This window comes from Rattus norvegicus, chromosome 18 (genome assembly GCF_021556685.1).
Source record: "Rattus norvegicus strain SHRSP/BbbUtx chromosome 18, alternate assembly SHRSP_T2T, whole genome shotgun sequence".
NCBI classification, from domain to species: domain Eukaryota; kingdom Metazoa; phylum Chordata; class Mammalia; order Rodentia; family Muridae; genus Rattus; species Rattus norvegicus.
In genome coordinates, this window is record NC_141551.1 from 48,052,647 (window position 1) to 48,124,735 (window position 72,089).

Consider the following 72,089-nt stretch of genomic DNA (forward strand, 5'->3'; position numbering starts at 1 on the left):
TGGCCTGAGGCATGTCTGTGAGGCGTTTTCCTTTTTTTTTTTTTTTCTTTTTTCTTTTTTTTCGGACCCAGGGCCTTGCGCTTGCTAGGCAAGCGCTCTACCACTGAGCTAAATCCCCAACCCCCATGAGGCATTTTCCTAATTGCTGATTGATGGAGAGGGTCCAGCCCACTGTGAGTGGTCCCGTTCTTAGGCTGGTGGACCTGGGCTGCAGAAGAGGCCGATCAAGCCAGTAAGCAGCATTCCTCCAGTGTCTCTGCCTCAGCTGAGGTCCTCGCCTCAAGTTTATGCCCAGGCTTCCTTTCATGGTGGACTGCCATCCCTTTCTTCCCAAATTAGTTTTAGTCAGAATTTTACTCTAGTAACTAAAAGTAAATTAAGGCCCATGCATACCCCAGTTATCTAGGTGGCAGTGAACAGAACAATATACCATTTATTTTCTCAGCCTTAACCCTAAGAAACACTATATATTCCTTAATCTTGTTGTAAAAAGCGACAAGAAGTATCACCTTGGTATGTCTTAAACATACACATGCATCTGCCTGCTTGTGCACACATACAGTATGCACGTGTAGAGTATATTGATGTCCTGCTATGATGTTGGTGGCTGGTCCTTAGCAGTGGGGGTGTACATTCCTCATAATTATAAGCTGTTTTGACTCTCAAGATTTAATGTAGACAGAACATTCCACTACACAATGCTACCGCAGTCCCCTTAATATCTCTAAGTTCTTTTATATATGCAAATAAAAGTTAGATCACTAGGTCAAATATATTTTAAAGGTTGAACTTAGTTTTTAAAGTGCCTTAAAACATGCTTTAGGGTATGCTAGAAAAATAAATTAGACATCACTTCTATAGTGGGCAGTTCCGTGCACTGGAGATTAAAGCGGAGAAACAGGTGGAATATTGTGTTTGGGGGTGGGGGCTGTTTTATACAGAAAACCCTCCCCCCCGCGTCCCTAGATAAGGATCAGTAGTCTAACAAGTAAATGCTGGGGGCATTTTCTTCCAAAAAGAGTAAGTTGTGTTCCTACATGAAGAACTGTGGCAAGCTCATTTGCCTCTGCTTCCTGGGTGCTCAGAACTTTGGTTCCCAGAGAAAGCTCTGGTCCATCCACTTTCCATTCTACTTCTGCTTCCTTTGCCCCTTGTTTTGAAGTTTACTGAGCAGTTGCTAGGGAGCCAGCCCTGTCCCTTCTGTTGCCAGGTTGCCAGGATATATCCAGGCAACGGAAGCTGGGGTTCCTCTTACGCGCCAGCCATACCTACTAACTCCATGTCCCACAGGAGAAATGTGAATCTCAGAGTTCCCAGGTCCTGCGCCATCCTCCGTGGATCCTCACAGTGGGCTGGAACGCCATAGTAAAGGCCAAGCATCGAGAAGAGGACACATCCAAGGTACGTCTGTGAGAGTGTGTTCCCTCTCGTCTCACAGCTCCTCATTCTGAAGCTTTACTTTCAGTCAGCCATCACTTACCACCTTGAATTCCTCCACACCCTCCTCACCTGTGGGCAGTAATTATGTCTCTGTGAGAGGAAAGACGTTTAAATAGAATTTAGTCCTAATGATTGTGACGGTATTTTCCAATGAATATTTACTTCCTTGGATAGTGTCAACAACGAGGATTGAACTGTTACTTAAATGCCATAATGACTAAAAAGAGAATCGAATTTCACTGAAAGACACAACCTAAAGAATTTTCTTCCACATGAATGAAGTTTGTTTTAACCTTACTACTATATTAAATTTATTAGCCAGTTTATCCACAAAAGAAACGGGGAAAAAGGCTCTAGTTACTCAGTTGAATTAAAGGTTTTAAAAAAGTCAACTGAGAAAGGGAATAACACTCGAAATGTAAATAAGAAACACTCAAGTTAATAAAAAAAGAAAAAAGAAAAAAAAAGTCAACTGAGTGAAATACAACCAAACTTAAGCTCTACATTTCAAATTCCTAAAATCAAATAATTTAATAGACGATAGCCACATAGAAATCCTCTCAACCAAGGTAGGGGCATTTGCGTCACCCCGGAAATTGTTCTTCTGACTTCCGGTCTGCCTTCTCGCCACTGTGCTGGCTTCGGTCATCAGAGAGTGATTTGCCCCGAGTGAACTCCGTATGACTCTAGTCATGCAACATGTGCTTCTGTTTCTGACTCCTATGGACGCGGAGAAGTTTCTAGGCTGTTCTGTGCCGCTCTGTGTGTCGCTGCTCAGTCTTTGATGGGTGAGCATAACTCTACGATTGTCCCACATTTGTTTAGCAATTCATTCGTTGGTATTTGGTTTCTTTCCAGTTTGGTCCTGCTGTAACTGAGCAGCGGTAAACACTTCTGTACAAGTCTCGTCTCTCCACAGATTTCATTCTTTAAGTCTACCAGTGAAACTGGTAAGAGTAAGGAGAAAATGTATCCTGGCAGAGTAATAATTTGAATTTGCCATCAACTAATGAAGTGGGGCACTTCCTCACAGGCCCCCTTTTAATTGCCTAGTCACACTATGGCCCATTTAAAACTTCTTCCTTACCTTTAACGAGCCATGAGCCACCCACTGGGCACACCCCTTTTGAGTGACCACACTGATAAAATGGACAGATGATGTCATCAAAGATGTCAGCATGACCATGCATCTTTTTGCTTGCTTCAAAATGTGCTCACCTTCACACCAGGGAAACATGATTAGTGCTCTGTGACCACAGAATAGCACTGCCTCCGCATGTCCCTTGTCATTTACATGCAGTAATTCAGCACATACTCTAATGTATCTGACATTTTCAGCATCATGTGTTTTGAGAGGACGCATGTTGTGCCTTTGTAGGGCTGTTTATCAACCCTTTATGTAAGAAGACACCATGATTTTTGTATTTTGCCTGCTGATGGGTAAATGTGTTCTTAATTTTCGTTATTATGAGTAAGGCTCCTGTGGATGTCTATCTGTATGTGAGGTTTCGTAGATATATAATTTTATATTTTATACAACGTGTAGCCTATACATATTGCTAAGTGCCAAACAGTTCTTCAGAGTGGTTGTAACACTTCACATTCCTACCAGGAAGATTCCGCACATCCTTATTAACACTTGGGTTGACAATCCTTTTAGCTTCAGGCATTGCAGCTTATATGTCTATGATCTCTGTGGTTTTGTTTACATCTTTTCTATTTAAAATGTTTTTTTTAAAAAAGGTTTTGTGCATGGATGTTTTGCCTGCATGTGTGTCTGTGTACCATGCGTCCAAAGAGGCCAGAAGAGGCTGTTGGATCCTGATACTAGAGTTACAAACAGTTGTCAGCCATTATGTGGGTACAAAGAATTGAACATGGATCCTCTGCAAGAGTAGCCAGTGGTCTTAACCACTGAGCCCTCTCTCCAGCTCCAGAAAAATGTTGACATTTTTTTTTCTTTTTCTGATGCCAAACAACCAGTAACATTCTGTACTATTTCCCAAGCTCTATGACTACATAACTTTTGTCATCAGCCATATAGGCAAAGGTTTGTTCTCTTTAAAATTTGGGCTATCTTGTTTTATGTGCACACACAGAGACATACACAACAAATTCTTTATAGCTATAAATCTTAAGTATATTTTCCACTCTTTTGCTTGTCTTTTAATCATCTTGGTTTTGAAGAGCAATGGTTTCTGACACAGAAGTATCATTAATTATACGTTTTATGTTTCCATTATTTTTTGGTTTGCCTATGAAACTTTTGCAAATATCCACATCACATAATATTTACCTGTGTTTCCTTTCAAGAACCTTCTAGTTTTATCTCTTGTGATTAGCTCTGCAAGTTATTTCTGAGTGCTAAAAGTAGAGAATGGATACCGGATTTTACCCATGACTGCACCCAACCTTTCACTGCTGTGTGTTAAGAGAGGTTTCCTTTCCTCCACGGAAGCATCTTTGGCAGTTTTGTAAACAAACGAACCAAACAGTTGATTATGTATCTCTCAACTCTATTATATACATCAATTCTTTATCTTCATTAATACTATTAATTTTAATAAGCCAACTTTTATTGGGATATAAGTATGGAAACAGGTATTTGAAGCATGCATCGGGACCACTTGCCAGTGATCATTCATAAGACTTGAGTGAGACTGGGCTCTCTTCCTTGATTGTCATCTCCATGTCCTCCCAGGCAGGAGCCAAAGATATGTGATACACTTATTCACAAAACTTAATATCAGAAATTGTAATTTTAAATTACCTAATTTTATTTAATTAAGTTTCACTAACTTATTCTCTACTGTATTACATGATCTATTCTAGACAGAGGAAAAAAGAGGAGACTTTCTTGGTTCAGAATTTACACACAGAGACATTATTTATGCTCGTACCATCTTGCCTACTTAACAGCATGTGTTTCACAGTGAAAAATAAACCTACTACAGGAGCTTCAGACGAAAACTTTTAAAAGCTTAGACTTTTTAGTTTTAAAACTTTTAGACTGAGAGAGAATTAACAACACAAAATGCAAAAAATATGGCTTATCCACACAAATGCAAAAATATGAGGTTATCAATTCCCAGCTTTTCCCCCCCATCTTTATTAACTTGGGTATTTCTTATTTATGTTTCGATTGTTATTCCCTTTCCTGGTTTCCGGACCAACATCCTCTTTATCCCTCCACCTCCCTTTCTGTATGGGTGATGCCCTCCCCATCCTCCCACCATCACCACCCTCCCCACAACAATCACATTCACTGAGGGTTCAGTCTTGGCAGGACCCAGGGCTTCCCCTTACACTAGTGCTCTTACTAGGCTATTCATTGCTACCTATGAGGTCAGAGTCCAGGGTCAGTCCATGTATAGTCTTTAGGTAGTGGCTTAGTCCCTGGAAGCTCTGGTTGCTTGGCATTGTTGTACATATGGGGTCTCGAGCCCCTTCAAGCTCTTCCAGTTCTTTCTCTGATTCCTTCAACGGGGGTCCTATTCTCAGTTCAGTGGTTTGCTGTTGGCATTCGCCTATGTATTTGCTGTATTCTGGCTGTGTCTCTCAGGAGTGATCTACATCCGGCTCCTGTCGGCCTGCACTTCTTTGCTCCATCCATCTTATCTAGTTTGGTGGCTGTATATGTATGGGCCACATGTGGGGCAGGCTCTGAGTGGGTGTTCCTTCTGCCTCTGTTCTAAACTTTGCCTCTCTATTCCCTGCCAAGGGTATTCTTGTTCCCCTTTTAAAGGAGGAGTGAAGCATCACATTTTGATCATCCTTCTTGAGTTTCATGTGTTCTGTGCATCTAGGGTAATTCGAATATTTGGGCTAATATCCACTTATCAATGAGTGCATACCATGTGTGTTTTTCTGTGATTGGGTTACCTCACTCAGGATGATATTTTCCAGTTCCCTCCATTTGCCTACAAATTTCATGAAGTCATTGTTTTTGATGTACCACATTTTCTGTATCCATTCCTCTGTTAAAGGGCATCTGGGTTCTTTCCAGGTTCTGGCTATTATAAATAAGGCTGCGATGAACATAGTGGAGCACGTGTCTTTTTTATATGTTGGGGCATCTTCTGGGTATATGCCCGAGAGGTATAGCTGGGTCCTCAGGTAGTTCAATGTCCAATTTTCTTAGGAACCTCCAGACTGATTTCCAGAATGGTTGTAACAGTCTGCAATCCCACCAACAAAGGAGGAGTGTTCCTCTTTCTCCACATCCTCGCCAGCATTTGCTGTCACCTGAGTTTTTGATCTTAGCCATTCTCACTGGCGTGAGGTGAAATCTCAGGGTTGTTTTGATTTACATTTCCCTTATGACTAAAGATGTTGAACATTTCTTCGGGTGGTTCTCAGCCATTCGGCATTCCTCAGCTGTGAATTCTTTGTTTAGCTCTGAACCCCATTTTTAATAGGGTTATTTGTCTCCCTGCTGTCTAACTTCTTGAGTTCTTTGTATATTTTGAATATAAGCCCTCTATCAGTTGTAGGATTGGTAAAGATCTTTTCCCAGCCTGTTGGTTACAGTTTTGTCTTCATAACAGTGTCCTTTGCCTTACAGAAGCTTTGCAGTTTTATGAGACTCCATTTGTCGATTCTTGATCTTAGAGCATAAGCCATTGGTGTTTTGTTCAGGAAATTTTTTCCAGTGCCCATGTGTTCCAGATGCTTCCCTAGTTTTTCTTCTATTAGTTTGAGTGTATCTGGTTTGATGTGGAGGTCCTTGATCCACTTGGACTTAAGCTTTGTACAGAGTGATAAGCATGGATCGATCTGCATTCTTCTACATGCTGACCTCCAGTTCAACCAGCACCATATGCTGAAAATGCTATATTTTTTTCATTGGTTGGTTTTGGCGCCTTTGTCAAAAGTCAAGTGCCCATAGGTGTGTGGGTTCATTTCTGGGTCTTCAATTCTATTCCACTGGTCTATCTATCTGTCTCTGTACCAAAACCATGCAGTTTTTATCACTATTTCTCTGTAATACTGCTTGAGATCAGGGATAGTGATTCCCCCGGAAGTCCTTTTATTGTTGAGGATAGTTTTAGCTATCCTGGGTTTTTTGTTATTCCAGATGAATTTGCAAATTGTTCTGTCTAACTCTATGAAGAATTGGATTGGTATTTTGATGGGGATTGCATTGAATATGTAGATCGCTTTTGGTAAAATGGCCATTTTTACTATGTTAATCCTGCCAATCCATGAGCATTGAGATCTTTCCATCTTCTGAGGTCTTCTTCAATTTCTTTCTTCAGAGATTTGAAGTTCTTATCATACAGATCTTTCACTTGCTTGGTTAAAGTCACACTGAGGTATTTTATATTATTTGGTACTATTATGAAGGGTGTCGTTGCCCTAATTTCTTTCTCGGATTGTTTCTCTTTTGTGTAGAGGAAGGCTACTGATTTATTTGAGTTAATTTTATACCCAGCCACTTTGCTGAAGGTGTTTATCAGGTTTAGTAGTTCTCTAGTGGAACTTTTAGGATCTCTTAAATATACTATCATATCATCTGCAAATATCGTTATTTTGACTTCTTCTTTTCCAATCTGTATCCCTTTGATCTACTTTTGTTGCCTGATTGCTCTGGCTAGAACTTCAAGAATTATATTGAATAAGTAGGGAGAGAATGGGCAGCCTTGTCTAGTCCCTGATTTTAGTGGGATTGCTTCATTTCTCTCCATTTAGTTTAATGTTAGCAACTGGTTTGCTGAATATGGCTTTTACTATTTTTAGGTATGGGCCTTGAATTCCTATTCTTTCCAGGACTTTTATCATGAAGGGGTGTTGAATTTTGTCAAATGCTTTCTCAGCATTTAATGAAATGATCATGTGGTTTTGTTCTTTCAGTTTGTTTATATAATGGATCACGTTGATGGTTTTCCGTATATTAAACCATCCCTGCATGCCTGGGATGAAGCCTACTTGGTCATGGTGGATGATTGTTTTGATGTGCTCTTGAATTCGGTTTGCCACAATTTTGTTGAGTATTTTTGCGTCGATATTCATAAGGGAAATTGGTCTGAAGTTCTCTTTCTTTGTTGTGTCTTTGTGTGGTTTAGGTATAAGAGTAATTGTGGCTTCGTAGAAGGAATTCGGTAGCACTCTGTGTGTTTCAATTTTGTGCAATAGTTTGAATAATATTGGTATGAGGTCTTCTATGAAGGTCTGATAGAATTCTGCACTGAACTGTTCTGGACCTGGGCTCCTTTTGGTTGGGAGACCTTTAATGGCTGCTTCTATTTCTTTTGGAGTTATGGGGTTGTTTAAATGGTCTATCTGTTCCTGATTTAACTTCAGTACCTGGTATCTGTCTAGGAAATTGTCCATTTCCTGCAGATTTTCAAGTTTTGTTGAATATAGGCTTTTGCAGTAGGATCTGATGATTTTTTGAATTTCCTCTGATTCTGTAGTTATGTCTCCCTTTTCATTTCCGATTTTGTTAATTTGGACACACTCTCAGTGTCCTCTCGTTAGTCTGGCTAAGGGTTTATCTATCTTGTTGATTTTCTCAAAGAACCAACTTTTGCTTCTGTTGATTCTTTGTATGGTCCTTTTTCTTTCTACTTGGTTGATTTCAGCTCTGAGTTTGATTATTTCCTGCCTTCTACTCCTCCTGGGTGTAATTGCTTCTTTTTGTTCTAGAGCTTTTAGCTGTGCTGTCAAGCTGCTGATATATGCTCTCTCCTGTTTCTTTCTGCTGGCACTCAGAGCTATGAGATTTCCTCTTAGCATAGCTTTCACTATGTCCCAAAAGTATGGGTATGTTGTACCTTCATTTTCATTAAATCCTAAGACTTCTTTAATTTCTTTCTTTCTTTATTCCTTGACCATGTTATCATTGAGTAGAGCATTGTTCAACTTCCATGTATATGTGGGTGTTCTTCCCTTACTGTTATTGAAGACCAGCTTTAGCCCGTGGTGGTCTGATAAGATGTGTGTGATTATTTCTATCTTTCTGTATCTGTTGAGGCCTGTTTTATGACTGATTATATGGTCAGTTTTGGAGAAAGTACCATGAGGTGGTAAGAAGAAGGTATATCCTTTTGTTTTAGGATAGAATGTTCTATAAATATCTGTTAAGTCCATTTGGGTCATGGCTTCTCTTAGTCTGTCTATGTCTCTGTTTAATTTCTGTTTCCATGATCCGTCCATTGATGAGAGTGGGGTGTTGAAATCTCCTACTATTATTGTTTGAGGTGCAATGTGTGCTTTGAGATTTAGTAAGATTTCTTTCATGTATGTAGGTGCCCTTGTATTTGGAGCACACACATTTACGATTGAGAGTTTATCCTTGTGGATTTTTCCTTTGATGAATATGAAGTGTCCTTCCTTAATTTTTTTGATGACTTTTAGTTGAAAATTGATTTTATTCGATATTAGAATGGGTACTCCAGCTTGCTTCTTCAGACCATTTGCTTAGAAAGTTGTTTTCTAGCCTTTCACTCTGAGGGAGTGTCTGTCTTTGTCTTTGAAGTGTGTTTCCTGTAGGCAGCAGAATTCAGGGTCCTCATTGCATATCCAGTTTGTTAATCTGTGTCTTTTTATTGGGGAATTGAGTGAGTCCATTGATGTTGAGAGATATTAAGGAATAGTGATTGTTGCTTCCTGTTACATTCGTCTTTGGAGGTGAGATTATGTTTGTGTGCTTTTCTTCTCTTTGTTTTGTTGCAAGACGATTAGTTTCTTGCTTTTTCTAGGGTGTAGCTTGTGTCCTTATGTTGGGCTTTACCATTTATCATCCTTTGTAGGGCCAGATTTATAGAAAGATACTGTGTAAATTTGGTTTTGTCATGGAATATCTTGGTTTCTCCATCTATGTTAATTGAGAGTTTTGCTGGGTACAGTAACCTGGGCTGGCATTTGTGTTCTCTTAGGGTCTGTATGACATCTGTCCAGGATCTTCTGGCTTTCATAGTGTCTGGTGAGAAGTCTGGTGTGATTCTGATAGGTCTGCCTTTATATGTTACTTGACCTTTTTCCCTTACTGATTTTAATATTCTTTCATTGTTTTGTGCATTTGGTGTTTTGACTATTATGTGACGGGAGGAGTTTCTTTTCTGCTCCAACCTATTTGGAGTTCTGTAGGCTTCTTGTAACTTTATGGGCATCTCTTTCTTTAAGTTAGGGAAATTTTCTTCTATGATTTTGTTGAAGATATTTACTGGTCCTTAGAGCTGGGAGTCTTCACTCTCTTCTATACCTATTATCCTTATGTTTAATCTTCTCATTGAGTCCTGGATTTCCTGTATGGTTTGGACCAGTAGCTTTTTCTGTTTTACATTATCTTTAACAGTTGTGTCGATAATTTCTATGGAGTCTTCTGCTCCTGAGATTCTCTCTTCTATCTCTTGTATTCTGTTGGTGATGCTCATATCTAGGACTCCTTGTCTCTTGTTTTGGTTTTCTATATCCAGGGTTGTCTCCCTTTGTGCTTTCTTTATTGTTTCTATTTCCATTTTTAATTCCTTCACCTGTTTGTTTGTGTTTTCCTGTAATTCTTTCAGGGATTTTTGCATTTCCTCTCTATAGGCTTCTGCTTGTTTATTTGTGTTTTCCTCCATTTCTCTAAGGGAGTTCTTTATGTCTTTTTTGAAGTCCTCCATCATCATGATCAAATGTGATTTAAAATCAAGATCTTGCTTTTCTGGTGTGTTTGGATATTCGGTGTTTGCTTTGGTGGGAGAATTGGGTTCCGATGATGCCATGTAGTCTTGGTTTCTGTCGCTTGGTTTCCTGTGCTTGCCTCTTGCCACAGGTTGTCTCTGATGTTACCTTGTTCTGCTATTTCTGACAGTGGCTAGAGTGTCTTATAGGCCTGTGTGTCAGGATTGCTGTAGACCTGTTTTCCTGTTTTCTTTCAGCCAGTTATGGGAACAGAGTGGTCTGCTTTCAGGCATGTAGTCGTTCCTGTCCACTGGCTTTCAGCTGTTCCTGTGGGAGTGTGTCCTGAGTCCACCAGGCAGGTCACTTGGAGCAGAAAAGTTGCTCTTACCTCTGGTCTCAGGCCTGAAGTTGCTCTGGGGGGCCTGCGCTTCAATTCTCCATGAGAGCGTAACCCAAAGAGCCTGCCCCACCTTTTTCGGGCCCCTGTACACAGGGGTCCCAGATGGCGTTAGGTGTTTTCCTCTAGAGTCAGAAATGTGGGCAAAGTGCAGTCTCTTCTGGCTTCCCGGGCGTGTCTGTCCCTCTGAAGATTTAGCTCTCAGTCCCATGGGATTTGGGTGCAGAGAACTGTTGACCAGGTCCCTTCAGATCCGGGCAGTGTCTGGACCACAGGGGACCTGCCGCTTGAGTGTCTCTATCTTCCTGTTCTGAGAGGAAGATTCTTATTCGCAAAGATTCATCTCTCTCTCCCTCCCCCCTCCCATTCCCAGCTTTGAAGCCTCTGTCACACATATCCATTTTGAGCCTGAAAATGGCAACTGTAAGTTTTGTTACTTGCCCTTTCTTGTTTACTTCAGAACTTGAATCCCATATATTTGCCTCTGATAGAAATTTGAAAACAGTGAAGAGCGCACACAATTCCAGAATATATCACCTGAAGGAGCAGGGGTGATTCCTACTAAGTATTAAACACTAGGGGAGGTATTCTCCAGATGGCAATAGCAATATACCATGGTACAGCAGCAGGGGGAGGGAGGATGTAAAGACGTAATTTGCTAATGGTTTAAACATGGCGATAACCTGTAGATTTTATGTGCAGAGGACAAAGAAGCCAAACATTTATTTATTGATCCAAGAGGATCCTGGATACAGTCGGGCACAAGCAAAAATTGATAGGAATCTAATTGTATTTTGAGTATTATTTTAAAATTCACACCGATGAAAAATTGGATGCTTCACTTTTTTTTCTTTTCAAGCATGTGCACTATTCAGTGCCCATAGAGGTCAGAAGAAGGCGATATGTTCTCTGGAGCTAGAATTACAGATGGCTGTAGTCACCATGTGTGGGGGACAGGGAACAGAACCTAGGTCCTCTGGAAGAACAACAAGAGCTCTTAACTGCTGAGCCATCTCTCCACTCCAGACACTTTACTTTTAAATCAAGTCTTGCTTTTATGTTCTCATGCAAGACTACACATTTTCCTTCTGTGTGCATGAGGAGGAAACAATTTAACTGCATAGGGTACATACCCTCCCATTACAAGATAAGACAAATACAATAAAAGACAAATATGTAAAAGAATAAACATGACTATTCTCCCATAAATATTTATCAAAGAGGTGGGCAGCTGGCCAAATCTGGCCTATAGTCTATAGCTTGTGTACCCTTGTCCTCATGTTTGAGTAATTCCGGTGAATTATCTTCTCCAAGACCTACATTAATTTAGAAAGTCTATGCTTCCACTGTGGAACCCAGTCCTTTAAGAGCTTTTCAGAAGAGAAATGACTTTTGAGGAGAGTTAAGTTTGAAGTTCCTAAGTACTCATAATGCTTATGTATAAAAGGGATTATGGAGAAATAACCTCCAGCCTGGAAACCCAAACACTCACTTTCAGATTCTGCTTAAACGTGCAGTGCCCTGGCACATGCCATAGCTGTCATAAGGCCACCATTGGTGCCCCCATCGCCACCACACCTGGGGGCTGGTGGCTGTGGCAGCCTCTGGTCAGTCATTACTCTCTGAAGGACTTTTTCCCAAGGCACACTCTTTGGTTTGATACATAGTCTTTGCCTGGGGTCTTATTTATCTTGGACTAATTATAGTTACAAATCTCAGGCTAAATAGAATAGCAATCCCTTTATGAAAAGGAATTAACAAGATTTATATGTTGAAGTATTCCTAAGACCTAAAAAATAAAGCCCGAAAAGTCTTCACTAAAAGTCCTTTTCAGTTGTCTTTTTTTCTATTTAAATAATAACCTTGAGTTCTGTTGAAAATGTAATGTAAAACAAAGCTAATTTCATTCAACATAGGCTGTGTTTTGTTAGCACCTACTGTGGGTCTGGCAATAGGCCATGTGCTGTCAGTTCAACTGTAGAGAGCAGCAAATAAGTCCCCAGTGCCTTGGAGTTCATGTCCATATGAAGGAAATGGATACCACACGTGCAAACCAAAAACCAAAACAAAAACCACATGTTGTAAATGCAGTTCAGAAAACAAGCCGTGATGTCACTGAACAGAACTGTTGGCAGTGGCTGCAGAACACGTTCGTGCGTGCATGCGGGTATGTGTACACTTGGTTGTGTGTTTGAAAGAAAATGACAGCAGTTACTAGAAGAACAATCAGGAAAAGCCTCTCTGGGTTGATAATGTTTGCAGAGAGATAGAAAAAGAGAAAACAGAAAGCCAGTCAAAGAACTAGAGGAAGGTTTTAGGCAGGAGGAAGGTCACATGAAAAGCCTCCACCCTGTCTGTCTACTGAGGAGGGAAAAAGACTTTGACTTGTCTGAGAAATTTGAGGTAAAATGAGTGTAGCACTCTACAGAGGAAGGGAAAAGGGAACCAAGATAGAGACCTGGGAGAGAGTAATCCTAGATTACAGAGGACCTCAATGGTCAAGAGTTTGAGTTCTATCTCGAGGAGGGTGAGTCGTCTGTGAGCATCTAGTCTGGGTCCAGGCACTAGGTTCTGGTTGTAATTTGCAGACATAAATGTAGTTGCTAGGAAAATAAATGACTTGGGAAGTCAAGGTGAATGTGGTCCTTCTATGCCATGGGAACACGGAGTGTGAATGGTTAGGCAACCTTCCCGGCAGTGGTATTCTGAGCACAGGCAAGGATGCGAAAAGAATAGCTGGGTTGCTGGGGTTAGATTAGGAACAGCCGGTGTGTGCTAATTCAGTATCACAAGGTATCCAACATCAGGTGGGAGAATGAACACAGAAGTCAAGTCAGTGGAGACACACCCAAACCCAAACTCATAAGCAGAAAAAGAAATGGACCACACACAGAGTTACTCTCTTCCCTATGACTTTAGCAGATGGGTCCACAGGGAAGAAAAGCTGCTAATGTTTTAAATGTGTTGCTGCTTTTCTCCATTCTTCCTGTGCTGGTCGCACGGGCCCTGAATCCCACATGCAAACTGTGGTGAGATTGGGGCTCTAGCTGGAGAGTTAGCGCAAGGGAGAACATCTTATCCCAAGCTTAAATAGTTGTCAAAAGAGCAGCTTATGACATGAACAACAACAAAGGAACACTCAATCAATCAAACAAGAGAGGCAACAATCTGGAGACAGAAGAGAGAAACAATTTGGAAAAGCCATACTTCAGGTTTCAGCCATTGCTGTCCTAATCAGTACCATGTGACCTAGTTACAATCCAGATTTGATAAGAAGCCATCCTGGATTAAATAATTGCTAGGCAAAGGTTAGAGATATATGGAGAGGTGTGTGCGTGTGTGTGTGTGTGTGTGTGTGTGTGTGTGTGTGTGTGTGTGTGTGTGTGTTTTAGCAGCTGAGGAGTTCTGTATTCAGAGAGGGGCAATTAAGAGCAGAGCACGAAATGAAATGATAATAAATATGAGTAATAAACCTCCATCTAGCTCATTACTAGTCATATATATTCATTAAAGCATTAAATGCAATATAGTCAAAGAACATGCATACACATGTAATAACAAGTTAATATAACATTTGACCTGGTCCATGGCATTTTTCTCTCAAAAATACTAGGTGATTGTGCAATGTTACAATCAGATAAATCTTGGACTGAATTATCTGTTTATTTCCAAGTTAGCCATCTTATATATGAAACACATGACATTGAACAAACTAAAATTAAAACCACATTTTCCTCATCAGTCAGCCTTTCCTATGTAAAACACAACCTCAAATGGAATTTAATTATCCTAACTATTGGGGCATGAATGGGTGATAAGAAATTCCCAAATAAAGTTTTCTGCAGAGTCTTCTGGGAGAAACTTATGGTAAACAGCAAATGCTGTTTTAAATTAAAGTGGACTTAAGTGGATGCTATCCATCCCTTGCCTACATAACATAGGTGTTGTGGTTCACTCAAAATTTCATTACCTCTAATGTGACCAAATTCATTTTATTATTAATTTTATATCCAAAACTTCACTAAAAAGAATCAAGATTTGCAGCCCAAAATCTTGTCATCCTTCACAGGGCATTTACAGGATAGACCTCCAAAACTGAGTCCCTTCTCAAATTCTGACTCCAGAATGTCTCGAGATGTTTTCCCAGACTCTGCATTTCCCCCGTGTGATATGGAACTTAAAGCTGCAGGAGTCTGGGGCAGGAAAGAGGCCGCTGTGGAGAAAGTACTTGCCACACTAGCATGAGGACTAGAGTTCAGATCCCCAGAAACCATGTACAAAACAAAAACAGTAGAAGGCTGTGGTAGCCCTGGCAACCCCAGCTCTGCAAAGGTAAGGACACAGCACCCTGAGGTAAGTTGGCTAGCCTAGACTAGGTGAATTGGCAACTTCCTGGCTCAGGAAATAAAATGGAGAGTGATCAAGGAAGATACCCAACCTCATCTAACACCCCCCACGCAAGTACACATGTGTATCCACAGACATGCAAACCCACATTCACATATGCACTCTAACCATACACAAAGTTACAAACCTTAGAAAACAAGGACCACGGAGACAAGAAAATCAGGAGTATACAACCTTTAAAAGAAGTCGACAGTGGATGAGACAGTGATCAAATTCACACTGAGACCGCCAAGCCACAGAGCACACCGGGGCCTGGTGGCCCATGAGCAGTCAATACTTCCAAGTGGAAATCCCACCTCTACTGCTCACAACCCAACGAGGACCCGTTAAACACTGTCTTCCCTTTAGACCCAGGCTCCAGCTGCTGGCAACCAACACCCTACTCAAATGGCTGATAGGTTTAAGTAAATGATGATGATGATGATGATGACGATGATGGTGATGATGATGATGAAGTTAAACATCACTAATCATCAAAGAAATGCGAGTCAAACCCACCTCATATGAATTAGAATAGCATTTACCAAAAAAAAAAAATTAAAAATGAGGAAATGGCAAAGGTGGAGTGAATGGTGGTCTCTCGGGCACACCGCTCATCTGAATATAAATTCACACCACTATTGTGGAAAGGCTAATGAATATTCCTATGGAAATAAAAACTAAAACTACCATATGACCCAGCACTTCTCTATATGTCCAAAGGACATTTTCGTCTCACTTGTGCTGTATGTCCTTTATATAAAGCTATATGCTAGATGTTCAAAGGACATACATACGATGGAGTATGCTGTACTCTGCGTGCACTGCAGCTGAGGATAGATTTTTCCAAGCTTGTCACTTAATGGCGGTGACCTTGTCGATGGACTTCTGGGCATGCATAGACAATGAAGGAAGATATGGCCATTCTTGGTGCTAGGATCGGTGTTTTGTGAACCTTGGCTGATGGCATTCCTGAAGTTTCACCCAAGAGCTGGGCAGCCACACTCTTCACACAGAACCTGGGCGAAGAGCTGGGTTAGATGTAGAACCGAAGTTACTAGGATTGATCCATCTTTGGTGCATGAAGAGAGCGGAGGGAATTATCTAAGCCACACAGCAGACACTGAAAAACCCCATGGCCTCGGTGCTGTTTGGCTTCTGGTTACCTCCAGATTTTCTGTCTGATGCAAAGATATTTTTCCATTGCCCTAAGTGACTGATGTAGGATTTTTCTTTACTTACAGTGACAAACAAATCAAATCACAGATACAGAACCAAAGTAACCATATTGTATCAATTAGGCTGTGAACGCTAAAGTGGAAGGCTTAGGTTGTTATGGAATACTTGCCGTGAGTTCAGCGTAATGGTGACAGGAATGCAGAAGTTATGCCACAGTTACCTGCTCTGGTCTCCACTACCCGAGGCAGGACCCTGGACGAAATGAATTAGTGTCTTAAGACCAGTCCCAGACCCTTCTCACCCGCCCCAAGTATCCTCAGATAATGGGAGGCATACCATCAGGGTGCATGCATAGGAAGCCACAGAGGTCTCTATGGCCATGTTTGGGTCAAAAGCACACTGAATACCTGTTCCAAGGGAATTCTTAGCTTGAGTATAGGAGACTCTGTTCTTGGGTCTGGAATCCAAAATAATTCCTTAGCCGTTGTTTATGACCTTCAGAAAGCTAAAAAGCAAGTCTCACTGTTGCCGGGCAAACTGTTAATTGTGCATTGTCCACACTGGGTTTTCCACTCCATATTTGTTAAAGTTACTTGCTTGAACTGCTTTAAAATTCTGGAGACTGCCCTGAGCCACCTTGTAAGATGGGTTTGGAAAAGGCCAGTTCACAGCCAAGTGCTGTGAGCCAGCCTGTGTCCAGTACCCAGCACTGGGCCAGTCAGCTGCAGTGCCAAGGAACATGGTCCCCTGGGGAAGCTAACTGGAGAAGGAGCAAGTGTCTCTAGCAAGGGAGCAGTGTCGTCATAAAGACTACAATGCTCCATATGGTTTGGATGAGGTTAGAAAACACACTTAACGTTTCTCTAGAGTCCTCAGTATTTCCAGGAATATGGCTGCAATGTCTTTCAATTGAATCTAAATAAAATGTGGTTTGAATTAGCTAGGAAATGAAAACTTGGGAATTTTTGGGGCATTTTAATAAAAGTGGGAATAATTTCAGAAATGTTACTAATTACATTTTCTGGTCTGCTTCATTATGTACAGAGATATGATCACGTATGGAGATGGTATTTGAAAGCATTACAATAACAATCGTGATATATATCATACCTGGCCTCTGCCAGCACTTTTATCTTACGCTTCATCTTGATAACAACCCTGCCAGGTGACTTTCACATCCAGAAAACAGGAAGAAACAGGTCCAGAGATGTTAAGAATTTCACTCAAAATTCCAGCTGCTAGGACTTTGGGAACTGTGCTCTGAAGCTAAATCCAAGTTTATGCAGAGATAATAAAGCAAAACAAATAGAGAGACAACATCAGTAGAAACCTTGGACACTAGAGAAGCAGCTCTGATACTTTGGCAAATGACATTTTCTGCTTTTCCTTAGAAAATTAGAACGTACCAATACATTTATGCAATTTGCTTGGCTCTGTACTTTTCCCCTACTAGTGACCATTCAGTTACAGTTGAGAACTGAGGGCCTGGAGAGATGACTCAGTGGGCAGTGTTTGCTGTGCAAGCATAAGGGCCAGAACTGGAATCTCCAGTATTTAAAATCTGTGGAGGTTCTTGCCTGTAACTCCAGCGTTTGGGTGGGAGGAGAGACAGACAGATTCCAGAGCTTGCTGGCAGGTCGATTTATCAGAAACAGAGAGCTCCAGGTTCAATGAGGAGCCCTGACTCAAAAAAAAAATTAAGTAGAGAGTGATAGAAAAAGTTACACGACAGAAAAGCAAATGGGAAACCATCTGGGTTTCCTAACAAAATATATTGTTGAAAATGAATTCTGTAATTATTTAAGCTCTGTGCAAATAAGTCAAAACAATATAGCGGAACAGTTCAGAGGTGTTTGTCAATCTGTTTTAGCAAAAGTACTTAGTCATAAGTCAGCTATTGGTGACGTCAGATGGGTCATGGAAATGGCTTATTACACGTGATCTTGGTATTGGAAGGAGCATAGAGGTCTTGCTAGGTAAGCTGGGTAAAAGTTGTAGTTTTGTAAATTATGCCAATCTCTTTTCCTGCTAAAAGTTTTCTTATAAAGGAAACTAATACATTGTTGCCTGTGCCCTGGACTACTCTAAGCCAGATCCTACCTGCCCTTGGGGGTTGGAGGTGAGTTGGTGCAGTAACGACACAGACTTCATGAGCCGTGAGAAACTGCAGCAAGCTCATCTGAGCACCGCTGCAAGCTCCTTTAATACCATCCACCTGGGCCCATTGGTCCCAAGAAAGAATCTCTTCTAAACAGCAGTTCCTGATTGGCTGGCATTGTCTGCTTCAGCAACCCTTGGTCTCTCAAGCCTTCAATTAGGTCCTCCTGCAGGAGCTGTTTCTGCGGCTGCGAGGCCCCTCATTTTAAGAAACTGAAATTTTGCTTTACCTGGTTCCTAAGAATTAGAAGCTAAAGTTCTTTAGATTTCATCATCTTTGTTCTTTTGTCTATCAAATATGACACATGAGAAAATCTGTGGACTGTTTTTATTCCCAATAGGAGAAACAGAATTCCTGATACTAACTGTAAGGCTCATCATTCGTGTCGATATATCCTACTTAGTTAATTCAATTTTTCTTCACTTTCCTTCTCATTTCATCTGTAGTTCTCAACCTCCTAGCCTTCTTCACTCTCCCCCTCCCCCCTCTCTATATAAATCCGTGTGTGTGTTTCCACTCACATCCATGCACACGTTCCATCAAACAATGGAACACTAGCAGCTAAGTGTTCACATCTATCTACACTTCTATACCTTCAGTGGCTCCTTTATTCATACTAACCTTACACACACACACACACACACACACACACACACACACACACATCTGTGCATACACATGCTCACTGTCATAATTTCATGTACGTATTCCCATAAACTGAGTTAATGCTGTATTCAAGCACTCATCTACTCATGACCCTATCTACCCATGTGCATACATATACTTAAGCTCCTCCCTAACAAAACCTCATACATATCATGCAGAAACCTGACCCTGGCTGTAAGCCAGATGCTGCCATTTTGTAAGAATGCCATGCTTTGGGTACTTGGATCTGTACAAATGCTGCTGTTCCATTGATTAGAATTATTTTCCCTTCCATACCTACTTGACTTCTATGCATCCTTCAAAAACCAATTCAGTAAGTTTCATCATAAGAATGAGCATAATAACAAAAGTGTGACTGTCTAAATGCAACTGTCTAAACTGCGTCAGCGGTGAAGCAAATTAGAACATACACGAAGTCCTATATTATGGAACAATTAAAAGCAGTAGCTGTTGAAATATACAACGTGGTTGAACCTTCGTGAAGTTGTACTCAGTGAAAAAGTCTATATACCTTCTACATCCATTTATATAATATTCTGAAACTATAACATCTTGAGAATGAAAGGCATATTTGTGGTTGGGGGGGAGGGATGAGGATGTGAGAGAAATGAGGGCAAGAAGGTGGATAATGCTAAAAATAGCAAGTCTGACTCCTTATAGCACTGGAGCCACTGGCACTCTGTGGATGCTTACACACGCAGTAAAGCTACATAAAGCTAAATTCACACAGGCAAACAACTGGGATGAGGATTCCGGATTTCATTCATAGATATTTCTCCAGTCACACCTTAAACTTTCATTTTACAAACAGGAGGAAAGTGAGTGAATGCACAAGGGATCTTCAAATTATTTCTTTTGACTACATTGAATCTATAATTACCTTAATAAAAATTACAGTTAAATGTAATTATAATGCCATCATCAGACCTAAAATTAATGTGATTTTTAGTGTCTGGGCAAGAAGATACATTTCGAAGGACTATGCTATGAGAAAAGGACAACATGAACCACGGCCAGTGGAAACTCCCTCAGTATACGAGAACAGTCGATTCTGTCCCACACAGAGGGAAACTTGGCACACAGCAAACCATATGGTCACAACTGGGATCTGCAGGCATGATGAGAAACAGAAATGGACCAGGCTTAAGCACCAAGCTCTGTGACTGAGTAACCATCCTATCTTTGTTCCTGAGGGGTTACACAGCAGGAAAACAGCAAGACACTCCCACCCTTGGGGGTGGGTACGTCAAGTTAACAGCAATCATTGTCCTTTGTGTGAGGTTTCTCTAGCCTGGGAAAAGACTCAAACATGCTCGACTTAAGAACCAAGTAATCAAACTAAAACGGAAATGTTTTTTCTGAGTAACACAAGCAGCAGTCTCCAATGTTCTTACATATTTTGTACAGCACACTAGAGTGTCATCTGTGATTTCTTCACGTTTATGCAGTTCATTCATGAAGTATGAGTTGAGTAACAGCGATGCCTGTGAAGAGCTGATGCTGGGGAAGAGGGGACATGTAAGGGGGTTACACAGGAAGGCTACACGGGGGGGGGGCAGCAAATTGGAAGTTCTCCATTATGCTAGGGTTCCATACAGAGAATGAATGACTGAACAAAGCAGAAATGCATTTTCAGAATCAAAGCAGACAGCCACTCTTCCTTCCAGTTGTTAGAGAAGGCTGCTAGCAGTGGTGACAGCGTGGTTTCCGGAAGTAAAGGACCTCTGCATTAATAAGAAATATCAGGAACTGGGTGAAAGCAATAGGCGTTAAGTCAAGTTTCTGAAGATTGTACTTAATGATGATTCTCTCTGATGTAAATAAGCAATGCAAAACAAATAGCACAGTCAAAGAAGAAAGAGGATAGTAAGTATGAGCCAGGAAAGACATTCTGACCACAGGCGGCATAAAACAGAATCAAAAACTGTCAGGCACCGTGGTTGGGGATTCTTACCCACCTAAAAGATGACACTAGGACTCACTGCACAATGTTGTGTATTTGTTCATCGGCCGTTATAGAGTGAATTTCATTATAGTTCATGTAAGACAAGTAACTAGGCATCTCATCAACCGCTGAGTTCTCACTTGTGGAAATGAGCTTTCCTACTGGGTCATGACTTAAAATTCCAGGGCAAAGCATGATAAGACTGGCAGAACAACCCCTTTGCAGGAAGCTGCTGCATTCACAAAACTGATTTCATCTTTTCATGACGATTTCATTTCTTATTTTATGTTGTAAGTTGCCATAAAATCAATGGCTTTAAAAAAATCACAACTTCATTATTGGATATTTCTGTGTCAGAGGGCCGGCAGGGTCCTCACTGGGCACAAACTGAGATGTTAAGAGGTCACATTCTTTTCAAAATCCCTTAGAAAAAATCAGTTTCCTACTCTCTCCAGATTCCAGAGCAACCACTTATCTTGCCTCTTTGGTTCTTCCTTTGTCCTTAAAGTCAGCAAGTATTTGTTTAGCTCTTTGCATGTTTCAGATTCCTTCTCTCTCTGCTGCTTGTGAACAGGCAAGACTTCATATTTATGACTGGCAAGAGCCCATCATGTTGTAATATACAATGATATGCTTTGTGTCAACTATGATAGAGTTAGTATCTAAGTAGCATATTCTAGATGGGAACTTGTTAACACTGTTGCCCTTCCAGCCAAATTATGGCAGCTATAGAGTTGAGCATGGGATGCTTCATTCCGTATTAATTTCCTGGTTCTGCCCTTATTACGTTGGCTCGTCCAAGGTGTAAAGAGAGATAGCACCAAGAATGATGTAGGTGACATAGGACATGGGAGAAAGGGCAGAAGGAAGCCAGTTGAAAACACAAAGTAGGGAAAATACTTGGTCTTTGCTGTCTTCTGTGCATCTGAAAATATACATATAGACCTTTTCTTCACTACAAGTAAGCGAGCGGATATTCTATCATCCGTGACATTTGATAGTAATTTGACATGGAGTGGCAGGAAGCTTTCAGTATGTTGTAAACCACAAGATATCTAAGCTGTAAGTGATGAGGTTTTAAAATAAAAAGCTCTCACCACATTTCATGCTTTGCTTGGGCTCATGGGACACAGAGAGGGTGCAAGTTCCTCACAGAACACAGGAGATGAATTCTAGTGGTTTTCAATAGCAAAGGGTGTCTTGTGTAAGTTTTCCTGAGAAGGAAAAAGATATTATTACAGAGGGTTCTGAATCATCAAAGAGTTCTAACCATAAAGGCTGTGAAAGAGTTCACTTCATTTGGTGACATCAATAAGAATGACAACTTTTGGGTAACATATCTGCATAGGACGATCTTAGGTCCACAGCAATGAAACAGTAAGAAACAGCATTTAGCCTGTGGGCATAAGTAAACCACCAAGTCTCCAGACTCACTCACTGCCTGTCAATAAGGGAATCAGAAAATAGAGCCTCATTCACTGGCTGACACAGTAGAAATCCAGCATCTCTGTGGGTCCTGGTCTGCTTTTGACTTTCTGCCCAAGGACTTTCTTCAGATACAGCTTTGTGTAAAGAGAGCATTATTAACAGTGTTGAAGTTAGAAATGAATGATCTTAATGATAAGTTTAAGAGTTAGCCAGGCTCTGGGAGACTCTGACCTCCCGGGGGTAGAATAGAGCTAAGGCACAATGCTGGGTCTGTTATTAGGTCAGTGGAGGGTATGGCTAGAAAGGTCCTTCTAGGATACAGTGACAGCCATCTGTCTTTTGCCAATCCATCCCAGCCAAGGGCAGCCCTATGCATTGTGTTTGTTCCCACCTGGACACTAGTGTAGTACAACACTTCAAATGCTGTCACCCTTGGCTTGGCAGCCTATGCCAAAATCATTGCACTGATAATGAGTCAGGAGAATTTGAACAGTAGAACTCTGTCTGGCATCTCATAGGATGAGGCTAGTAAGCTATGCATCGATTTCAATTTTTTTTAAAGTTTGAATACTGAAATTTGAGTATTTCCTCCTCATTTTTGATAATTAACTTTGGATTCTTGATAGAGTAGAGAGATCTCATTCTAGGTTAAGAAATTACAGTTCTGTTCTTCCACATTTTCAGTTCAATCCAATTTATACTCACTTCTCAACAAAACAGTTTGGCAGAGGAAAAAATAGACCAAATTCTTCCATCCTCTCCAATGAGGGATTCCCAGACCAAGTCTGAAAACCCAGCAACTGCTTTAGTCTTTACAAAAAAAAAAGACATCTAACATCCCCCATACAGAAAGACATTGAGTGGTAAAAGCAAAATCCATTGGCTTATGTAGAATAATTAGAATAACATGGATCGATAATTACATATGCAAATGACTTCAAAATAGTCAGATGATTCCAAGAAACACTTTTCTCCTGCTATTTTTCCCCTTCTGTTGTCCTTCTTATGGGTTTTCTAAATACAGGGTCCTTTGTCCTTTCTGTTTGGAATTACATGTGGCTCCAACAATAGCTTATTCCTCCTTACATCATTGATTCCTTTCTCCTTGGATCTTCCCTCACTCCTCAAACCATGCATTTCCTCTTCAGCATGCTTTCATTTGCAAGGTTAATTTTTACTAAATTTTTACCAAGGAGTATGCTATGACTTCAGTAGTCAACTCTTTAAGAAAAGATAACGTATCTTCAACTGGATCCTCAGTTTCTGGAGAATTGGGATTTACAAATCTTTGAAGTGATTTTCAAACATGCAATTAAAGAAGAAAACTGTGGGAAAGGGTCAGTTTCAAATGAGGTTCACAAGCAATCTTACAGATTCAAAACAGCCTGAGGGGGAAGCTTGACCTATAAATTAGTGATGTGAAGTGGTTGAGAAACTTTGGAAGAGTCCAGATTGCCCACATGACCTGTGGCTTTCACTGTGCTTTGACTCATACTAGTTGTGGGACAGGAATGTAGGCTCTTCAGGCTAGATCTTCTATGTCAAGTAAATTTGAACAACCATTCATATGACATCTCTAAATTTAAATGTAGTGGCTATCAATTCATTCTCAGCACTTTGACTACCGCAAAGAATGTATACATGTGGGGCACATTTGGCCTCCAGGCCAATACTTGGGAAAAAACTATGTGAAATATGGTAAACATAGTATGTAAACTGCTGGTTAGTTTGTGGCTCTTGTTGTTATTGTCAATTTGACAAAAGCTATAGTTATCTGGGAAAAGGCAACCTTGATTTGGAAAATGCCTCTCTCAGATTGTCCTGTGAAACATCTTCTTGACTGATGACTGATGGGGAAGGGCCCTGCTCACTGTGGGAGGGGCCACCGCTGAGCACATGGTCTGGGGTTGTATAAGGAAACAAGCTGAGTGAGCCATGGGGAGCAAGCCCAAAGCTGCTTTTTCTCTGACAGTCTGTTTCGCTTCCTGCTTCCTGCTTCCTGCTTCCTGCTTCCTGCTTCCTACCATGAGTTCCTGCCTTCATTTCCCTTGATGGTGATAGACTGTAACTTGTAAGCCAAGTAAAGTCTTTCCTCTCCAAGAGCTTTGGGTCAGTGTTTTATCACAACAGTAGAAAGCAAACTAGGACAGTGATACTCCTGTGGATAGACCTTATTCTCCTGAATCCTCCCACTCCACCCTTCTCTTCTCTTCATCTCTCCTTCATCATGCTTTGTCTTTCTTCTAAACATTACAGGGCTCTTGCATGATCATATTGGTGGTTTCCATAGTTACTTCTCTACTTCACCACATATCAGTGTGACAGATCTGTGGCCATACCTGTTGGCCTTTGTGATTTTATACCCTATGATTTGGATACTCAATATAGAATGAAAAGTATAGGTTAGGTCTAATACTAGCTTACATAGGGTGATATTACAAGTCTCAACAGCATAAACTACCCATGCAGTAGGCTCTACTTAGAAGAATAAAATGTCCATTTCTCTCCTTTCCATGTGCTTTTCTAATACCACAGACTATTGTGTCCACACATGGCAGTTAGGGTGAATGAAAGTAAAAAAAAAACTTTGAGGTTCAATGTCTGTTATAGTGAAGAAGAAATGAGGAAGGGGATTATTTTAAATCAGCAATTAAGATGCAGATTAGAAATGCTCACATTCCCTCAGAGTCATACCCCTACCTACATGGCTTTCTTCAACACAGTCCTTATGTCTCTAAACCATTCTTGGAGTTTTTGAGCTGTACAACCTCCAGGTCCTGGCTGTTCTCGTAGGACCTTTTGTCAGTTTACCTCAGATTTGTTGAGAACCACAGACACCCATTTGCCTAGTTCTTTCTAGGAAGAGTGGGAGCCACCCAGCTCCCATCAGCTCTTCTGGTAATCCTTGTTCTCTGAGTGGGCTGGGCTGATTTATCTTCATAACACTGGAGAGACTGCATTATCAGTAGAGAAAGGGAGTCATACAAACTTCAAGAAACTATAGCTTGACTTAAAATGGCAAGTTTGCCCTCACGATTTAATTAAATTTGTAACAAGTACAGAAGTGACATTTTGTAACTCATAATGCCATTTTGTTAAAGCCATACAACCACGTTTTCAGTGGGAGTTTTATTGTTGAGGCAAGCACCTGAATTTCTATCATGTTATAAAAGAGTTCCTTTGAATCTTTGAATTTAACTTGGCTGCAGCAGTTAAATAATGCGTTGCTTAAATAGAACAGAATTTTTAAATTACTTATTCTGAATCTGCCTGTATCCATCAGGAAAACAAACTATATATGTTATTTGAACAAAGGGAATTTAAGGTGCTGTTGACTAGGAACAAAGCTGTTACCTAGGTAACTGGCAGTAAAAGTGAACAGCATAAGAGAGGTTACAGCTCCACTTCCAAGACTGGAAGGAGATAGGGAATATCCTGATTACAACAACTTAGACATCAGAAGAGGGATCGGAAGAGATAAGAACCAGATCTTCCAGGAGAAAGTGCCTACTGGTGGCAGATGATGTTCTTGGAGAGGTCCATAGGTCTTCCCAAGTGTTTTAGACAATAAAACAGTCATTTACACAATAAGAATTGATTTTGTGCTGTAGCAATAACCATTATTAAATTACAAAAAATACTCAATTACTATTAGGTTTTCATGAGTAAGCAACCTCTAAAATCTACAAATAGAGATTTGTCTCGAGTGAATAAAGCCTAAGAAAGGTACTTGGGTTCATGTAATGGGTTTTACACTTAACGGAGACTCAAGTTCTTTCAAGCTTATGCTGGATTGCATCACGTGTCATATGGATATAAACAATTCCGAGATGTCTGCTCAGGTCCAGACATTATATGTGTGTTCTAAGCATCAGTGCCTGTAATCCTAGCACTTGGCAAGTGGAGGGCAGTCTGGGATACATGCTAAGGCCTTGTCTCAAAAGAAAAAATAAACTTTCTCAAGTTCTATCAATGTGTTCACGAACTACAAAAGAACTCATAGACTTTTAGCTAAAAACAGCGAAACATTAACCAGGGCTGCATTAACCAGGGGAGTTGAGTGCTGTGGCTTTTGGTAAGTAGCTACCTCCACAGACGCTGGGAGAGAGATTACCTGCCACAAGCCTCCCTGTGAGTGGCTATATTTGTTTCTTTTAAAAAGCAAATTTTCACAGGTAAGGAAGACCAGAGAGTACATTAGGAAACTGTACTCACGCAGGATATTAGAGAGAATGGAGGCTGCTGAAAAGTGTAAAAGACAGAACAACCAAACCTTCTTTGCCTTTGAATTGTGTCCATTCAGGATGAGCTTCAACTTTTTCTTACATTTTTGCCCCATTTGGAGAATTTAGGTTCTATACTTATAAGAAGGAGCCATTTCATGTGTTAATTATATTAATTTTAAAAGATTGAAGTAGTTTTAAAAGACTCGGTCACACTTTTGTTTGCATCCAATGGTCTTCCTTTTAAAGAACATCGACTAAAGCCAAAATGGGCTCTGGATTCTCAAAACTATTGCGTTCGAATATGGTGTTTGCGTCTCCCTTCTCATGAACCCTAAAGGGAATGGAAAAGGTCATTCTCCTGATAAAATATGGACCCTACAAAGCATTCCTGAAATGTTCAACTTGCAAATACGGTTAAAAATGCCTAATTCAGGCCTATCTCCATAGACGCCGGGGGCGAAGCTGGCTGGCTGGATTTTCACAGTGCTTCTCTTTATGTGCTAGCAAAGTTGTTTTACGATGTGTCTGGGTGACGGGCCGATTTCTTTACATGAATTAAGTATATGTATTGAATGTTTCTAGCATTTTTGCTTTTATAACCAACTTACAGTGTGAACACCAACAATCCTTACCCTGGCGCATTGCCTTGGCACAGCCAGCAGCAGGGACCTTAGACGCCATTCCTCGTCTTCCCCAAGTCCACTGCCAGGTTCCTCCTCCTTTTCACTTTGATACGTTCACTTGCAATGAGAAATGTCCGCAGGAGAAGATGGAGCTGATGATTAAATGGGAACGGTAAGGGGTTTTCCTGGGCTTGCGGCAGGGACCGTCTTCACAGTGAACGTGCGTTCTCATGCAGTAAAGACAGCAGCGAACAGCCTCAGGTGGGACACCAGTTGGCCTCGCTGAATGGGCTTCAAGGCCGTCTTGTGTCTATTGTAACTACAACAGGTCATTTTCTCACACACCTCTACCCCACTCCCTGCCCCTCCCTTGCCAATTGCATAGTGGAGCCTGAAGAGAGGCTGTTAGGTCCAGAGAAAGGATGTATCACAGTTCAACCGGAAGAAACTTCTAGCAAACCCTACTTACTGCAGAATAAAACGACCCTGTCTCATACAGAACATCCTTGCCTTTGGGGAGCGTCTCTGTCCCTGTTCTGTTTTTTCCATCTGCGATCCTCCTCCCACCTCCCATTGCAAGCACAGAGTCTGGAGAGCACTTAGGCGCGTGCCCAAGAGGCATATGAATAGTGCATTAAATCAGGGACGGAAACTAAAGGGGAGACGCTCCATGGAATTCAGGTTGAATGGATAATGGAAAGAGCTCTACCCTGGAGCCAACGAGCACTGGAATTGAACCCCTGTCATTTAGAAATTGTCATGGGCAACTTGTCTTTTCTGAGTGGCAGTTTGTTTATAAAATTGAATAATGACATCTGCCTCATCACTGTCCCAGAATTAACTGAATTATATACATGAAAACTAGAGCACTGTTGGGCCCACGGCTGCTATTCACTAAACATTAGTCTCTTCCCTCAGGAGAAGGGAGTAAAGGAGTTGTTTATTCACAGGGCTTTCTCAGTATTACACCGAGAATCGGCTGTGTGTGTGTGTGTGTGTGTGTGTGTGTGTGTGTGTGTGTGTGTGTGTGTAGGGAGGGAGAAGGACACAGAGACAGAGACAGAGACAGAGACAGAGACAGAGACAGAGACAGAGACAGATGGAGAAGCAGTTTAAGGCCTGGGAGTCTATTTTATTATATTGAGTTTTCTAATCTCTTCAGTACTTTCAGAATCTTTAACTTCCTGGTTTCAGGGGAAGAGGATAACTAGGTCAGAATAGTACTGGCTCTGAGTGTCTTACTCAGTGCTGGTAGATGTGTGTTCCCTCGCCCCTTAGCCTGGACTCCGTGTGTTCCCGAGTCCACTGTCTTTTCGAATGGTACTGAGAAAGCGATCCATTTCTCTGAGTTTCATTTTCTGTGCAGGCCACTCTGTTTGAGCCAACACATTCTTTGGTTGCCACGTGTTAGCATCTCTGCCTGAGGAGCTGTCAGGATGAAGAATCACTTCCTTCTCTGTGCCAGACCTGAGTTGATCTCTAAACTACAAAGGTTCAGGCTTTTCTTGGCACCAAAAATACAGGAACTGGGCTCAGATCTCACAGTTCTTTTTGTCCCTTATAAACCTTATACCTGGGGTTTTCATATTACCAGCTCCTTCGTTTGCTGATATATGCTGAGCCTCAGATCTGGTGCAGTCCCTACCACCTAAATGGATGCTTTCAGGCTCTAACCCTGACCTGGTGACCCAGGACAGGAACAGGGATCCAAGGTTTCTGATAGGTTTAAGTTGTTTACCCACAATAAAATGTATTCATGATTTCTCCCAAGATTAAATCTTTTGCCCATAATGAGATCTCAGTATCCTATCAGCTTCTTCTTCTAGTTTGTTTGAAAAAAAAAAAAACAGCCAGCATATTCTTCTTCGTTTGTTTCTTCCTTCCTTCCTTTCTTTCTTTCTTTCTTTCTTTCTTTCTTTCTTTCTCTACCAAACTGATTGGCAAACATACATGTATAAAACAAAATAAATATGATGCACAATGGAAGAGCATCCTGAGCATAGCAGCCCCATGAACGTTCTCAGATCTCTCTTCTGGGTCCTGAATATTCAAGAAGACTGTAACACTACATTCCCTAATACACAGTCACCTCAATTACCTGACTCATTTCAACAAAATTTGTTTCGCCTTTAAATAATGTTTAAAAAAAACAATTTTTGTTTGTTTGTTTTATAAACATCCCAAGAAGCCTGGTGTTTTCACAATTATCAAAGGAGTCTTGGTCGCTGAAGGGTTAAGACTCTCTGAAGAAGGGTTTGAGGGATCACGAAGTTTTCCTACAGGGCCTGTTGATCCCATTAATTTTTTGTAGTTTTTCTTCTGTGGCTAGAAGAAGCTCCATCTTTCTCTTCTTTGGACAGTCCTCCTCCTGGACTCAGACTGTTTGTGTCATCTATGTCTATGGGATGTCCTCTTCAGCCTTCTTGGTGAATAATTTTGCTCTGCTAATTTTAGCACACTGCCATTTGTAGATGAACGATTCACATTTGTGTGGATGTTTTTGACTATTTCTAATGTACTGGCGGCTACTAAGTTAGCCAAATAGACTACATGGCCAATTTAAAAAAAGTGCTGTCTTTTATCAGTTTATCAGATCTAAGGTCTGTCTGTCCCTGCGTATAGTAACTTCTTATTTATGTCTCCTGCTCCTTCCAGATCTTGGAGACATCTAAGGCTTAATGGGGACTTTTCCACATTCCTGACTGCTGCTCTCCAACGAAGCTCTGAGTACTGGCAACATGTGGAAGCCCGTGACAGATCAGCGTCACTAGCCTTCAGTCTAAGCAGCAGCCCAGAACCAGTGTGGCCTGAAACTCCGGCAAGCATTTAGAGAAAGACTCCTCTGCTCATGGAAAGAGGAAATGAAAGGATTTCCAGCCAACCACGAGGAACTATCCACCACTCCAAAGAGCTCACCTTCTTTATCCAGCATGCTGTCCCGCCTAGTGGTTCCCGTTCAGCCCTTGCACAGAAAACGCAGAGTGGTGGTCTAACGAAAAACCCAAAGGTCAACATTCAGAAAAGGAGACCGGGAACAGCGATTCTATCAAAACACTCAAGTCGAATTATGTCAGAAAGCCAACCTAGACCCCCTGTGATTCCATCCCGCAGGCCAGGGTTCCGGATATGCTACATTTGTGGCCGAGAATTTGGGTCCCAATCACTTGCCATTCATGAGCCTCAGTGTTTGGAAAAGTGGCGCATTGAGAACAGCAAACTACCCAAGCACCTGAGGAGGCCAGAACCCTCCAAACCACAGCCCATCGGTGGCAGTGACTCCTACAATCTGCAGGCAGCCGAGGAGGCATTTCAGAGTGCGCAGGCTCAGCTGCTGCCCTGTGAATACTGCGGCCGCACATTCTTGCCAGATCGTCTCCTGGTTCACCAGAGAAGCTGCAAGTCAAAGGGTGAGAATCCTAGAACAGCAAACACGAATAGTCCTGACGTTCCTACTGGCCTCAAGAAAACTTCTAGCGGTATCCCAGTCCGACCAAGGACTCTCATCTGTTACATTTGTGGTAGGGAATTTGGCACGCTGTCCCTTCCTATCCACGAGCCTAAATGCTTGGAAAAGTGGAAAATTGAGAATGACCGTCTCCCTAGAGAGCTGCGTCGGTCACTGCCCCAGAAGCCTCAACCTCTTCCAACTGGACAGCCCAGCCAAAAGAGGGCGAGTCAAGCCGCACTTGTGCCTTGCCCGAATTGTGGCCGGACCTTTGCTGTACACCGCCTACCTGTACACCAGAGAAGTTGTAGATCTCAACCTAATGGACTAAAACTTCTAAATTTGAACCTAGAAAGGAAAGGCGGTCCAAATGGATCCATTAATTCCAAGCATCAGAGGAAAATGAAAGCACCCAATGGGGACAAGGTAACTGGTGTCATATAAGATGAAGTAGGTGGACTGGGGACATACTCCATCTTCAAAAGGATAAGAGAACTATTCCCAGAGCCAGCCACCTCAGCCCCAACGATGGTTTCTCCCAAAGCCTTACTTGTGTCTCAAAGCAGCCTGTCCAAGTGGATCTTCTTTTGGACTCTAGGGGCTGTGTGTGTGTGTGTGTGTGTGTGTGTGTGTGTGTGTGTGTGTGTGTGTGTGTGTGTGTCTGTCTGTTTTGCAAAGTAGATCTAACAGAATCCTTGTCTGGTTGGTTCATAATCCTCTTCAGTCCTACATCCTAAAAGAGATGGACTTTTTTTCTCTGACCCCTCATCCCAGTGATCCCTGGGAGAGACTGTTACTTAAAATGAGTCATTAATGCCGTGTCTACATTACAGAGATATGGTTCCTATTCCAACGGCCAATGTTTATTGCTGGTTTATTTTAGTCATCTACCTTAGGAATTCAGTTCTGGCAATGTTGGGTTATGCCGAGTTTATCTTACTAAAATAGAATCTGTGTCAAAAACCCCAAATGACTTTAGCAACAATTAAACACTGGAACACTTGCTAAGTCTATGTGCTCTGCAGACGCAGGGTGATTCTGTTGAAGGCATATATGATTCTTAAACGTGTGTGGGGGTGGGTAGGGTTAACCCTTTCATGGATGCCGAAGTAACTAGATATGTATGCATGGTTCTGGGATGTTCTCAGTCCTGTGTTCTGTACCCATTGTGGAGATTGTTCATAGGATGGTGTCCCCCAACCTCATTCTAAGCAGTGAACCGAAGTATTGTCAGCCTATAAAGTTAAAGTTATTAGCCTTTGACTTGGGGTCTCACCATTATCAGGATTGGGTGGGGATGTTTATGAAGGTGGCCAGCTGAACAGCAGGACCTGTACACGTCCTGCCATAAAATCAGGGCACTGCCCTGTCACATCTTATATGTCAATTGTAAGAAAGAGGAGGTGGCCTTTCCTCCTGGCTGTTTGAATTCCAAGCATGCTCATAACTCCTAATCGTGGCCTCCTGACAACTATCTTTAGCCAGATAATGTTTATAAATTGAGTAGTTTAAGGAAACAAAGATAATTCAAACCATTATTAAACTAGAATGATAAGGACACATCTTTTGTTATGATCTAATTTCTCTTGCCTTTGCTTTTTATTACTCTGAGAACTGTCTAGTCCTTGTTCCTAATTTCCATGACTAAAGATTATGGACTCACTAGTTTCGAAGATCCCATGACAGTCATCCTAGAGCAGAGAAGTCAGAACAACATGCAGAACATTTTTTTTCAGAAAATATTGAAGACAAAAAAATTCAAAATGGCTAAACTCTTTGCCTTGTGGAAATCCAAATGCTTAAGTATGGCGTGGGCTCTGATCTGGTCTCATAAACCTGATCTGGTTTTCCTATCCTCTGCCTGTTGCTTTCCTTCCAAGATGTGTGGGGTCTGGAAACAGAGTTAAAGGATCAGTGTCTTAGGGTCACCAATCAGCAACCATCCCAGCATCCGAACTCTCAGCCCTGTTTCTTGTTGAACTCTCAGCCCTGTTTCTTGTAGCACGTTACTTTAAACATTCTCGTCACAGGTCTAGAGCTAGGGAGGAGTATGGTCAGGATTCTTGCGCTTCCTGTTGTAACACGTACTTTCTGCTCCAAGACTAGAGCCAACCGGCTAAGCACAGCAGGTTCTCTCAGTCACAACTGCCAAAAGAGACCAACTGACTGGGCCTGTGTTGTCATAAAAAGCCACCTCCCTCCCTCCCCCACCCAGCTGTCTAGAGGAGAAAAATGTCAGCAGTGGTGGTTTCTCCATGATGCCTGCATGTATTTGAGAATCCAGGCAGGCCCCAAGAAGACTAGATGTTGCCAGTGTGTACCCAGACCCTCAAAGGCATTGCCTGCCATGTGACAATGGGAAAGTGTCACCCACCATTGTTACCTTTGTCCTGACAGATTTGGGGACCATACAGGTCCCAGTGAAAACATTGACAGGTCATCTAAGCAAAAGGTCATAGGGGCCACATTTAAATCAAGCTTGGGTCAATTAAAGTGGATCAAGTTTTAGACTTCCCTAAATCATGAGGTATTTTGGAAGTGACAGGCATCATCTATTCCCTCAGACATTGCTTCTAAGGTACATTCAGAAGAAGGTCTTTTCTGACCAGTTTACTTTGCTTTCTGGATCCCATCTGTTGAAATTTTAACTTCCTCACACACTTTCCACTTCTTATAATGAGTCATTTGTTTTTCGTAAAGAGCTCTGACCTATACATCATTAGGTTCTGGAGTCGGATCTGCCTGTGACAGCTAACTTTTGGCTGACTGAAGTGCATTGCCTTTTACAATTTGGACGCCTGCTTCATCTCGTTCTCTTGTCAATTAGAGCAGTTTTACTTTGGAATTCTGGATCTGGTCTTGGATTAGTGTCAGCAGTCTTGCCTGATATTCTCAAGAGACTCAATCTGAATTCCAGAGAGGGAATATATATATATATATACAATATATATATATATATATATATATATATATATATATATATATGTTCACATTAACAGCCATGGTATTGGGGAAACAATTTGCTCTCACTGGGTGACAGTGATGTTTGATGGCCAACTACAGTGCTGCTAAGGCTGTCTGTTGAAAGTTCTCTTGTGATGCAGTCAATCAAAGGAAAAAAATGCCTATGAGGCAAGCTCACCTGTGAGATCTAAGTGGGCCCTCTCTTTATCCTTACACGAACTCAAACTCTCCTGCTATGTATTATCTGAAATACAGAGCCAAATCTATTCTTTGTGATCTCATAGAAAAGTTGTGACGATTATGTAAAAGTTGATTGTCCTGAGGCCATCACTCTGGCCCTAATGACCAGCATTGTGACACTTCCTTCCCCTGAAAGAAGAAAAGCTTGGGTGAGCTTCACCTAGTTAAAAACTTCATATGAAGTTTCGATGCTCAATGTGGAAAAATACAGATTATTGTTTTGATTTTTTATTATTGTGTTTGCATAATCGAACATTCATTTTGTAAGTATTTTTCCATGATATCTGCTGAAGAATGTGATAGGGGCCATTGTTATTTCTTATTTTAAAACAAAAGGAGGGAATGTTGACAAGTTGGCTCTTTTTTGGAAGCTGATTGTTACAGTCTTTATCTAGAGACCTCTTCTAGTTACTTGAAGCCCAGGATGATAGTTAAACACATAGTTATAAACCCAAATTCCGTCTTTGCCCAATGACCCTCTGACCCTCTCTAAGTAAGGCTAGGGATTTATTGTCTTGGGATTTTGTTGGTAATACATGAAGTGTTCCTAAGAATCCTGCCCTTACGTTGCAAAGCAGAAATTATTTTTATTCAGTGACGCTATCTTTTCTACAGAGGACTGTGTCTCTGAACTGAATCTGAGTGCTTTTGGCATCCCCAGGACTCGGGTTGCAGCCGAACACATCACTAGCATCTGGTGCTGCCATCTGCTGTCTCATTTTAATGCCTTCTACATTGTCAAATTATATGACTGCCTTTCTCCTTAGGAAAAAAAAAGATATATTCTTATTCTTTTTAATTATGTGGATAGGGATGTGTTTATGTGTAGGTATTTGTACCTGATTGAAGGTACCCTAGAAGACCAAAGGTGTTCAAACCTCCTGCAGCTGAATTACAGATGATTGAAAGCTATCTGATGTGGGTCTAGGGAAGTGAACTTGAGTGCTTGAATGCTGTTAACTGCTGAGCGACTTATGCAGCCCTTACTCATTTTTATTTTTATCTGTGTGAATGTTTTTCTTCCTTTCTCTCTCTCTCTCTCTCTCTCTCTCTCTCTCTCTCTCTTTCTGTGCGTGTATGTGTGTGTGCACATGTGTGCATGCCTGGTGTCCTCAAGGGTCAAAGAGATTATCAAATTCCTTGGAGCTGGAGTTATGGATGGTTGTGGGCCATCATGCATATACTGGGAATCAAACCTCAGTCCTCTGCAAGAACAACAAATGCTCTTAACCACTGAACCATCTCTCCAATTCCTCCAGCCCCTCCCCTTTGCTTCCAAAATCTAAAAATCTAAAAAGGTTCCTTTATAATACAACCATGAACTTCAGTTATTTGTAACTATTAGATTTGAACTTAGAGGTGCTGTTTCTGCAGGAGAATCTCATACCTTAAAGGCAGAATAGCTAATGGGACTGTCACAAAAAGAACGGTAGAGCAGATATGACCCATTTTCATATTTGTGCATCGATTTCTGCTAAATAGAACATAAAGTATAGTGACAAGAAGGAAAATATGAACTATTTTTATTGAGTATCTTTATATATTCATCCATTGTACTATGAAAATGCCTGAGACAGAGTAATTTATGGAGAGTAGAGATTTGATTCTCACATTCTGGAGACAAGGCCGTACAAATCAAAGTACCAGCAAGCACTGCTGTCTTGGTGGGATGCTCTGTGTCCAAGACGGGGCTGTGTGCTATTCTGGGGTAACACTTGTCTTCACAACAGGGGAAGCATTAGCTTCAAACTTGAACCCTTTGAAGAAGGTGTTAATTTTATTCACAAAGGTGGAGGCCTCTGTGACTCGGTCATTGCCTACATCCTGAGAATCACTATTCCACTGAGGATTACGGTTCAGCATGACTTTAGAAGGAGCACCATGACTCAATATGGCTTTTCCTGATTAGCACTTTGTTTGTACACATAATCTGTTCTAAATTTTCTCTAATTTTCTGGTGGGAAGTATGAAGTTAAGAGTTGCTTAAAGTTAGGTAGCAGGTTCTAAAGTAAGTGCTATGCTAGGGCCAGTTCTAAATCTAAATGGTACTCATCAAGGGTACAAGGCAATGTAGAACTCAGTGGTAGAACTCAGTGGTTGTGTACCTGTGGTTCCAATTCCCAGCATGGTTAGGTGGGACCATTGTTACCCTGGGAAGCCTAAGCATGAGGCAATACGAAGAAGAAACAAGTTAGCTAACTTATGAGTATTCATCATTAGGTGTTGGCCTAAACACTAATATACATTCATAAAAATAATAGACCCAGCTCTTAGTCTTAGAAGAAAATGATAAGGAAATATGAAAAGTAAAACAAACAAACAAACAAAAAAAAAAAACCAGATAGTATGAAATTTTGATAGCCCAGTGTGTTGTGATGAGAGGTTGCAACATTCAGAACCTTGGCTAGAGAAAACCTCAAGGGAGATTCTTCATCTGAAACCCATGACCAGTGACAGCATTAACCCAGCGGGTTGTTGTGAGGGTGTGGGGGTTGTTGTGAGGGTGTGGCTGAAGGGGGAGACCGGTCTGACCTTACAGTGGAACTAAAGGGCCTACAAGTGTCTGGCACCTAATGGGGGATGATCTTGCACAAGAAGAAGCATAGGGGTGGCATCAGGGCAGTGGTGATCCCTCACACTGCCCTTCACAGAACACCACACATTGTTTAGCTGTATCATGATTCCAGTGATTGGTGGCAGATGAAGTATGGTGGGCATACTTTGTAAGAATTGAAATATGGAAGGGTGAGGAAAGAGACCAAGGAGGACTCCAGTATTTTAGTGGGAACAAGCAGGCTTAATTGTGCCACTTTTTAAGAAGGTAGGCCATGGGGAGTGATTTCATTCTAGAAATAAAATGTACTGAGGTATTTAAGTATAATCTGAGCTGAGATGAATGAGTTTGGGACTAAGAAGAGAGGGCAAGGCTGGAATGTCCACGTGTTGGTTATTAGTAATTACAGAAATCTGAGTGAGTGTAGGATTAGAAAACCAACTGAGGGACTGGACTGGCTCAGCAGTTAAGAGGACTTACTGTTCTTGCACAGGGAACACAGTTCAGAGTTGAAGATTCACATGTTAGTTTACAACCATCTCTAATTCCAATTCCAGGGGATCTGATGCCTCTGTTGACCTCTGGGGCACCAAGTATACATAGACAAATATGTAAGCAAAACATCAATGCAAATAAAATGAAAACAAATAGATTTTTAAAATGATAAAGGAAGAAGGATTGAAGCTGACTCCTGAAGGAGTTGGAGAATGAACATCCAAAAAGATGACCGACTAGAAAGGCCTGGAGAGAGACTGCTCTGGAAGGTGGTAGCTTCGAACTGTGGAACTGTCAGTGGAGGACGAACAACAGAAGGCATGCCCAGAGAGGAAGTAGAACCAGAAATGAAAGTAACTGTTGATCTGGCCATATAGATTTACCTATGAACATTGGAAGGGACACATTCATTATGTTGGAGCTATAGCATGTGGGTATGTTTTGAGAAATTAAGCTCTCTAGCCTAAGAGAAAATCAATGGATAACTTAGAAGTAGGGGTTTATTAAACCGTAGAAGCACTGAGACTACAATGAATGACCAAAATAACAATTCAGTGGAGAGGAGAAGTGAATTGAGGTGACCAGAAAAGGTAAGACCCCTCAAGAGAAGTAGACACCAGGACCTAGGATTGCCAGTGCATGGGAAGAGTTCTTTTATAAGATGGGTACTTCTTTATTCCAGTAGGATGTTGAATGCAGAAAACAATAAAGACAAAAACAAAACAAGTGCATCCACCAGCAGTGGGAAGATGGAGGGGCTGCAATCTGTTTATGTTTTCTAAATTCAATATCGAGGCTAACTCTAAGGGTATCCTTAGTGCTTGTCCCCTTTGTGTCCTCTGTTAAACTGAGTCCCTGAAGTCAAGACCAAGGCTCTTAGAACTTTTTGCCTCTATTATCCCTAAATCCAAGAGTGACATGGGACTCTTTTTGGAAATGGCAGATAACACATTAAGTGGCCTATGGTTCTCACACTTGGTCATCTCCAGTGGCTACAGCCCACCTGCTCAGCAGGGCTGATGTCATGAAAGCCAGCCTTACCTCATAAAGTGCCTTTTGATGCTGCTGCCAGCTGGGCTACTTAATGGCCAACTCCACGTGGCGCTTGATCATCTTTCCTTGGGGCCAACCATGCCCGCATATCAGGGCAGCATCCTAGGATCCCGTGGCTCTCAGGTGTTCAAAGAGCAACAATAAGGTAATGGTCCTGCTGGCTCCTTTTTCTTCTCTCTCTCTCTCTCTCTCTCTCTCTCTCTCTCTCTCTCTCTCTCTCTCTCTCTGTCTGTCTCTCTCTGTCTCTCTCCATTCTTGGCTCTGAAAGCCAAGCCAGGTGAACCTGTGGACAGATGTGAAATGTGTGAAGTGTGTGTACTGGGAAGAACTTTAAATTTTTAACAGAAAATGTACTATATATGTTACTCATAAAAAATTTAAAGGATAACACCTACACAAATGGTAATAACATAATAATTTAAAACATAAGAGATCTGCCTTAGACTGTGCCAGAAGTTAGCAAGACTCTGATGGATACTCCTTCTAGGATTTGCACCAGGATACCTGTATTTTGCTTGCTAATTCTTTAGAAGGGTACATGTCAATTATATGTTACTCCTGTGAGAGGATAGGATCACATGCTCACACACCGAATATTGTTTAGTCATAAACTCAATAAGACAATACTATGGCTACATTATTTAAAAGTTTATGGGCTGGTGAAATGGCTCAGTGGGTAAAGTTGTTTGCTGCCAAGTTCTATCTCTGAGACCCACATGGTACAAAGAGAGAACCAACTCCTGCAAGTTGGTCCATGCATGCACACCCAATAAATAAAATATGATAAAATGTTAACCTATCTTCCATGTCTCCATAAGCCTGACTCTTCATTACTCCATTTCCTTGTTTCCAGCCTCAAATGCATGCATCTGTATTTCTGAGTAATGTGCACTAATGACTGTGGTTTGGAACATGATTATGACTGATCCAAATCCCAGCATCAGTGCTAAGTTCTTCTCCATGAGATTTGGAACCACGTCAAATGTCGTTGAGTATATGCTGGCAGAGTCCTTGATGAACAGCCATGTCACTGATCAACATAAGGCACTAATTCTGCTGTATGATTGGACAGAGAGCCTGGAGACAGCTTTACTTGAGCTCTCTTCTCTCGATTGCCATTAATCTATACAGCACTTCTCCTTGGTCATTGCATCTTTTTATGGCCTTTCTCAGAATTGTGTTGTGTTATGTATAAAATATAACTCAACAAATGCCCAGTACAGGATTTAAATAAGTTTCTCATTTTTGTCCAGTTACCTGCCTCCAATACCGTGATCCCATCTTTAAGTCCTGAGGAACATACACATATCAGGCTGGCTTTAATTAGAGAATGCCAAAGCGTAAAGGTATTGCTCCCAACTTCAAGATTAAGTAAAATAGGGGCACTTTGGGGAACAAGAGCAAATCATCACCATGATGGGAAAATTTTAAAAGAAGCTTGCCTCTTAAACTTAGAATTATTTCTGGCCTATCTGACATAGTAGGCTCTGCTTGTTTGTTGTGTTTACTTCTAAGTACATTCCCTGAGCTGGGGACTTGTGCATCTAAACCATAAAAAACAATCAGTCATGGAAACAACTTTCTGACCTAAGTCCAGGTGGACTATCTATCCCTTCTTCCTCATCCTCTATGGTCACTGGATAGCTTAGCTGCCATCTTGCCTGTGGGTTCTCCTCTGTGCTTCCTCCTCCGTCACCTAGAAGCCACCTAACCATGAGTTAGGCCTGTCAACCAACTGATGAGCTCAGAAACAAAACACCAAGACATCTTGTATCAGTATTATTCTAAGAAAATCATTTTTAGGGCAAGAATTTGTCCAGAAATATCGATATCCTCTAAGGTATCAATAGTAAGGGCAGTTTTATGTTTAGTCTCAAATAAGGTAAAATGGAAAAAATGTTTAAGCAAGACTCTGTCCCTTGGCTGGGAGATGGCTCATGTGGTTGGCACAGCTCTTGCCTTATAAATATGAGGCTCTAATTCAATCTCCAAAATGCAGTTTTAAAAAACCCCACCATAAGTGGTAGGGAAGGTTTATAATCCCAATGTAGGGGAGATTCAAACAAGTGAATCCCTGACAGTCATTGGCCTGCCAGCTTACAGTAATCAGGGAGCAAAATTTCCTGCACCACAATATGAGAAGGAAGAAAATATCTTGAGGGAGAAACTTCATGCCTCAGACAAGTCTGCATTTTGTAAAGAAGCGAATTCATATAAAAGAAAAGTCAAAGGTCAAGACATTCTCTGTTCCTCACAAAGCAATTGCCTAGGAAAGTGCTTCCCTGGGAGACACACACACACACACACACACACACACACACACACACACACAGAGAGAGAGAGAGAGAGAGAGAGAGAGAGAGAGAGAGAGTTCCAAGAGGACAGGAACTTGAGAGTAGTATAAGCACTTTCAAGGTAGTCAAGGTAGTCGTGACAAAAGAACAGAAGCATAAATGGGAGGGAGCTCTGCTGGTTTCTCTCAAAGCCAATGCCTGTCTTTTCTTTTTGGTTCTTTTTTTTCGGAGCTGGGGACCGAACCCAGGGCCTTGCGCTTCCTAGGCAAGCGCTCTACCACTGAGCTAAATCCCCAACCCCAATGCCTGTCTTAAAGGCAGAACATAGTACTCCATTGACTACAGACAGAGGATTTGGTTTAGGATCCCAGATACACAACAAAGTCATGGTTTTTCTTACCGAATTCACCCCTTAGTGTAGTAGCTTCTTGTTCCTGAGGATAGCTTCAAACTTCACTGAGCTTCAAACTAAAGCACTGATTCTCAACCTTCCTAATGCTGTGGTCCTTTAATATAGTTTCCCATGTTGTGGTAACCTCCAACTACAAAATTATTTTTGTTGCTACTTCATAACTGCAATTTTGATACTGTTATGAATCATAATGTAAACCAAACAGAAATGACCCTCTGTTGTAGTTGAGATCAAGTTTTATGTTATATTCAGTATAGGCAACCTACTGATTTTATTATACTATTATTTATGTATAAAGAGGTATGTATTTAGAGGACAGTTTGATAGTAAATCTATTTAGCAAAATAATGATAATAATAATGATAATAATAATAATAAATTTGCCTCTGGGAACTGTGAGATCCCCATCCATGGATTCTTGGCAGATTTACACAACCAGGCTCCACAATGCCTGTGAAGCAGGCATTAAATTCGGTAAGAAAACATTTGGTCGTCCCCATAACGTTCATGCCATTATTGTATTTATAGGCGACTTTAGGGTACTCATTCTTGCGTTTGTTTTGGTTTTCTATGTTCACCACCAGAGGTTCATTCTTTTGAATTGCCAATTCTAGGAGACTCCAGGTAAAAAGCCAAGCCCTTGGACAAATAACAAATCTTTCTTAGCCAGTGATGTGCTAACGCAATATATCATGTCATAGAGATTAAATATTAGGCAATTACTTTAATTAGGGTGGTCAAAGGATTGGAAGAATAAGCTGCTTAAAGTCACACTTCAGATGCTTTCAGGGATAGATCAGGCTGCACAGTGGACACTAAAAGTAAATGTCTGTTGTAGCCTAGAGAGCAGGACCTTACTATAGTAATTTGTGAACTATGGAGAACAATGGGCTGACCAACTAAAGTATTGCCTCTCAACCTTCCTAATGCCGGGACCCGTTAATACAGTTCCCCAAATTGTTGTGACCTTTAACTGCAAAATTATTCTGTTGCTACTTCATAACTGTAATTTTGCTAGCTATGAATCATATATAAATATCCTTGTTTTCTGATGGTCTTATGCTCCTGTGAAAGGGTCATTTGATCCCAATATTGAGAACTGCTGGACTAGAGCATGCTATTAGCTGAAAGGACTATGGTCCATCTGAGGTCTAAAGGATACTGATGCAGGCCTGTCTCTGGAGTCCTTGTAAAGAGGACAGTCTGGAACCTGGTAGACTAAATGGGCATGTCCAAGGGATTCATGTGACCATGTACAGTGAAGAAGGGCTCGAATATTTTGTCACTCATTCTGCTTTCAGGCACCATTTGGATGAACTATAAAAGTTTCTAAATCAGTGATTCTCAGCCTGTGGGTCATGATCATTGGAAAGAACATATTTCTGAAGCCTTAGGAACTGAGACACTCTGATTCAGTAGCAAAATTACAGTTATGAAGTAGCAACGAAAACAAATTAATGGTTGGGAGTTACTAAGAACCACTCACTGTTCTAGATCAGGAGGCTGTTTTTACAGGCCAAACACCAACTATCTTATGAGGCTTAAAGGGTCACAAAAGTTCAGCCATCTAAAATCGTTTCTTGCCTGGAAACCAGTTCTCAAAATCATCGGCCCAAGTTCAAACACATCAATGGGCATAGAAGTCTCTACTCACCAGAAGCCTTCTTATCTTCCCTTCCTCTGTTGCTTCAGCCATTTCATGTGTTAGGAGCTATGCATAGGCAAATGGGGATCCATCTGCCTGATATTCACTCAGAGTTAAAGAATATTTCCCAAGAAAAGTGGGTTCAGTGTGGTTATATCCACTGCCTAGAGAGAGTTCTTGGTTCTGTTCCCTACACAGAGCCTGGCACATGGCAACAGCAACTTCCAGAGCAACAGTATTTCCAAGCAGTTGGCTCTCTGAGATGCCCGTCCTTTCCTTCTTCCACAGCCTTCGGTGCAGGCACCATTTGAATCAGTCACAGCTGTGCCTCCAGCAGGCACCTCTGCTTTTCTCTGCTCAAATCATATTGGCGCCATCACTATTTAGAATACCATTGTCTTACTGACTTTTGTGGAGTTGGGAAATCATTGATTAAATCCAGATAGTCATAGACTAGCTGGGCCTGTTACGAGTCAGGCTGCATCTGAAAGACAAAATACACAAAGATAGAAAGGACAGCTCAAAACCCAGTTTTGAGATAGGGTAAGGACTGTCATGTCTACCTCTCTTGTGGCCACTGCTGTTTTGAATTTAGATGTTTTGACTTGTATCATCACAGATTAATGATTCCAGTCAAATGCTTGGGAGGAAGCAGACGTGTGTCTTCTTTTAGACTGCTGGGAGTTGTGGTTTAGGTCTACGTTCTACTTCTCTTTTAGGATACCTCATTTTGTGGTCCCCTGGGTGGTTTTTTGTTTTTGTTTTTATTTTTGTGAGGTTTTTGTTTGTTTGTTTTTTACTTTTAGGTTAATGAATGAACTCAAGTAAACACAAGGAGTAGGGCTGTTTTGATACAGGGATGTTATGACACAGTCCCCCAGATAAGAATGGAAAAGCTCTGTTTTTTAAGCTTGTTTCCAAGTAACATATAAATTGTGGCTTACTTGTGTGGGGGGAGTGATCTGGTATTTCATTTAATTTGAATACACATTTAGTAATAAGAATGTTATTTGCACTGTGATGTGGTTTTCTTGGCATAGCCTCACTGAAATGGTCTCCTTATGAAGAACAGACAAAATGCTTCAATGACAGGAAACAAATCTAGGCTGGTGACAGGGCTCAGCAGGTAAAAGGTGCTTGCCACCAAGCCTGACAACCTGAGTTCAGTCCCTGGGACTCAGTTGACGGAAGGAGAGCATCAGCTGCCATAAGTGACTTCCACATGCGTTGGCATAGTACATGCCTGCAGCACAGACTCATGATTCATAGGAGTAACGCGCGTGCATGTGCACACACGCACACACACACACACACACACACACACACACACACACACACACAAGTACATACCCAAACAAAAAATTTAAAGTTGTATATTTGAGTCGTGCACTCTTAAATATCCTGTAATACTGCACCCTGTCTTTTCACACTGTAAAAGTTCACTTAGTCTTCTATAAAGCTAGTGTAAGAAGGTAACAGGTGGCATAATTTCATTCTCTACTAAAATTAGAACTAAGCACTCCCATTTGACTTTCAGGGTCTCTTCTACTTAGACTCATGTAACTTTGCTCTTATTTTTTTCCTTCTGACAAATGTTTCCTTCAAGACTGCCCTTCAGCAGCTCTTGTCTATTGAGCCACACATTTCACCATGGTTTTCTTTACACTGAGCTATGCTGAGGCCATGCTCTACAGTGCCTCTGAAATTATCGTATTTATTCCACTTCTGTCAATAATTCTCTTCAGCTTTTCCATTAAGCTACTCCCCCATTGGTCCTAATCTTTACCCTCTTATCTTTATAGTGCTATCAAAACTATTAATTTTCATTGTATAAGGCGAGGCAATGGATGGGTGGCAGGCTATACCTACACTGATCGGAAGAAAAAGTTCCAAATGTTCACTTGCCTCTGTGTTAACCAAACCTGACCTAAACTGTCAAATGTCAGGTGTGCCCAACAGAGAGGGGCAAAACATGACCAAAAAAGTAAAAGATGCTGCATGGAAAATAGTATTAGAATTCTATCAGTGGGCAAAAAAATGGTTAAAAACATATGAAAAGTTAGTGGATTCAAGTTAAAACACACACACACACACACACACACACACACACACACACACACACACACTTTCTCTAAAGCATCTATGTTTGTATTTAGCCTGAAAGGACTAGAGCAGGGGAAGGGTGAACCCTGATCGACACACCTACATAGTGACTATTTCTTACTTAAGTGCTTCACAGCGGAACAATGCTCATGTCCAACTAGACATTCGCTTTGAAAACGTCAGCTCCACCAGTCCTGTCCGAAAAGTTGATGGGAAAACTAACTCCAGTGCTTTGTCCTGTACAGAGTTCAGACTTGTGGGTTTTTCTTTGCCTTCCTTTGATTTCACAGTCCAGCTGTGGGCTGGCCCTGGCAAGCTCCATGTGAACAGGGCTTGTTGTCCTCCTGTGACCTCTGGAGACAACCTTCGCAGCCCCTGCCCTGCTCTGTTATGCTGTTATCCAATGCTGCCTGTTGCACATTGGGCAAGAGGGGGCACTTGGTTGGCTTTGTCAGGGTAGGGTCTCTTCTTGCTCTCCACCACCCAAACCCCACCACACACACAGACACATGCATATAAATCCGTCTCTGCCTGCAAACGCCAAAGAAAGAACTCAACTACTAAATCCCTAGTCATCAGGGTAATGGCTTTGACCACAAGCCACCGATTCTTCCATGAAATTTCAGACCAACAATAGTGAAGTTAATGAAAAAATAAATCAAGTTATCTTATCACTCTTCAGACCCACTAGGGAGCGTTTTCTCCTCAGCAACAGATGGCTTTCCTGCACCCGCCTGTAGCATTCCTTAGCAAGAAGATGCTACATCTAAGATTATGAAGTATGTTTCAGGTCAACTGAAGTTCAACCTCAAATATACAGCATAGAGAAAGCTCTCAAGAGTTATAGAGAACGCCATTCCCTTTTACTGTACTCATTTTCTCCCACATTCTTTGCAGTTCTCGGGGTATCTTCTGGCCTTTGGGCCAGCCTGCTCATTCACAAGTTTCCCTTACGAAGGAACCTGTATGATGATGTGATGTGAGTGTCTTCATTTCAGAACCCTGCCATTTGTTTTGCTTGCTATGCTTGGTTCAGTGCTGGGCTTGGCTTGTGATCCAGATTCCATATGGAATCTTAATAACTACATTCTTCTTAGAGTAAAATGAACTTCATGTTTTTCAATGGAAAGCCCTGTATTTAATTAATCTTCCAAGTGAATAAACGCTAAGACTGAGTAGGGAACCTCGAGGTGTCCGAGGTGTCTCAGAAATGATGGTTTATGCTTTATACCCTCTCTGTGTCTTGAATTCCCTGCTTCCCAAGTCATTCTGCATGGGTTATGCTACATGGCATGAAAACATGAGAAACAAACACTTGCTTACCTTGGTGAATGCAGTTTACTGGTGTAGTTTGGTACTAAATAAAAAATTACACCTCAGATAAAATCCACATTTAAGGGACTCACTCCAACTGCAGTTTTAACTGACCTCACCATTTGCTGTTTAGTCTTGTAGAATCTATTTTGCTCCTGGTAGAAATAATACTGGCTTCTTTTTCTTTTCTTTTCTTTTCTTTTGTTTTGCTTTGCTTTGCTTTACTTTTTATTGTGATCTTGTTTTCCATTTTCTTCGTTAAGAAGCTGCGCAAAAGCTGTGATTTAAGGCAGGCTGATTCTAAAAACATACATTATTTTATCGTGTTTTATTCCCCAAAGGATAAAATACCATTCACTTACGTTGTTTCTCTCTTCATGCCTCCCAGTCCTACTAAAGAACATTTGAGCAAAGGTGCCTTTAATGTCACTGGAATCTCTTGTGACTCTATTTTTGCTTTAGTTGGGGAGTAGTTCTAATTGAATCACTGTTACATTCCACAATACCCAATCATATCATTTTAATTCTTGCTGTCTCAGAAATCTGAATCTCTTCATTCCCTGAAAATCACACTACTCAGGAGATAAAGTTCCTCTCTGTGAACTCCCCAACCCTGATTTTCCTACAACTCCCTTCCTCTGACTTCATCCTCCTCCTCTTCCTTCCCTTTCCTCTGATCTTCAATCCACCCTCGATCCCATCTCTCACTGATGGTGGAGGAAGACCCTGGTTTACCATGCTGTCATAGGAACCTTTCTTGATTCCACTCAGCTTTCATTTCCTTCAATCCTTTAGGAAAGCTCTCCTCTCCCGTAGCTCTGATTTTGAGTTGAGGGTTCTGTGGTTTGCTGGTACTGGGAATCAACATGCTTTAGATTTTTCGTTACCTTTTCTCCTCCATCGGGGCCGAATGCTGCTCATTACCCTCTGACATGTAAACCAGTAGAAATCTCACATCATTTGCTCACCGGCCCAATTCAGTTTTCTTTAACATTTTACAGAGTGATGACTCTGCCTTGCTGGACCAGGAGGCAGGGTTTTCTCCAAAATTATAGATGGAGCTTTTCTCTCTGTGACTCAGTTCCTAAACTAAAAATTTAAAACTTTCTCTGTAAATTTTTTACATATAGTTTCATGTTTTCAATATTTTTTCTCTATCTTTATTAAATTGAGTATTTCTTATATACATTTCAGTTGTTATTACCTTTACCAGTTTCCAGGCCAACATCCCCCTAAACCCTCCCCCTCTCCTTCTATATGGGTGTTGCCCTCCCCATCCTCCCACCATTACCGACCTCCCTCCAACAATCCCATTCACTGGGGGTTCAGTCTTGACAGTAACAAGGGCTTCCCCTTCCACTGGTGCTCTTACTAGGCTATTCATTGCTACCTATGAGGTCAGAGTCCAGGGTCAGTCCATGTATAGTCTTTGGGTAGTGGCCTAGTCCCTGGAAGCTCTGTTTGGTTGGCATTGTTGTTCATATGGGGTGTCAAGCCCCTTCAAGCTCTTTCAGTCCTTTCCCTGATTCCTTCAACAGGGGACCCATTCTCAGTTCAGTGGTTTGCTGCTGGCATTCGCCTACGTATTTGCTGTATTCAGGCTGTATCTCTCAGGAGAGATCTACATTTGGTTCCTGTCAGCCTGCACTTCTTTGCTTCATCCATCTTATCTAGTTTGGTGGTTGTATATGTATGGGCCACATGTGGGGCAGTTTCTGAATAAGTGTTCCTTCAGCCTCTGTTCTAAACTTTGCCTCCCTATTCCCTCCCAAGGGTACTCTTGTTCCCCTTTTAAAGGAGTGCAGCATTCGCATTTTGGTCATCCTTCTTGAGTTTCATGTATTCTGTGCATCTAGGGTAATTTGAGCATTTGGGCTAATATCCACTTGTAAATGGGTGCATACCATGTGTGTGTTTCTGTGATTGGGTTACCTCACTCAGGATGATATTTTCCAGTTCCATCCATTTGCCTATAAATTTCATGAAGTCATTGTTTTTGATAGCTGAGTAATATTCCATTGTGTAGATGTACCACTTTTCTGTATCCATTCCTCTGTTGAAGGGCATCTGGGTTCTTTCCAGCTTCTGGCTATTATAAATAAGGTTGCTATGAACATAGTGGAGCATGTGTCTTTGTTATATGTTGGAGCAACTTTGGGGTATATGCCCAAGAGAGGTATAGCTGGGTCCTCAGGTCCCAATGTCCAATTTTCTGAGGAACCTCCAGACTGATTTCCAGAATGGTTGTACCAGTCTGCAATCCCGCCAACAATGGAGGAGTGTTCCTATTTCTCCACATCCTCGCCAGCATTTGCTGTCCCCTGAGTTTTTGATCTTAGCCATTCTCACTGGTGTGAGGTGAAATCTCAGGGTTGTTTTGATTTGCATTTCCCTTATGACTAAAGATGTTGAACATTTCTTTAGGTGCTTCTCAGTCATTCGGCATTCCTCAGCTGTGAATTCTTTGTTTAGCTCTGAACCCCATTTTTAATAGGGTTATTTGTCTCCCTGCGGTCTAACTTCATGAGTTCTTTGTATATTTTGGATATGAGTGCTCTATCAGTTGTAGGATTGGTAAAGATCTTTTTCCCAATCTGTTGGTTACCATTTTGTCCTCATAACAGTGTCCTTTGCCTTACAGAAGCTTTGTAGTTTTATGAGACTCCATTTGTCAATTCTTGATCTTAGAGCATAAACCATTGGTGTTTTGTTCAGGAAATTTTCTCCAGTGCCCATGTGTTTGAGATGTTTCCCAACTTTTTCTTCCATTAGTTTGTGTGTATCTGGTTTGATATGGAGGTCCTTGATCCACTTGGACTTAAGCTTTGTACAGGATGATAAGCATGGACCGATTTGCATTCTTCTACATGCTGACCTCCAATAGAACCAGCACCATTTGCTGAAAATGCTCTTTTTCAGTTGGATGATTTTGGCTCCTTTGTCAAAAATCAAGTGACCATAGGTGTGTGGGTTCATTTCTGTGTCTTCAATTCTATTCCACTGGTCTATCTGCCTGTCTCTGTACCAATACCATACAGTTTTTAATCACTATGGCTCTGTAATACTGCTTGAGTTCAGGAATAGTGATTCCCCCTGAAGTCCTTTTATTGTTGAGGATAGTTTTAGCTATCCTGGGTTTTTTGTTATTCCAGATGAATTTGCAAATTGTTCTGTCTAACTCTATGAAGAATTGGATTGGAATTTTGATGGGGATTGCATTGAATCTGTAGGTCGCTTTTGGTAAAATGGCAATTTTTTACTATATTAATCCTGCCAATCCATGAGCATGGGAGATTTTTCCATCTTCTGAGGTCTTCTTCAACTTCTTTCTTCAGAGGCTTGAAGTTCTTATACAGATCTTTCACTTGCTGATTAAAGTCACACTGAGATATTTTATATTATTTGGTACTATTATGAAGGATGTCGTTTCCCTAATTTCTTTCTCGGCTTGTTTCTCTTTTGTATAGAGGAAGGCTACTGATTTCTTTGAGTTAATTTTATACCCAGCCACTTTGCTGAAGGTATTTTTCAGGTGTAGTAGTTCTCTGGTGCAACTTTTGGGATCACTTAAACATACTATTATATCATCTGCAAATAGTGATATTTTAACTTCTTCCTTTCCAATCTGCATCCCTTTGATCTCCTTTTGTTGTCTGATTGCTCTGGCTAGGACTTCGAGAACTATATTGAATAAGTAGGGAGAGAGTGAGTGGCGTTGTCTAGTCCCTGATTTTAGTGGGATTGTTTCAAGTTTCTCTCCATTTAGTTTAATGTTAGCTACTGGTTTGCTGTGAACAGCTTTACTATGTTTAGGTATGGGCCTTGAATTCCTGTTCCTTCCACGACTTTTATCATGAAGGGGTGTTGAACTTTGTCAAATGCTTTCTCAGCATCTAATGAAATGATCATGTGATTTTTATCTTTCAGTTTGTTTATATAGTGAATTACGTTGATGGTTTTCTGTATATTAAACCATCCCTGCATACCTGGGATGAAGGCTACTTGATCATGATGTATGATTGTTTTGATGTGCTCTTGGATTTGGTTTGCAAGAATTTTATTGACTATTATTGTCAATTTTGTGGAATAGTTTGGATAGTAATGGTGTGAGGTCTTCTATGAAGGTCTGATAGAATTCTGCACTGAACCCTTCTGGACCTGGGCTCTTTTTGGTTAGGAGACCTTTAATGACCGCTTCTATTTCTTTAGGAGTTATGGGATTGTTTAAATGGTTTATCTGTTCCTGATTTAACTTTGGTACCTGGTATCTGTCTAGGAAATTGTCCATTTCCTGCAGATTTTCAAGTTTTGTTGAATATAGGCTTTTGTAGTAGGATCTGATGCTTTTTTGAACTTCCTCTGATTTTGTTGTTATGTCTCCCTTTTCCTTTCTGATTTTGTTAATTTGGACACACTCTCTGTGTCCTCTCATTAGTCTGGCTAAGGGTTTACCTATCTTGTTGATTTTCTCAAAGAACCAACTTTTGCTTCTGTTGATTCTTTGTATGGTCCTTTTTCTTTCTACTTGGTTGATTTCAGCTCTGAGTTTGATTATTTCCCGCCTTCTACTCCTCCTGGGTGTAATTGCTTCTTTTTGTTCTAGAGCTTTTAGCTGTGCTGTCAAGCTGCTGATATATGCTCTCTCCTGTTTCTTTCTGCTGGCACTCAGAGCTATGGGTTTTCCTCTTAGCACAGCTTTCATTGTGTCCCATAAGTTTGGGTATGTTGTACCTTCATTTTCATTAAATTCTAAGACTTCTTTAATTTCTTTCTTTCTTTTTTTCCTTGACCAGGTTATCATTGAGTAGAGCATTGTTCAACTTCCATGTATATGTGGGTGTTCTTCCCTTATTGTTATTGAAGACCAGCTTTAGCCCGTGGTGGTCTGATAGGAAGCATGGGATTATTTCTATCTTTCTGTATCTGTTGAGGCCTATTTTATGACTGATTATATGGTCAATTTTGGAGAAAGTACCATGAGGTGGTAAGAAGAAGGTATATCCTTTTGTTTTAGGATAGAATGTTCTATAAATATCTGTTAAGTCCATTTGGGTCATGGCTTCTCTTAGTCTGTCTATGTCTCTGTTTAATTTCTGTTTCCATGATCTGTCCATTGATGAGAGTGAGGTGTTGAAATCTCCTACTATTATTGTGTGAAGTGCAATGTGTGCTTTGAGCTTTTGTAAGTTTTCTTTTATGTATGTAAGTGCCCTTGTATTTGGAGCATAGATATTTAGGATTGAGAGTTCATTTTGGTGGATTTTTCCTTTGATGAATATGAAGTGTCCTTCCTCATTTTTTTGATGACTTTTGGTAGAAAATCGATTTTATTCGATATTAGAATGGCTACTCCAGCTTGCTTCTTCTGACCATTTGCTTGGAAAGTTGTTTTCCAGCCTTTCACTCTGAGGTAGTGTCTGTCTTTGTCTCTGAGGCGTGTTTCCTGTAGGCAGCAAAATGCTGGGTCCTCATTACATATCCAGTTTGTTAATCTTTGTCTTTTTATTGGGGAATTGAGTCCATTGATATTGAGAGATATTAAGGAATAGTGATTGTTGCTTCCTGTTATATTCGTATTTGGAGATTATGTTTGTGTGCTTGTCTTCTCTTTGTTTTGTTGCAAAACAATTAGTTTCCTGCTTTTTCTAGGGTGTAGCTTGCCTACTTGTGTTGGGCTTTACCATTTATTATCCTTTGTAGGGCTGGATTTCTAGAAAAATATTGTGTAAATTTGGTTTTGTCATGAAATATCTTGATTTCTCCATCTATGTTAATTGAGAGTTTTGCTGGATACAGTAACCTGGGCTGGCATTTGTGTCTCTTGTGTCTCTTCCTTTGGTTTTCTATATCCAGGGTTGACTCCCCTTGTACTTTCTTTATTGCTTCTATTTCCATTTTTAATTCCTTCACGTGTTTGATTGTGTTTTCCTGTAATTCTTTCAGGGATTTTTGCATTTCCTCTCTATAGGCTTCTACTTGTTTATTTGTGTTTTTCTGCATTTCTCTAAGGGAGTTCTTTATGTCTTTCTTAAAGTCTTCCATTATCATGATCAAATGTGTTTTAAAATGTAGATCTTGCTTTTCTGGTCTGTTTGAATATTCAGTGTTTGCTTTGGTGGGAGAATTGGGCTCTGATGATGCCATGTAGTCTTGGTTTCTGTTGCTTGGGTTCCTGCGCTTGCCTCTTGCCATTAGGTTGTCTCTGGTGTTACCTTGTTCTGCTATTTCTGACAGTGGCTAGACTATCCTATAGGCCTGTGTGTCAGGAGTGCTGTAGACCTGTTTTTCTGTTCCCTTTCAGCCAGTTATGGGAACAGAGTGTTCTGCTTTCAGGCGTGTAGTCTTTCCTGTCTACTGGTCTTCAGCTGTTCCTGTGGGCATGTGTTCTGAGTCCACCAGGCAGGTCACTTGGAGCAGAAAAGTTGGTCTTTCCTCTGGTCTCGGGCCTGAAGCCGCCCTTCGGTGCTGGGTTTCAGCTCTCCGTGAGGGCAGCAACCAGAAGGGCCTGCCCTGCCTTTTCTCAGGTCCCTGTGCACAGGGGGCCCAGATGGTGTTAGGCGTTTTCCTCTAGAGTCAGAAATGTGGGTAAAGAGTAGTCTCCTCTGGCTTCCCAGGCATGTCTGCCCCTCTGAAGGTCCAGCCCTCCCTCCCATGGGATTTGGGTGCAGGGAGCTGTTTGACTGGGTCCCTTCAGATCTGGGAGCAGTCTGGACTGCAGGGCACCTGCAGCTTGAGTGCCCTTTTCTTCCCATTCCCAGAGGCCCTATACAGTTTCCTCTTGGGCCAGGGATGTGGGCAAGGGTGGGCAGTACTGGAAGTCTCTCCTGCCGTGCAGTCTCAGGGGTGCTCACCTGTCTGGGCGATGAGCTCTCTCTCCTACAGGGTTTGGGAGCAGGGAGCTGTGGCTTCAATATTCTTATTATGGGCATTCTACCTGTATGACGTCTCCATGCTCTAATGGCATTTTGCTATTTAAAATATCCTTTTCTGAATGAATAGTTCTAAAAACCATTTACATCGAATGACAGGCCTGTTTCCTGGTTTGGCTAGGCTTAATGAGGCTAAATTCTAGGACTTTGTCAGTCTCCTTGAGTCTCCAGAACACAATCTTTTCCTCTCCCTTCAGTTTATGTTTCTTCATTTCTCCCATTCTGGTCCTGTTATCTTCCTGAATAAAATATTTCCGCATCTGGTTCCGTTCTGCCCTTGTCTACAGAACAGCCATTTATTGGATGTCACAATCATGTTGACCTGCTAGTCACACACCACCAGGTTAACACCCCTGACATACAGTTATGGCTTACTGACTATCTCCTATCACAGTAAAATCCCTATCTCAGCTCGGGTCTCGTAGCTCCCCATGTCCGTGCAGCCTCTCACCTATCGACCTACCTAAGCTGCCTCCATGGAACATAAGACATGGCAGCTTTTCTGTTTGCTAACTGGTCACATGGAATACTTTTCCCATTCTTTTACTTGAAGTCTATTTGTATGGTTGTGTTCATAAAAGTGTAATAAAAACAAAGTTGGATATTGTCCTTTCTTAGTGTGGAAAATATGTTCTCTATAACTCTAACTACTTTTAATTTGAATTCTTCTGGCTTTTTGAGACTGAGTCTACCTCTTTAGCACAGGCTGGACTAGAACACATTATGTAGCTTGAGCTGGCCTTGAACTCATGACAATGTTCCTACTCAACCTCCTCACATTTCCTAAGATTGGGTATGAGCCCAGCAGCATGTCTTTAGTTGTTGCTTAGACTATTTGTATTTACTGTAATTATTGTTTTAAAAAACAGGGTGTTTGAGGAATACTGAAGAGGCATCAGTGTAGGCAGTGACAGCAATACTGCCCCTGACCAGTTATCAACACATTTGGCTTTATTTCTAGCTGTCTTCCTTTATTAATCCTCTCAATCACCATGTTTGAGTGGGTTGGTGTTTCTCTTTTATTACCTTTCCTTCTTTGTGGCTCAGTTAATGCATCATGTTTGATGTTTGGTTCTCCATCTCACCTGTCAACTTTCGTGTCTCCTTAACACACCTGCATGCACTAGTGGTTACTATACAAGTGAAAATAAATGCCTCTGACTTACAATATTCATATTTTAAAATTATTTCAAGAAAATATAAGCAAATTAATATTTATCTATTTTGTTTTTTTGCTCCACACTGCATTATTGACAACTATCACTTGGTTTGTACAGATACAATACAAACTCTGTCTTAGATATTTTCACCTTAAAAAGTTCATTAACTAAGAGACATAGATTAAGAGAATAAGAGTATTCTGTATGGTGAAACTATGAATACTTCAAAACATATTTTATTGACTGACCTATTTGTGTTTTATATTATTCCCCCATTGCTTCTTACAGAACAAGACTATTTGTTGATATTTCCTTTTGTAATTTAAAACTTCTCTTAAAAATTTTGGTTCAATAATCTATCAGTAGTGGATCCTTTAACTGTTCTTCTGGCCAAAAATATCTTTATTTAATCTTGTTTTGAAGACTATTTTTACTAGACTAAAATTCTGAATTGACATTGTTTTATAGTAGGTTAATTTTGTTTTCTCTTATTATTAAAAAAAATATGAGGTTGTTATTTTGTGGCCTCCACTTTTCTTTCTGCAGAGATTCCATGGGAAGAGATATGTGGGAAAGAAGTAAACTTATATAGTATGTAACATATATGGAACAATTTTATTAGAGACTTCTGAAAAACTGTATGCTATAGCCTTAGTGATTTATTTATCCACCAACTCTCATCTACATGATCTACTTTTATTGTTGTTGTGATCAAATACCTGACAAGAAGCAGTTTAATGGAGAGTTGATTTGGCTGTAACTTGAGGGTACATTTACCACAGCAGCAACTGGAAACTTCTTCAAGGACACACTCAGGGGTGTCTGAATGAGTTGACAAGGAGGATTGACCACCATATCCTATGTCAACTTGACACTGCTACTTTTAAGCTATACCCTTCCATGCCCAGTCTCAAGGGCTCCTACTTTTCCTATAACGGAGAGTTCATAAAGAATCACAGCAGTCTTGATGCTGTCCAAAAGCCAAAGTCAAAGTCCATCAGAGACTAAAGACAATCCCTTAATCATGAGTCCTCATAAAATAAAACGGACACACATTTCTACTATACATTGGCAGAAAACACATTCCTATCCAAAAGGAAGAAACTGAAATCGCAAGCAAAGGTCGGGCCAATGCAACACTAAAATAATCACAGGAAACACCAGTCCCTGCAGCTCTATGTTCCATCATCTAGAAATTTGTTTGTTTGTTTGTTTAGTTATTTGTTTATTGGAGTATGTGTGTGTTCACATGCTCATGGAATGCCACAATGTGCACATGAAGGTCAGAAGACAACTTGCAGGAGTTTATTCTCTCCTTGTATGGGTTCCAGGGGTCTAACTCAGGTTCGTCAGGCTGCGTGGAAAACCCTTCTACTCTCATCTCCCAATTGGAGGCTCATTATGCTGTTATATGGGATTCCAAATACTATTTACTATAGGGTGTCTTCCCACATCAGTCATACCTCTTTGGAAGTTCCCTCAAAGACATACTCAGAGGTATGTCTCTGGGGTGATTCTAAATTCAGTCTATTGGCAATGAAGATCACAGACAAGATGCTGGGTATTCATCTACCAACGTGATTGGTGGTCTTGCCTGTGGTGGATAATACTCCAGACTCAGAAAGTAGGTGCAGGTACTTGCAGTAGAAAGAAGCTGAGGAGAGAGTGTGCAAAGGCCTGTTTCCTGCTTTCCGATGGCACCTTCATTTCAGACATATTGACACATTAGAGCTTGATGTTACTGACAGGAGAATTCTAGCCTCCCTTCCTATTGTGTTGCCCAGCACTACACTCAGACATAAGGATTAGAAGATCAATCAATCTTATAAACAATGAGAATGCAATCCAGATAATGCTTCTTTATTCCCCTCCAAGGTCATATCCACTCATGTAACAGCATAGTTTGATCTCTTAACTGCCAAAGAAGTTAAATTCACCAAAATGGTTGGAGTTTTCCCTCCTCCTCCTCCTCCTCCTCCTCCCCCTCTTCCTCCTCCTTTCTTCTTCTTCCTCCTCCTCCTTCTCTCCCTCTCTCCCTCCCTCCCTCCCTCTCCCGCCTCTGTGTGTGTGTGTGTGTGTGAGTGTGTGCGTGCACACACGCAGGTGTTTGCCTGCACATGCCTTTGAAATTTAGAAGGAGTTATAGACAAGTGTGACTTCTGGGAACTGAATTTAGGTCCTCTGCAAGAGCAGTTCTCTTAATCACTAAGCTATCTCCTTTGCTCTGATAATTGGAATTAACAATGTTGACTTTCCATATTACTTGATTTTACTGTAACTTTTCCATACTTTATCTAATGAGTTATATTATTTTCAGCCAACGATGATAAGGCGTCCACCGACAGTTGTTTGTTACATCTGTGGCCGTGAATATGGGACCAAATCTATTAGCATCCATGAGCCACAATGTCTGAAAAAGTGGCATAATGAGAACAATTTGTTACCTAAAGAGCTAAGAAGACCAGAACCCAGGAAACCAGAAATCAGAACCATTGCCGGTGAGTTCTTACAGGAGGGGTTGAGGAAAAGAATGAGTTCAGAGATTTTTTTTTCTTACAGTTCAACAAACATCTGGAATCAGCAGCACTCACTGTCTTGAATGAAGTCAGATTTGATTTTTAAAAGCCATTATGGAATGTCTGTCAGTGGTATCTCCAGAGGCTGACAGATAGAGATGTTATGTTCTGCAACACCCAGTGAAAGGGACCCATGAGAATTTACCATTTTTTCCTAATGACTTTTGTATATTTTCAGGCATGATACTTTTTTAAAAACATAAAGCTTTAAAGACTTTTGAGAATATTCACAGACTTGTTTCATTTATAAATAAATGTGTCTTGAGCACCAAACTCAAGATGCCTACCAGGTTAACTAGTCAGGTTACAAAATTGAAAAAAGTGTTTCTTGTCTGAACAAAGAGGGGAGATGCCCCCATCCAGCTGCTGTTGCCATCAAGAAAGTTAGCCTGAGAGAGTTATATGTTTGAGTGAATGCAAAGGAAACCAGAAAGCTAGACATCTGGATGGAATGTTCACATTTTTATTTTTAATTTTATTTATTTCATTTTTGCAGCCAGTATTATAAGGTGCTATTCACCCCAAGTGAAAGAGGAGCTGTACTTTCTCATATGAGGGTTCACAGAGTGCTGTGTTTCCTCAGAGTATGAACAGAGTTAAGAAAAGAAAAATACATGTCAAATTATATTGGTAGACATGTATTTATATAATTGCCATTCCAACTCAGTTTCAATGATCATAGTTCTATCATTGATGGTTTTTTTTTTCATTTGATTTCCTCATTCTTTATGGGATATTTTAAGAGAAGTATCTTTCAGTGTTCTTTTCCTGCGTTGTCATAGCTACTGCACAGGCTGTTTCTCATTGGCTAGTGTGATCTGGGAAGAGATGATAACCCATGGAGTGACATCTAGGCTGCTTTCAGTTCTAGATACTATTGAAACCGAGCTATTTACAGTCCTTGGCAAGAGGGGACTTAAAGGCTGAAAAGGAAATTCAGAAAGAATATACTGGGGCTGGAGGGATGACTCAGAGCTAAAGAACACTGAACTGCTCTTGGCGGAGGACCAGAGTTCGCTCCCAGCATCCACATGGCAGCTCACAACCATCCATAACTCTAGTTCTTAGAGATCCAGCACACTCTTCAGACCTCCTCTGGCATAATGCACACATGTGGTACACATACACATATGCAGCAAAGCACCCATACACATAAAATAAAATAAAATAAAATAAAATAAAACTGAACTCTCCACTCATTGAAATCATAGCATTTGACTCTGGCGAGTCTACCCAGCACTTCTGACGTGGCACACAAAATAATCTTCCTTAATTCTCTGTTTCCCTTATTCTGCTTGATCTTTATCACCATATGGCTAGAAAAAGTGGGAATGATCATGGGCAATCCCTGGGGAGTGTGGGGAGTGAGTGTTTGCCATTGTTAGCGAATGGCTAGATCCTGTCATTTCACTTACTTGCACTTTTCCTCTTGGCTTCATGCTACTTTTATCTCTGAAAGTGCCTTTCTCCTCTACATAAATAAAATTGGCATTTCTTCCCCCACACTCAGTGCAATGCTTCTTTTCCTGGACCCACAGTCAAAGGTCTATACAGAAACGTTGCAATGAAAAAGTCAATGCTACTCTTAACTCTACAGAGTTTTTAAAGCACTGAAAATGCACATTCATGTGCTGGAGAGATGGCTCAGCCATTAAGTACGTAGATTGTTCCTCCAGGGGAGGGACCTGAATTCATTTCCTTGCACCCATATCTGGCAGCTCACAATTGCCTGTAACTCCAGCTACAACACATCCAATATCTCTGGCCCCCAAGGCATATGTATTCATGTGTATACACACACACACACACACACACACACACACACACACACACACACACACAAAGAAAAGCAAATCTTTCAACACACATTTGTGATTTATATAATAGTGATACTTGCTTTATCTAAAGGAGAAATACCAGGCTGCATGGGGTTGAAATCTCCATTAAAAGCAGGCATGCTAAGAATTTAAAGGATTGTTATGGTTGTGTGAACCATTAAGATAGAAATCATGGACGTAGTCTAATGTTTAATGGAGTAACATACACTGGCCAATGATAAAAACAGATCCATTTTGAGTGCCTGGCCACATTTGAGGGACCTAGTTTCAGAGATTTTGGGACATAGTCAATTTAATGTACTAAAGTCATTCTATTTAAATAAGGCTTATTAAAGTTAAACCCCACATTGTTCCTCTAAATAAAGCCATATGCTTTCTCTCCCGTGTGCCGCCAAAGAAGATTACACATTTCTCAGCTCTTTTTGTTTGATTAAGGGTACTTCTTCCCCTCAGTTTCTTTTCTTTGCATTCTTCACTTTAATTGGTTAAAGAACATCTGTGGTTATGGCCATGAAAAGATGATATTTTTTAGAGTATAATTCGTTTTAAATTCACTCTCAGTTGTCAGTTTGGGTCTCTAAAAACATTCCAGGGAACTATTGTGTAGAAGGAAAATACAAACACAAGTTCTTTTCCCGTTGTAAGTTTTGTATTTATAACCAACAGAAAGGAGCCAAAAGTTATATTTGCAAGATAACAATGTGTAAGCAAAGATGTTAATAATTAGTGAAGAATGCATATCATAACAAGAAACTACATTTCCCTTTTTAATATTCAAAACACAAAAAGCCTCCAGTTCATAGCTGAAAGAATGCTCATCACTATTTACTATTTATTTATTAAGTTCTGGCGAAGTCACATGATTTGCTTGAAAACGCCAGTCAAAAGGTATTCCCTGTGACTGTTTTCTATAAACAGTAGAATATGGTTTCCGAGATTGTAAACTAACCCATTTTACCATTTTATTTTCCTTTTCATATATATAATATTTTCCCCTCCCTCTTTTCTTCCTCTTTGCAGCCAAAGGATTCTACGATCTTGACGCCTTAAATGACGCCGCTTGGACAAGTGCCCAGAGCCAATTGGTTCCCTGCAACCTTTGTGGGCGGACCTTCCTGCCAGACAGACTAATTGTTCACCAGCGATCTTGTAAACCCAAAGCCTCCAAGTAAAGCCCTTTCCTCAGCATCAAGAGTTGTAGAAGTGAATGCCTTCCAAAATGAGGGCGAAGAGATGGCGGGGAGAGGAAGCCAGGAGAACTGGAGTTGAAGGAGCACTGGCTAAGCCTGGAGGGACCAGCTCTGTGTGGAGGTGGCCAGGTTATTTCCAGCTATTAGGGGACCTTGTCACACTTTGTGTCGGGAAGAATTACTAGCAGGCTGCTTCTTATCAGAGTTGGAAGTTTTATCCAAAGGACATTTCTCAGGCAATTGTTGCCAGATTTCTCTAATTCTGGTTTCCTCAACAAGGTTTTGTACCTCAGAGTGAGGCCTGTGCCTGGAAAACAGAGGCTTAAAAAGGAGATTTGAGGCAATTCTAGGTTGTAGCAGCACAGACTTCCTTCTCTCCTAATCCTTTGCTTTCTGGCCCATGGATGCTTTTACACTGACTGAGAAGTTTCCTTTCCTTGTAGAATCATCTGACAGGATAGATTAACTTAAAAGGGCTGAAAGATGTTAATTGTGATAAAACTGTGTTTAGCGAGGTTTCTAACAGTAAGAATTGCTGCCTCACAAGAGATATTGCCTGACCATAGCAGCAGCCTCACATGTCAGGAGACCACTATAAAACAATTCATCAAAATGGGTGGAGGATAGCTCTTTCCTCCGGTAGAGGTCTAGCAAGGGTTCTTTATGCCCTATTTGGGTTTTATAGATTCTTCATTGTTTTTTTGTTTTTTTTTTTAAAGCCTGCCAGGAAGTTGGGTGCCTCCCCGCCCAGGCCCACACACCACAAGTGGGTTGTGAAAGAGCTTTGTATTTTTAAGACTTTGCATGTGTTTTAATCCAGGAAAGGCTCTCCTGGAAGGAGGCCTGGGGCCAGAGAGGTGCTCTGCCCAGGAAACACTGCTCTCCTGGGCAGCATTGGCTTTGACTAGACTCCCAGCATTCTACTTGAGATCTTTGTTCACGATTGGGCTCAATTTCAAGACCATGAAGATCCACTGGGTTCCCGAAGTTCTTGCTTCTACCAGCTTACAAAGTGCAGCCAGTTATAAATCACAGGCGAATTCATTCAACCTTATATTTTGGTCCTACATTCTACTTATTATCTGGGCTTGGGTTAGGATAATTGTGCCAATCACTCTGTTTTCTTTTCCATTTGCCAGAAGGAACCAAGAGATGCTTTTTTTTAAGCCTGGAGATGCTCTGAAACAAGAATGCTGTGAAAGACTTGGCAATCAATGGCTCCATTTAATGCTGGCTCCCTTCTTTCAGCTTTCTAACCTAAATGATGCTGTGTAGCAGGGGGTGTCCAGGAATTGAGCTAAGGGTTTTGTATACAGCAACGTATGTACATCTTGTATCAGCCCCATAAATAGATGGAAGTTATGCTTACTTTGCAAGTGAGAGAACCCATACCTAGGCTAAACAGCTAACTCAGGGTTACACAAAGATTGAGGTAAGCAACCAAATAAAGAAACAAACAGTACTAGCTGAGTTTTCAGGCTAGCTAGAATCTGTTGCTGTTTATGACAGACATCAGCATTGATTATCCGACAATGATGACATTTCTCCCACAATATCTAGTAACTAAGGCAGCAAGAATCCTGCCACCCTTGTCATTCTCCTGCTCCTCTAGATTTATCTTGGGCTGAGGTGAAAACAAAATTTGGAAGTAAGCCATCTTACAGGTTTTGAAAGATATTTTATTGTTTTGCTGATAAGTGGGGGGGAGAGGGAGGGGAAGGGAGAGTTAGAGCACACATTCTGGTCTCAGCTTTAAAAGCAGTTGCAGCTAAGCATCACAAGGAGATTCATGGGCACAGCCCAATAACAGCAGCTTCACCTATATGAAATAAACCTCCAAGTTCCTGAAGTGTTTGAAAATGAGGGGCTCTTCCAGGGATTATCGGGTCCTAAGAGAACTGAACGGGTTTGAAAAATCGATCAAGGAATTTACCGTGGGGATTCCACATGGGGTTTCAGTTCAGCTGGTCCTCAAATGTTCCATGGAATTAAACACGGAGAAAGACAGCTCAGTTGTAATGACATCACCCTCGAATTCTGGTCCATTATGAAGGCAAGTTATCCAAACCTTGCCATGTGTAGGCATGAGCTCACCAGCTCTTTGCCAACTGTGCCTTCGCCCCAGCCAGTTCACATCTGTTGAAGATCTATGCAGTTCTCCAAAGAAAATCAGTGAATAATGTTTGGCACCTCCACAACTCATGGAGTTGAACCTTATAGCGTCCATAGTAATCTCCTACATGATAAAACATAGTAGACGAAGCTACGTAGAACTTTCCATTAACCCAGGTAGCTATTGATGTGTCCTCTGATGGCATTAAAAACACCAACACTAATGCGATGCCTTCTTCCCGTTACCTGCTGGAGCACATACTTATCTGAATTATCCTCTGGGAGGTTATGGAGATGTTCCTTTACATATTGAATCTATATGAAAGCGACAAGTTATGTCATGCCAAAAGACAATGAATGGCAAGGGGGTGTAGTACCAGCATCGCTACTATGTATAAGCACTTAAACATTTTCTATCCATTATGGGGGCTCTCCAGGCAGCTACATCATAGTATTTTTGTAACAAGTATTTCCAGATGATGTTTCAAAGTGACTCTCTGTTGAATAGCTTTAGTTTGAGGAACATGGGTTTCTTTGTAGCAAAAAAAGCTGCTATCTGAGTTTCTCTGGAGCAAGTAAGAGAGATCAGAAATCCAATCTCTTCTGCTTCCTGAAAGCAGGCCTTGGACTTTCTGTTCTTGTCTCCTTCTGGTATTAATTTCTTCTTCTTCTTTTTTCTTTTTACTTGCATCTAACACCAGTTAGAATGGCTTGAATCCCGTATCGTGTCAAGGCAGGAAGCTCAGCCCTTTCCTTCCGCTACTCTGAGAGGTCCTTCCCCTCATCTGGCAGCAGGCCACTTTTCCTTATCACTCGCCTTTCAGAAAGATTTGCTATCTAGCCCGTACAAATGGTCGGCCCCACCCTTTCTTCTTATCAAAGATGAAAAGTAAGGTTTTCCCTGAACTTGGAAGAAATATCACAAATGAAAAGCAGTCGGGCTTCTAGCAGAGGCCAAATTGGCTGGAATTTAGGGAAAAGTGATACAGGAGTGTACTGGGCTATTTTTTTTTTAATTGTGTTAGAAAGATAGTCAACTAGATACCCTCAAACACCAAAGTAGAATTAAATCTCCCCTTATCTACATCCAGGTAGACTTGGTTCTGCAATCACATTAAGGCTTCATTTGAATGGTTTTAATCCCACTGTTATCATCTGGGACATAAAGGAAGATGAAGACATCAGAGACAGGTGCTCTGTCCCATGAGTCCCCTGTGTCTCTCTGGAAATGCTTTTCATTCCTAGTTATGAAAGCACAACGTTGAATTAAAATGGTAATGACAACTGGAAAGTGATAAAATGATAACCGACCCAGGTGTCATAGAGCCAGGTTCTATCGCTGATTCACACTGAGTGACTCCATTGGTCTAGGGTAGTAGTTGAGATGCCTTTGAGTTAGCAGAGTGTGTATTACGCAAAACCTCGAGGATGTCAATACCATAGTATCTAAAACTGCTTTTCTCTTGCTTTGATAGAATACCCTGACAAGAAGTAACTTAAAGGTGAAAGGTTTTATTTTGACTTAGAGTTCCAGAGAATACAATGCATCATATTGAAGATGGCACAGTAGCAGGAGCTCTCTAGTCAGTCTGCCACATTTTTGTCTGTACATAGGAAACAGAGAATATGGAAAATGGGAGCCAGGCCATAAAATCCCAAAGCCTGCCCCAGTGACATACTACGGGCAGCAAGGATCTACCTCCTACAAGTTCCATAATCTACCCAAACAGTACCTCCAACTGGGGACCAAGTGTTCAAACTCATGAACCTACTGGGGACATCTTAAAGCCACAGCAGAAGGCCAAGGACCTTTAGAGGTGTGATTAAAGCTGTTATGGCACTCAGCCGTCTAGAACTGTAAGCCTAAAGAAACTTTTAAGTTGCCCTGGCCATGCTGTCTTGTCACAGCAACAAAAGTAACACATAGCATCCATGTGGCGTAAGGTAGAATCCCGTGTTAATCAGAGAGGAACAGCTCTCAAAGCCACAGAGCAGAGTGGACATTCCACTGCTGGATCTATGAAAACACAACTAACAACACTTCCTGGGGCAGACGGAACAGGAAACACTGAGTGGGTGAACCATCAAAACAATTTGAAGTATAGAGAAGAGATGGATTTGTCGATTGATAAGCTATCACATAGTAAATTGACCTTCAGAACTTCTGTTTCCCTACTTTGAAATGTCTTCCCTCTGTGACCCTTTCATAGTCCTCATCAGTGTCCCCACTTTAACCATACACCTCACAACTGCCCAGATTCTGCTTTCTGTTGGACCAAAATATAAATACTCTGTGCATCAGATATTCCTCTATACGAGTTACTTCTGTGTACCTGTAAACTAAATATCTAGCAGAACAACTTAAGGATTTATTTGGGCTCATAATTTCAGGGAAGCATCAGGGCTCGGAGGGCAGCGTGAGCAGAGTTTGTGTCCTTCCACCTAGGAAGTAGAGAAGATGACAAGAAGTGTTCAGGAGCAGATGCTCACCCTTGATGATTGGCTTCCCCCAGCTTGACCCTCATTCTAGTGTTCTAACACTTCTGAACATCCCAAAATAGCCACACTAGCCAGAACCTACACTTTAATAAGTAAGGCTGTGGGGGCTACTTCATATTCAAGTTGTAACAATTTCCCCTCCTGTCTCCAAAGTCTCTCACGATCATCTCATAATGAACAGTCTTAACGGTCCCTCTGTTATTCAAAATCCCAGATTCAAAGTCACTTCTGAGTCTCAAAGCTCCCATAAAACAGTCCAAAATAAAACTACCTTTGGCGAAGAGAAAACATTTCCATTTCAAGTGGGAGGAGGGAGGGCATGGTAAAGAAGATGGGACCAAAGCAGGGCTGAAAACCAGCATGGCAAACCACAAATCCTTTAGCTATGCGTGTGTGGCTCTGGGGGCATGCAGTATCATGAGTTGACCCAGAGAGAGCTTGTGCAGCCTTGTCTGATGGACTTCGCTTGCTCAGCACACACAGTCTCTCCATGAGGCTGACTCCACTCATTGCCTGTGGCTTTCCTTAATGGATAACCCACATTGCTGACATCTCCAGCAAGCTGGGCTCTCCACTACAGGTTAGATTTCAACCTCACGGCTTCATACATTGTCTTCTCGGGGGCTGCCTACAGGAGTGCTCCCCTACCATAGTGCTAAAATGGTCAGACCTTCTTTTGAAATGTGTGTCAAAACTTCTATGGTTCTATAACACATGCATTCTGCACAGGTGAAGAACCATTATCTTATAGTCTGCCATCAGCCACACACGTGCAGGCATACACGCACACACACACACACACACACACACACACACACACACACACACATTTGTAATAGCCTCTCTGTAAAGGGATATTTCTCTTCTCTGGGAAATATCTTTCAAATGAGTTCATACTTTTATTCCTGAAGCCTGTGATAAGTGTTTTCTAGCCAGTGCTCCTAAAGCGTTTTAGAGGGATCTTTTCTATTGTCCCAGTACATCCTTTATCCCCCTCCACCACTGTGTGTGTGTGTGTGTGTGTGTGTGTGTGTGTGTGTGTGTGTGTGTGTGTTTATGGGGGGAGCTCACTGAGCATATATATATAACCTGTAAGATCAGGTGAGAGACAGAGCAATCAGATGAGCTGCCTGGAAGAGACTCAGAGAAACTGATGTATCTGGAAAGAGCACTCTTCAGCCTGTTGAGCTGCCTGCAGGCTGTACAGTGAGCTCCAGATTTCCAGTTTTCATGAGCTGCCACCCATGCTAGAGTGGAATTTTGGTGATGTAGTTATTTGGGGGCCATTTCTTCTTGCAGAAGTAACACACCCATAAAGTTGTAAGTAATCCAATAAAACACATTGGTTCACCAAGCTGGATTTTAGTGGTATTCATACTTAGGTTGGTATTTGATATTTTTCTTAATCTGGGGTGATAGAAAAAAATAAAAAAATAGGTGTTTGTGTATGTTACTGCAGAAAGAAAGCCACATGTCAATCAGACACAACCATGCATGGTTACATGTGTGGAAGTTAGAACAACTTGTTGGGAGTTTCTTTTCTTCTTCTACCACACAGGACCCTTGGGGTACCTAGATTATCAGGTTTGGTGACACACTTCTTTACCAGCTGAACCATTGTACTGGACTATTCCTTCTAATGGTATTAATCTTCTTAATAGTCACACCCATCTGGACAACTTTAGAGAAGTTTTTTTTTTTCTGACCACACTTCATATTATTCAGATGTTTGTGCTCTGCTCTCTGCTACAAACCAACTCAAAAGCACACACCAATAAGCATTCCATGTAAGATGTGGTGAATTTGGTCAGTTTCAGGGACTTCCTGTTACTACTGACGTGTTACTTCCTAAGCTTAACATCAAACGCTCAGTTGTCTTGAAATATCTTCTGCCTAATTAACTTGTTACTTTTACATTTGGATTCACTCGGGGTCACAGGACACAGAGAAAATATAAGTTGCATTATCTACAGGTTTCCTGTTACTGTGATAAAATACACCAAAATCAAAGGAAATAGAGAGGACAGGCTTTTCTTGGGCCACAGAAGTTTGAGGGGTAGTCCATCATGGCAAGCTAGTCATGATAGGAGGAACTTGAGGAAGCTGGTAACCTTGCTCCCACAGTCAGGAAACAGTAAGAACAGTAAGTAGCTGTAGTCAACTAGCTTTCTCCTTTTTTATGTAGTCCAGAAGCTAAGTCTATGGTATAGTGCTGATCATTTTTATGGTTGACACCTAATTAATCTGTGCTGGTTAATTTATGTCATTTTGACACAAACTAGAGTCATCTGGCAAGAACAAAACACAGTTGAGGAACTGCCTCCATCAGACCAAATTCTGAGGCATTTTCTAAATTAGTGATTGATATTCGAGGGCTAAGCCCACTGTGAGTGTGCTACCCCTGGACAGGTGGTCCTGGGTTATAAGAAAGTGAACTGAGTAAGCCATGGAGATCAATCTAGGAAGCTGTTGCTGTCCACAGTTCTGCCTCTGTCCCTGTTTGAGTTCCCACTCTAGCTTCTCTCAAGGATGAAACAGATCTGTAAGCCAAATAAATACATCCTATCTTACTCAAGTTGCTTTCTGTAATGATGTTTGTCAAGGCAACAACAAACTAAATGAATAGCTCACCCAAGGAAGAGACTCTTTTATGTATGTCTCTTAGGTGACAGAGTATCTTAAATCTTGTTAAATTGATCATTATCAACCATCACATATATCACAAGAAGTCTTTCCTCCATATTTTTATCAGCAGTATGATCTTCAAGCTCCGTCAGAATTGTCCATTATGCTGTTTACGGAATTCCCAATCTTCTCCATCCCCATTCTTCAAATGCTTCCTTCTTTCTTTCTTTCTTTTTTTTTCTTTTTCTTTTTTTTTCCCCCGGAGCTGGGGACCGAACCCAGGGCCTTACACTTGCTAGGCAAGCGCTCTACCACTGAGCTAAATCCCCAACCCCTCTAAATAGAATTTCAAAGTCTTCTTTAAGCCACATTATCAGATGGCTGCAGCAATAACCCCACTTCTCTGGTGCCAGGTTTTTGTTTGGTTTTTTGTTTGGTTTGGTTTTTTGTTTTTTGAGTTTTTTTGTATTAGTGACATTTTTCATTGTTATGACAAATAGCCCCAAGAGAACAAAGGAGGAAGGATTTATTCCAGCTCACGGTTTCAGGAATTTCAGGGGGAAGCATGATAGAGCAGAGTAGTCCACAACATGCCACCCAGAAGTCAGAGAAAATGGCGAGAAAAAAAGGGTCTAGGGATGAGCTACCCCCAAGGGCTTACCTCTGGCAACATGCTTTCTCCAACTAGTTACCACCCATAAAATCCCAAATAATCCAAAAACCTTTTAAAATAATGCCACCAGCTGGAGGTCTAACCTTTAACCAGGAGTTTGGAGATGGTGGATATTTCATCTAAATGACATAAAATCATCCATCTTTCCTAGTCAGTTCTTCACTCTTTACTACCTGTTTCTCAACTTGTATTGAAGAAACATCTTTACTAAGCAGTTCCCAGAGAATCGGTTGAGTGAATTATTTCATCAATATGATAGTGTTACTTTAAAAGAATAGCCATGGTAATATTGAGTGTTGAGCTGAGCATCATGGTGCACTCTTGAAGTTCCAGCTAGCATTCAGGAGGCTGAAAAGACAGAGCCAGTGCTAGGTTAAGGTCAGCCTGAACTTTATATTGAGTTCCTAGGCTATAGTAGGAGATCTTGTCCCAAAGGAACAAATGAAGGAGATGAGGTAGTGTACTGGCTGTTTTTTTGTGTCAACTTGACACAAGCTGGAGTTATCACAGAGAAAGGAGCCTCTGTTGAGGAAATGCCTCCACGAGATCCAGCTGTAAGACATTTTCTCAATTAGTGATCGATGGGGAGGGCCCAACCCATTGTGGGTGGTGCTGTCTCTGGCCTGGTAGTCCTGGGTTCTATAAGAAAGCAAACTGAGCAAGCCTCTGTGGCCTCTTCATCAGGCTCCTGCCTCCAATTTCCTGCCCTGTGTAAGTTTCTGTTCTGACTTCCTTTGGTGATGAACAGCAATGTAGAAGTGTAAACAGAATAAACTCTTTCCTCTCCAACTTGCTTCTTGGTCATGATGTTTTGTGCACGAATACAAACCCTAACTAAAACAGATATAAGAGGAGAAAGAAAAGCAGAAAGAAAGAAAGAAAGAAAGAAAGAAAGAAAGAAAGAAAGAAAGAAAGAAAGATCTTTAAAGAGTTTAAATCAGAATTTCAGACAAATACCGAGAAGATGTAAAGAAAGCATGAAGCCATTACTATAAGTAACTGTTAGTATTCTTTTTCCCAGAATGCAGACCTCTGCAGACTCCAGAGAAAAGGCATGTCTGACCCTTGGGATATTCATTTACAACCTGTATTACTCTAAGGTATTTATTATAGCAAACAAACCCAAAACAGAGTAGTGGCTTAAAGTGAGACCCAGGCTTATTTCCTGTTCTAAATAGAGCACTGAGTAAGAAAACACTTTATTGAGATCTGTCTCTTTCAGACTGAGGAATATCTTTTGTTTTCTTCATTCAACTAGGTGGTCTCAGAAGTTATCCTGAGGTAAGTAGTACTTCTCCCAGTCTACCCAAAGGAGAAAAGTGAAAGATATTTCAAGCCAGGTCTGGGAGAATATTAACCATTCCTCCCATTCACTGGCCAACAAACAAACAAACACAACCGCAAAACCTCAGTCACATGACTGCATCTAAGAGCGAGGAGACTGGGAATCACATTCTAATCGAGACAGCAAGGGGAAAAGAGGAACAGAGATTAGGGAACAATTAGTTATCCACGTATTTATATGTAAATTAACACTATTTCTAGAAAAAGAAGACAGGATACTGTTCTTGGCAGAGAGGTAGGTAACTGGTGAGAAAGGAGAAAAATGGTGACTCTTTAAGTTGGCTGCTGTTTTCACACATAAGAATCCTAGCATCAGTTACTTTTTAGAAGAAAGAAACGTTTGTGTTACTTGCTTAAAGAAGTGCTCTATAGATATTTTCCATACACAAACTTTGGCTCTGAGTTTAGTCTCACTGGGCAAAAACTAAAGGCCATATTGAAAAAAAGATGTAGACATTCATACTTATGGCAGATAGAGCTATAATTTAGAGCAATTATTATGAAAAATGAGTTTCTCATCCTCCTGGTTTCATTTCTGTCTTTCCTAATTTCCAATCCCTCACAATATTATGCCCACCCTTTCTACTTTCAAAGGTAGGTATTCACACAGCTTTTCTAATAAGCCCTCTGGGCACTTTCTGTCCAGAAGAGGGCAGCATTTAGAAACAATCAACACAAATCACGGGGTAGCATTTACAAGCCATCAGCACAAATCATTTTAGTTCAGCCACAGTAGTGCCAGGCCAAGGTTTGTTCTTTCTCTTTTTGGTTATTTATTTGTTTACTTACTTTTGTGCTAGCAAACTATAAAATGTGCTAGCATTTACTCCTGAAGTCATAACATGTGACCCTCTCATCTCTCCCTTCCCTGCCAACTTTCTGAAGAAATAACCATAAATATTTAGGGTATAGATTTCAATTTGGCTTCATAAGAAGCAATGCTTTGGCCAGATTCCTCACAAAATGTACACACAACATAAACTGTAACCATCTAGTTACTCTGAGCAGAAAGATCATAGCAATTCAAGCAAAAATATTTTTCTTCAAGTGTGCCTGCTTTTAGGCAGTGTGGCCTAAAAGTGAATTAGTATTCTCCCCCTACCTCTTGGTTTTTTTTCTTGAGTATAAGCAAGTTATTAGCATTCCCGACATAAAGTTATTGGGGAAAATGCTGGCTAGACAATAGGGAGACATACAGCAAGGCTGGGGCATGTTCAGTTTGAGATACCTAAAAACTAGGGGGATGTTTACATCTGTGAGTGAGTAACCATGATAATCTGAGAATGTTGAGTTTCTGGTCATGCTTAAAGTGTACTTTTGGGGAGTGATGTACTGGCATTCTGCTAGTGAACCATAGTTTACCATTCCCCATTAAAACGTTCTTCTATGGCAAGGCGGAGGGTTTGAGAGAAGGTGTTCTGCTCTGTGGGATGAGGAATGAGGGATGAGCTAAGAGGCCCTATCTAGGGCTTGGAGGTCCTAACTGAGGCTCAGATTACTTTGTGTCAGTTGCTTTATTTTTAAACTCCAGGGTAAAGTGTGGTAGAGGATTAAAGGGAGCTTTCTGGGCCTCCCTTAAATCCCACGGTAGGCATACTGTGTTGAAGAAACATTGCCTAATTGGAGGTCACATGCCAGCCCTACATTTCAGCACAGCAAAATATTAGATTCTTGCTTTCTCTCTCAGGAGTATGATGACTGACTTAAAGAGCTCTATCAACTGTCATCTCCAATCTGTATAGTCGCATATGTTTCTTTTTAACAATTTTACTTTTATATTTAATTTTTAATTCACATGGGCTTTTAATTATCACATAGTAGAAATATAACTTTGATACCCAGTGAAGTTTACGATTATGATTTCAATTATCCTCTATGTAAATGGCTCCATCTGGAATGTTCTACTCTCTTCTACTCTGTATCTTCATATACGTGGTATCGCATCACATATCCGGTCATATCCTTAAAGTGAATCCTGATGCTTTGTAGCAAAGGGCAAGTTCAATGTTAAATGCTTTCTTGATTATTCATCTTCATTTCTTCTTCCAGCCAAAATTTAGAGTCGAACTTGTCAAATGACATAAACAACTCTGCTAGGATCTGTTGACTCCAACTGATCAATTACTCTAGGAATTTCCAGCTTTTCTACAATAGGAACCCCTTCCTCTTGGGGACACAGCCTGGGAATTGAGCTTAAAATCATACATTTTCAATCCTGACCTCTCTCTACTCAACCATGCTAATTTGTTTTAGCCATATTTTTCAGTGCATAAGTGGGAGTTTGAAGACAGTAAAAACTTCACATTCAGACAATTTCTAAATAGTAAGAGTTTAATGTTCATGTTTCAAACCTGTGTTGCATGTTATGGAAATATTTATTCTTTCAGATGCTTTAGGAAATTCTTGCAAAGTTTCACCTTAGACCATGAATGTGGTATTATCACTATCTCCTTCATATGAGCACAAGGCATAAAAGAAATATGAAATTAATCGTGAACATAGTTGTGACTCAATATGGAGTTAGCATGTACCCCATTTCTAAAAAATATAAAATGAAAAGAAAACTAACTCCCTCAGCAATAGCTATCTGTAAAATAAAGATAGCCCTTTAAAAATGTTTAATCCGTTCACTTACTCACCGTCCAAGGCTAATCATAGCATCTGATTAATAATACATCATTGCCTTAAGATTGCATCCTGGGAAGTGTTTTCACTTCGGTCTAATGGAAAACACTTGGCGACCACTAAGTGCTGTGGAGAAGTGGTTAGCTATTATCCTTGTTTATGAAGTAGGGTGAGTTGAAAGAGGAGTGGATGCTGAAGGCTAAACTCTTTTGTTTCTTTTCCGTCCGTATTTTTCCAACCAAACTGAAACCGAATCATTGACAAACGTCAGCAAGCTAAAGTGAGCTGACAAAAGAAGCCAGAGGCAGAAATTTGGACCCAGAGATGGCTCAGCAGCCATGAACGGCCTGATGAACCCACAGAGCCCAGCAGGGGGCAATAGAGGCTCTTTCCTTCCCTCCATGTCCAGACTTCTCGGTCTGTTGTTCAGCTACTTAACCCATCATTAAGGCAAACATAATTTGAATTTCCCATGGTTCCCTGGTTCTCGTGGAAATAATGATGAGAAGGGTCACGGTTGGGTAGGAAGAACGCAACACATAAAACGTAAGCCCAGGAGTGCTTCACTTTCCCAAGTCACTGAGCACAACTTTGCATAGGCAATGTAGGTATTTCTCTACCTGTACAGGCTAGCCATTGAAAAGATTATTTTGGTTGCCAGAGAAGAGTAAAATTTAATCAGAAGTATTGTTCAGCCTACTGGTTAGATTCAGCTTATTACTTTTAAGGGAGCTCATGAAAATGTTTGAGCTACTAATGATGGTTATTTAAAAAAAATATTCCAAGTGTTTTTATTCAAAGCAGAGAGTGAGGGAGGGCTGAGATGCTGCCTAGGAAACAGATATGAAGGCAGGGAGGGCTCTGATAGGATGGAGTGGTATTTCAGGGTCATTCAAAGTAAAGAAAGATTATCCCAACAGGATGTTTCTCTTGCTTTGGCC

General features: G+C 41.0%; 2 protein-coding genes across 2 annotated transcripts; both read left to right on the forward strand.

Annotated features, from left to right (window-relative positions):
* Positions 1–1,229: 1,229 nt before the first annotated feature.
* Zfp474 (zinc finger protein 474) lies at positions 1,230–31,509 on the forward strand. The gene is given in 2 exon segments (NM_001107380.3): positions 1,230–1,401; positions 29,714–31,509. A coding segment is annotated over 1 exon segment (1,041 nt). The 5' UTR covers positions 1,230–1,401; positions 29,714–29,906; the 3' UTR covers positions 30,948–31,509.
* Positions 31,510–37,867: 6,358 nt separating this feature from the next.
* On the forward strand, positions 37,868–59,272 carry Zfp475 (zinc finger protein 475). Its single transcript, NM_001109125.2, has 3 exons — positions 37,868–37,954; positions 55,984–56,164; positions 59,101–59,272. The coding sequence occupies exons 2-3, from the start codon at positions 55,990–55,992 to the stop codon at positions 59,250–59,252; spliced, it is 327 nt and encodes a 108-aa protein (NP_001102595.1). The 5' UTR covers positions 37,868–37,954; positions 55,984–55,989; the 3' UTR covers positions 59,253–59,272.
* Positions 59,273–72,089: the final 12,817 nt, after the last annotated feature.

What these genes read in the sequence shown, in the direction of transcription:
- Zfp475 (NM_001109125.2), top strand. Translation starts at nt 55,990, where the DNA reads ATGATAAGGCGTCCACCGACAGTTGTTTGTTACATCTGTGGCCGTGAA. An exon ending in AGAAATCAGAACCATTGCCG is followed by an intron (nt 56,165 to 59,100) that starts GTGAGTTCTTAC and finishes TCCTCTTTGCAG; the next exon opens with CCAAAGGATTCTACGATCTT.